The 71,229-nt window shown below is 49.1% G+C and overlaps 3 protein-coding genes across 4 annotated transcripts in view; 2 read left to right on the top strand and 1 right to left on the bottom strand.

Annotated features, from left to right (window-relative positions):
• Positions 1–18,371: 18,371 nt before the first annotated feature.
• LOC136505534 (lysine histidine transporter-like 8) lies at positions 18,372–29,821 on the bottom strand. Its single transcript, XM_066500710.1, has 5 exons — positions 29,306–29,821; positions 20,402–20,535; positions 19,419–19,846; positions 19,169–19,300; positions 18,372–19,059 (listed from the first exon to the last, which is right to left on the bottom strand). The coding sequence occupies exons 1-5, from the start codon at positions 29,653–29,655 to the stop codon at positions 18,574–18,576; spliced, it is 1,530 nt and encodes a 509-aa protein (XP_066356807.1). The 5' UTR covers positions 29,656–29,821; the 3' UTR covers positions 18,372–18,573.
• A 20,821-nt stretch (positions 29,822–50,642) lies between these two features.
• Positions 50,643–53,394, top strand: LOC136504786 (calcium-dependent protein kinase 27-like). 2 transcript variants are annotated; one of them, XM_066499788.1, is made up of 6 exons: positions 50,643–51,773; positions 51,850–52,146; positions 52,265–52,380; positions 52,481–52,648; positions 52,820–53,044; positions 53,156–53,394. In XM_066499788.1, exons 1-6 carry the CDS (start codon positions 50,861–50,863, stop codon positions 53,279–53,281), a joined length of 1,845 nt encoding a protein of 614 aa, XP_066355885.1. In that variant the 5' UTR covers positions 50,643–50,860; the 3' UTR covers positions 53,282–53,394. The 2 variants fall into 2 exon arrangements, with proteins under 2 accessions (XP_066355885.1, XP_066355886.1); XM_066499789.1 differs by lacking the exon at positions 53,156–53,394 and having other exon boundaries at positions 52,780–52,892.
• Positions 53,395–66,328: 12,934 nt separating this feature from the next.
• Positions 66,329–71,229, top strand: part of LOC136504637 (G-type lectin S-receptor-like serine/threonine-protein kinase At1g67520) — an 11,390-nt gene continuing 6,489 nt past the window's right edge. The window contains exon 1 of the mRNA XM_066499594.1: positions 66,329–66,797. Within this exon, the coding sequence (XP_066355691.1) occupies positions 66,719–66,797 (79 nt within the window). The 5' untranslated portion in view covers positions 66,329–66,718. The remainder of the gene's footprint in view (positions 66,798–71,229) is intronic.

Below are 71,229 nucleotides of genomic sequence, written 5' to 3'. Positions count from 1 at the left end.
GTAAATAGTGTCGTAGTGCTCTCGGTAAATGTCAAGTAGTTTGGGGGTGCCCGTGCATTACTGCCTTCGCGCGCGGGCCTCCCCCGTTGTGGGCCGCGCTGCACTAGCGCGCGTGGCGCGTCGTTGCGGGCCGAGCCGCGCGATCTGGGCCGAAGAGGGGAATTCGGTTTTCTTATTTTTCCAGAGAATAGAAATGCTTAATTATTTTTGTTATGAATCCCAGTTCGATAAATCGTAGTAAATTGCATGGTTGTCCAAAAATAGTGAAACCAAGTTTGTTAGGTTCGCAAAAATGCCATCTATCTGTTAGTGTAGTTAGTTCATAGTTAGCTGTTATGATGATAGGCTCATAAGAATTAAGTAGAAAGCTTAGCGTTATATCGATCAATAATTGTAGGAATTATTGTGGCAAACTGGCAATAGCTTTAGCTTTGAAAATGTTACAGTAGGTTCCCTAGGCCTTTATATACTTGCTGTAGAATTGGTAGCCATAGAACGAGTTGCTTAATAGCGTAGTTATTATCATTGCTTCATTGTATGTATCGTAAATCGGCATCAGGAGTAGGAATATCCGTAGTCGCCATAAGAATGTATGTCACATCCATACTTGTTAGTGGTGGTGGTACGTAGCTTAGCCTTAGTGGGTAGACCTCACTTAGTAGTTTAATAGATGTACTTTTAGGCTAAGAGTTGTTGTTGCCATCTTATTAAGCAATGCATCATCATTTCATGTAGATCACGAACAGGTAGACTTCGCACCCGTCAGCGAGCCGGAGTATGACGAGGTGATCGAGGAGTACGAGGAGGAGCTCTTCGCACAGGAGGGAGCCTAGGAGCCTGTTGGTACTGACCTTGCTGACCCGGCACCTGCCCAAGGCAAGCCCTAGTGCATAACCCCTATTTTTTAAATGATCACTGAATATATTTATATGATATGCATTTACGTTACATGCATTTTATGGAAACTACATGCATAAGTATATCTACCCATGAGTCCTACTAGTACAAGTCGGGTAGCTGCTGTGCTCAGGATGTCGGTAGCATGAGTAACCTGCCGTTACTCGCAAATAGGTGATTAAACTATGATATCATGATGAAATAATGGAAAGGTAAATGGTGACCGGGCAGGGATAAGGATTTGGTACTGGTGGGTGTGAGGGGTTGTGTCCTACGACCAACAGGGCATAGCCCGGTTACACTTTTTCCCTGTCTGTGTCGATTAAGGACCGGTCGTTGCATATGACTCTAGGCAAGTCATAGATTATTATCCCGAGCGCATACTTGGGTATGGGCGCAGGGAAGGCTTGCTGCTCTCTTGTCGTGGATCTAGCTCTTTCTAGACCGACTAATGGGAAGAGGAGGTGGTGGAGGTCCTTACACCACACTGAGTCCGGGGCTCAGGGGTGGGGGCTTGGAGTCCAAGTTTGGACGGGGACTTGGACACCCGGGACAGGAGAGCGGTGGGTTAGTCCTGCTTGTGCTTGGGGTACAAGCGGGGCATGTGTCTTCGGGGCACCCAGCTGGGCACATTGATTCGTGAATCGCCGGGCTATCCGGTACGGCTTGTCTGCAGTTTAGCACCGTAGTAAGAACTGGAAGTGAAAAAGGAGAAGGAACAGCATCGATTGCTCAACTCTTGCTTGAAAGTAGAACATGTGCTTATATAGATTGACTAGATGAAAACTTAATACGGCTGATGATAATAATGTATCAATAAGGACTCACTATTAGTATTGTTTTTTGCTAAAAGAGAACCAGCAACCATAAAGCCTAGCATATCCCTTGGAGTCAGGAAAGTATTCACACTAGTCGGATAAGTCTTGTGAGTACATTGTGTACTCAGGGTTTATTTACCCCTATTGCAGGTGATGCTTGAGGAGTACCTTGTGTGGAGGATCCTTCTGGTGGGCTCAGACGGAATCCTCGTTACCTTATCGCTAGATGTTATCTTTTAATATTCCGCTGTTTATCATTCCGCACTCTGTATTTGGTATTGTAATAATGTACTTTTTAAGAAACTCTAATGTATGAAATGGACTTGTGTTGTAACTCATTCTCATTATTGGATCCTTGGGAAAAATGTGGATCTTTCAGGTTCTCCCTTGGGGTGTGCCCGACGGACACCGCTCGCTGTAGTTGCTTTCGGGGTGCTTAGAGTCTGGTGAAAGACGAGCGCCTCCATAAGTACGCTATTTCGGGCGGTTCTGCCACAATTATGGACCTCCATGTGTAGTGATTGTTAAATTGTGTGCACAAATGACTGATGAAATTGACTGATACATGATTGAAAATAGAGAGTAGAAGACTTATACATGACTGATAAAATAGAGGGTACATGACTGATACATGACTCATAAAATAGTGGATACATGACTAATAAAATAGATGGTACAAGACTACATGGATATGACGGTACACTACTGATACATGTCTGGTGCTATTGCCAAAGGTGCTCGATAAGATCGTGCTGAAGTTTGGTGTGGATTTGTCTGTTTGTGATATTGTGATGAGCTTGTATGAATTCATGGAACTCCTGTGTATGATTACGAGCTTCACGTGGAGTAGGCCTCACAAGCTGGCCGACACCTTCGTAATGGTTGTCTTCGTCTTTGTCTTCACTGTGCTCGTCTTCAATGATCATGTTGTGCATGATGACACAAGCTGTCATTATTTGTCTAAGTGTTGCTTTATCCCACATACGTGAACAATAGCAAATTGAGCTTGAAGAACCCCAAAAGCTCTTTCGACATCCTTCCTGACCGCTTCTTGTGCCTTGGCAAAGTATTTCTTCTTATTCCCTTGGGGATTTGATATGGTCTTCACAAATGTCGCCCATTGGGGTAGATACCATCTACAAGGTAGTACCCCATTGTATAATTATTACCGTTAACGCTAAAATTAACTTCCGAGGCATCTCCTTCGGCTAGCTTTGCAAATAGATGGGAACGATGAAGAACGTTGATATCATTGTGTGACCCTGGTAAACCAATAAAGGCATGCCAAATCCTAAGATCATGTGATGCAACTGCTTCGAGTATTATTGTAGGCTCGTGCTCATGCCCAGTATATTGTCCGTGCCATGGGATAGGATAATTCTTCCACCTTCGATGCATACAATCCAAACTCCCAAGCATTCCTGGAAAAACCCTCCGCTGCCTGATTGCAAGCAATCTAGCGGTGTCATTCTCATTAGGGGATCTCAGATACTCCTCTCCAAACACTTCAACAATAGCTTTGACAAACCTTCTAAGGCTTTGTATGATAGTACTTTCACCAATACGAATGTATTGATCCATGAAATCAGCTGGTACTCCATAACTAATCATAAAAAGCTACAGTAATCTTTTGCAAAGATGATAACCCGAGTCGTCCAACTCTATCTCTTTTTTGCTCGAAGTAATTATCATGTTGCTCTACAGCTTGCACTATGAGAAGGTATAGCGTACGAGACATCCTAAACTTGAGGGACAAATCCAAACTAAGCAAACATGGACATAGGAATGTGGATAAAGAAGGTAGACAAAAATTTACAGGCTATTAGCAAACCTGCGCCGGAAGAAAGGTGGCCCGTAGGTTGGATTTTCGGAGAAATAGTCATTGTACAACCTCTAGTGCCCACTTTCTCTGTCCCAATGAATGTACTGACGCCTAGGTATAGAACCACCGCATCGTGGAGCATGGAGAGCTTGATATTTAGTGTGTGCATGGTGTAATGCAGTAAGGGTGTCCTCAAGATCATCATCACCATCATCAGACGAGGAAGATGAATCTAGTCGAGAGAGACGACTCATTTTAAGTGGAGAAGAAGCAACACAATGTCGGAATTGGTTTAGAAAATGTAATGGCCATACATATATATATAGATCGAAAACATATAACCGTTGGAGATAGAGCACTTGAAATATAGCCGTTGGAAGGGTGACCGTTTGATTTGTAGCCGTTGGAAGAGTGATGGTTCAAATATATAGCCATTCGAAGACTGACAAACCAAAAAATAATAGTTGCAAACTATCTAAAAATAATTTCTCCAATATTTAGCCATACAAAAATATTGTCAACAAATATCCATTCCAATAATACCAATTTGAAATAACACGGTTTAGCTATAAAATGCTGGAATTGGTAGTTAGAAGTTATGTATAAAATATAGGTGAGAGAAATATAGAGAGGCTGAAATGAGGGTTTAGTTGGAGTGTAGAGATAAATGAGGGATGAAATCTGGATGAGGGACTCTCATTTCTAGGTGTAGAGGGTCAAATTTTGATGGATTGGTTGGAGTTGCCCTTAGCCATCCAACAGCCCAGCCGTACGTGAATCTACCCCAACGAGCACGGGCCACAACATAGATCTAAAATCTATTTGCCGCCCACAAATGAGCCCATCTCATAGCTCTCGCCGGTAAGGATGAAAACGGTTGGGAACGGTCGGGAAAACCCTCTGACCATTTTCATTTTCATATTTTTATGCGGTAATGGAATCAAGAATGGGAATACTCGGTCGGGAAAACAGAAATGGGATTTTTGGGACGTTGAGAACGGTTGGATACATGGTCGGAACTGGTAAGTTAAATCAGGAACACCGTACCAATGTTACCACTTCAAATGTGTAGCTCGACACAACAAATTTGATAATTACATCATGACATCAATATAATACAAACAAGCAAACAAATATTAGATAAAAAGTTCTGGCGTTCCATTCCAGGTCCAGGCGTCCAGCCGCACATGCACAGGCAAACAAAACAAGTTCCGCTCCACTCCTTACAAATCCTGCTAAAAGTTCAAAGCTCTCAGGTGGCGTTTGGATATGGGGAAATAGAGGCTGGGAAAGGGATATGAGATCAGGGCATTGTTGTGAGGAACAAGGCAAGACTAGTTGCAAAGGGGTTCTCTCAAGTTGAAGGATTGGATTTTGGAGAGACCTTTGCACCGGTTGCAAGATTAGAAGCCATCCGTATCCTCCTTGCATATGCATCACATCATGAAATAAAACTTTATCAAATGGATGTGAAAAGTGCATTTTTAAATGGCTTTATTAATGAACTAGTCTATGTTGATCAACCTCCTGGGTTTGAAGACCCTAGATATCCTAATCATGTTTATAGGTTGTCCAAGGCTTTATATGGGCTTAAGCAAGCCCCAAGAGCTTGGTATGAGCGCCTTCGGGACTTCCTCATTGAGAAGGGCTTCACCATTGGGAAGGTCAACACCACACTATTCATCAAGAAGCTTGATGGGCATATCTTCATTTGTCAAGTGTATGTTGATGATATCATCTTTGGATCATCAAATGAAGAATCTTGCTAAGAGTTTGGTGAATTGATGTCGAAGGAGTTTGAGATGTCAATGATTGGAGAGCTTACATTCTTTCTTGGTTTTCAAGTCAAGCAAATAAAAGAAGGGATTTTCATCTCTCAAGAGAAATATACAAATGATCTTCTCAAGAGATTCAAGATGGATGAATATAAGCCAATCAAGAGACCAATGCCAACTAATGGACATCTCGACCTAGATGAGGGAGGTAACACGGTTGATCATACTCTCTACCGCTCTATGATTGGTAGCTTGTTATATTTGACCGCATCTAGGCCCGACATCATGTTTAGTGTATGTATGTGTGCTAGATTTCAAGCTAATCCTAAGGAAACTCATTTAATTGCCGTAAAAAGAATCCTTAGGTATCTTAAGCACACACCAAGCATTGGCCTTTGGTATCCCAAAGGAGCTATATTTGAGTTAGTTGGCTATTCCAATTCGGATTATGCCGGTTGCAAAGTTGATAGAAAAAGCACATCCGGAGGGTGCCATTTGCTTGGTAGATCACTTGTGTCTTGGTCCTCCAAGAAACAAAATAGTGTGGCCTTGTCCACCGCCGAAGCGGAATACATTGCCGCGGGTGCTTGTTGTGTACAAATACTTTACATGAAACAAACTTTGCTAGACTATGGTGTAGTTCTAGAAAAAGTACCTCTTTTGTGCGACAATGAAAGTGCGGTAAAACTTGCAAATAATCCGGTTCAACACTCTCGCACCAAGCACATAGATATCCATCATCATTTTCTTAGAGATCATGTTGCAAAGAATGACATTTCACTAGAAGGTGTAAGGACCGAGGATCAATTGACGGATATCTTCACTAAACCGCTAGATGAGGCAACATTTTATAGATTGCAAAATGAGCTCAATGTGCTTGATTTTAGTAACTTCACTAAAAAATAAGCTTGTGTTGTCCCTTGCATTGCATTGTAATATACAACATGTTTAATGTTTTGTAATGCATATAGGGCTTGTCTAACATGGTTAAGATAACCGCCGAAAAGCGTGTGAAGAAGCTTAACCTTGGATCAAACTTGACAATCAACTAGATTTACTTACAAGTATTGCATTGCATATGCATGAATGTTGTTTTGTCGTTTGTCTTCAAATTGCCCTCTTATTGCCTATTTTCTTAAAAAGAATTATAGCCTAAGGCAAAATATTTTTGAAAAAATGAGGGTTTGAGGGAGGTCACTCACATCAGTCCCAATTGGTGTTTATTTGGATCTTATTCAAGTTGGGACGTGATTGGGAACAGGCAGCACGAAGAGCTTTGAAGATTTGCTGGAAAAAGAGTGACCGGACGTTGCACCGGACTCTGGAGTCCAGCGTCCGGTCAGTTCACAGGAGGTGAACTCGCTGCGAAGGAGTGACCGGACTCTGCGTTTCTGCGTCCGGTCAGTTGAAGGTTCAGTGTCTGGTCGAGCAAGAAGGCATTCAAGGCAAGGTGACCAGACTCTGGCTGCGTCCGGTTGGTGTCCACCGGATGCGTCCGGTCGCTGCCACCGGAGCGTCCGGTCAATAGGAAGCGTGCGTAATCAGGACTTTCACTCTGTTTCCTTTTCCATCCCACGGGGGACCCTTTATAATCATAGCGCTGCCTCGGCCAACTCTGCATCCACGTCGTCATCACCGTGATCCAGCCCTAGCCACCGTGCCAGCCTTCCCACGCCGCCGTAGCCACAGCTTCCCACGCCTGTGCGCCGCGCGCCACCTGCTGCTCCGCGCGCCACCCGCAACACCCTGCGCCGCCATGCCCTAGGATTTGCCTCTGCTCCACAAGCCGCATTGCTCACTACCCATGCCACAAAGCTTCTAGTGTAGCTGTACGTCGCCTAACCCTAACCCTAGCCTCACAATTCAGTGGTTCCCCGCGCGTCGTTTCTCTTCTTCTCGGGTCGTCGGTTCGTCAGGTAGCAAGCCTTCGATTCAATTTTGTACCCAATTGCTTGCTCTATTAGGGTTTCACATCTCTAGATTTAGTGTTATTATTTATAAACCTGATCTATTCCATCATGCAGCGAGTCAGTGCCGTTGAGGTCTTAGTGGCAGTTGTCAGTCAACTCGGGGCCAAGCTCGCGAGTACGGATCGAGGCCAAGCCTCGGAAGTGACAGTTGACAGTTGTTTCTTGTCAGCAGCAGTTGTTCCTTTCAGATCCAACTGATGGTTCGCGTCAAGAATGTTGGAGGTGGTTCGGGTGATGAGGATCTGAGGCGTCCGCCTCGCTTGCCTGCAGATCCAAAAGGCAAGGCGACGAAGAAGACTGCAACAAAGAAGCGCAAGTACCCAGATGCAGAGACAGCTAGAGCAGCCATAGTTGCAGAGGCTGCAGAGCATGCCAAGAGAGGAGGTGCTTGCAGTGGAGTCCAGATCGCAGATCAGCTTTCACCAGAAGCGAGGGCTACACTTGAGCAGGTTTAGCGCCTTCATGGTGGTCTAGCTGGAACTCTCATGATTTGAGGCCAGCATGTTGCCATCGATGAGGATCAGCCTCAAGGGGAGTCACAGTAGTAGGCACCATCAGCAGAGCAGGCTCAGGAGGGATAGCAAGCCGAGGAGATAGAGCAGGCACCTCAGCCATAGCTTCGCCACTCTAGTCGTACCCGTGCTCCAGTCACATCAAGGGCAGATACATAGCGGAGGGGTTCTCGTCCACCGCCCAGACCATAGGGTTCGCCTCCTGTGACACACTTGGACTTGAGGGCTGCCACGGCCAAGCAGGTGCAGCAGCTCAGGTTTGTGGAGTTTGAGCAGTGGTTCCCATCGAGGAGGGATGACAGAGCATCCAAGGACTTCTACACACCACTCTAGGAGGATTTCTACAATGCATATCTTAACAGTGGAGCTGTATTTAGACCTCAGAGGGTGTGCAACATTGAGTCTATAGTTGCAGTAGCTGGAGAGCACATTCGCCCCTACCTTACATATCTGCCAGGGCTGACATACTTGATTGGATGGACAAGATTATATGTTCCATCTTAGGTCTATCAGTTCTATGCTACACTATGGATTGACCCGCAGCATAGATACATTCACTTTACATTCAGAGGCAGAGATTACAGGCTGACGAGCACTAGGGTTAGGGAGATACTCAGGCTTCAGGAGCAGCCCATCAGGTTACATGATGTTTGCTATGGACAGACAACACCTCCCAGACGCCCTCATGGTGGTATGATGCCTCCCATAGATTTGGTTCGCCACTACTTCAAGGAGCCTTTTGGTGAGGGGTCGAGCAGGACTCCCAGTGATCTCACTCCTATAGCCAGAGTGCTAGATGCCATTATGAGGAGGACCCTGATTCCAAGGATGGGGTATCATGAGGGCTTGACTCGCTTGCAGCTATGGCTTCTCAACTCCCTGATGTAGCAAACCATATTTGATATTTGGGATCTTCTTCTATCAGAGATGGAGGATACTATTGTTGAGGGGTTCAGAGGTCATTGACAGTTGCCCTATGCCCATTGGATCACATTTCTTATTTATAGGGCAGTTATAGTGAGGCCACCTGAGATGCTAGCTGAGTACAGTGGTGCTACTACAGAGTTTCCTACATATAACCTGACTCAGATGATCTGCCATAGTACACCACAGGCACCTAGTCAGCTGCGCCATCGTCCAGATGTACTAGAGATTGTAGCCTAGCAGGATGCTATTATCAGGGGTATTGTAGCTATTGAGGAGGAGGAGCTTGCTCAGCAGGAGGGGATGGTCGAGAGCGACCCCAGTGACAGCTCTAACGAGGACTACCGGGACATTCCTCAGATGCTTGCACGTCAACATGATCATGAGGCCGACAGCTCCAGTTCAGCTCCACCTGCACCGTAGACAGACCCTGCTCTCCTTGCTATACTTGAGCAGATGAGGCAGGATTAGGCACGCTAGGCTCAGGAGACCGTTGCCAGTTTTGCACAGTTTCAGACTCGGCAGGACGAGTTCCAACGCCAGCAGCAGCAGCAGGCCATGCATCAGAAGCAGCTTCTCATGCAGCAGCTTCTCATGCAGCAGCAGCTTCTCAGATTCATGCAGCATGTAGTGACAGCGATTGGGGCTCCACCGCCACAGCCTTTGCCCTAGCTTGGTCAGCCTGCCACCACTTCGATGACTCCAACATTACAGCCTAGTGGGCTTCAGAGTCAGGGACAGCCACCAGCATAGTTTGCTTCACCTACAGAGCAGGTGTCCTAGTATTTTGCTTCGCCAGTGATAGCCCTGCAGTTCACACCTCTTCAGACGGGCTTCACACCGGCTGAGACGCCCTCGCTACTAGTGCCAGAGACTACAGTGTCTAGGAGCCTTGGTGCATCCTTCAGTGAGTTGATAGGGCAGCCTACTCCTCCATACTTGCATGTCCTAGGTCCTTCTATCGTTGCACCTATTACCGGGACTACAGAGACGCTCCCTTCATCAGTGGCATCATCAGAGCCAGCTGCTTTAGTCATACCAGCATAGCCTACAGCAGCTCTAGTTCCTGATCCGACCCAAACTGCTTTAGCATCGCTTCCAGCTATAGAGGGTCAGACTACTCAGAGCTTAGGGTTAGATGATGATGGCACCCAGTTTTAGCTCGCTCCTCGTACCTCAGTGCCTGGCTCGTCTGCTGCCACCCCGCCAACTGACCCTTAGGTTTTGGTGTTTGATGCCAAAGGGGGAGAGGGTTTGAGTATGATAGTCTTAGGGGGAGCGCCTATTTAGGGGGAGCTTAGCTTACTTAGTAGCTTATTATCTAGTACATTTGGAGTTTTATGTGTGATACACTTTTATGCATTCGTCGTATGTTTACTTCTATGCATTAAACAATATCTATGTGATAGTGATATCTATGTGATCGTGATATGTGACATGTGAGCTCTCTACTTTGAATCATTTATATGTCATATCACTTGTGCTATGCTCTTTTGCTTTGCTTCCGCATTTTACTCCGATGCAAATAAGCTTTATTACTTGTACTCATGCTTATTTCATATCTTTTGAGTACATCATGTTGGCTTGGGTCATATAAGCTTGCCTAACACTTTTGTTCTTATTGCCAAAAGCTTATATGAACCAAGCATGTTAAAAAACCTCATCTCTTTCACATACTCGAGGTGGTATTGTCATCAATCACCAAAAAGGGGGAGATTGAAAGTATCTAGGCCCCTAGTTGGGTTTCGGTGATTAATGACAATATGTGATTACTGTGACTAACGTGTGTTTTGTAGAGGCAATTAAGTTAGGTCACGGTAATGGAGATCGATTGGGCTATCATGATGGTCATGCCCCTACGATGGAAATCGTTTTGGTTTTCAAAGGATGGACGACAAGGTTAAGGATGGACTAGTTCTAAGTGTTGATTGGAGTTAGAGTGACACTTAGAGCAGTTTAGGACTTTGTTTTTCCTTTGGCCACACTATTAAGGAGGGTACGGACGGGTAGCTTGACCTAGGTGAGTCTAGTGGGTTAGGTGTGGTACACACTTGCTAAAACTAGCGCTAGGTAGCTCCAAAATAGTCCTTAGATCCAATGGAGCAAACTTCATTCACATATGATCAAAAGTTGGAAGTGAATAGAGGGTCAAATACTAATCGGACGCTGGCTCCGGTGTGACCGGACATTGGCTCAGAGTCCGATCAGTTCATTTGATTAAGGTGAAGTTGTCTGGAAGTGACCGGACGTTGAGAAGTGAAGTGACCGGACACTGAGGTCCAGCGTCCGGTCGACATCAGTAAGGTTCCAGTAAGGGAAAATTGCGACCGAACGCTGGCCAGCGTCCGGTCACACTATAAACACTGGAGTTCGGGGTAAACTGACCGGCGCATCCGGTCAACATGACCGGAGCGACCGGTCACCCCGCAGAGGCACATAACGGTTCATTTTTCAGCCCATGTTATAAATACCACCTTCATTTGTGTGTGGGGGTACTTTTGCTCATTCCAACAGCTGAGAAACACGTTTGAGAGTGCCAAGAAGAGCAAGGTCCTAGTGAGGTGATTGAGATTTGAGAATCCCAAAGAGAGCCCTCATTAGTGAGATCAAGAGTAGCAAAGTGTGCATCCACCTTTCTCATTAGGCTTGTCGTGGTCAAGTGAGAGTTCGTACTTGTTACTCTTGGTGATCGCCATCACCTAGAGGGCTTGGTGGTGATTGGAGAGCTTGGTGATCATCCGGCGGAGCTTGTGGATGACCCAACTCAAGTTGTGAGTGGTTGTGGGTGATTCACCGCGACGGAGTATCGAAGAATCAACCCGTAGAGAGCACTTGATCCTTGCGTGGATCAAGGGGGAGCTACACCCTTGCGCAGGTGCTCCAACGAGGACTAGTGGGGAGTGGCGACTCTCCGATACCTCGGCAAAACATCGCCGCGTTCCTTCTCCTCTCTTTACTTTAAGCATTTACTTTGAGCAATTCATTACTTGTCATTTACATTCCTAGAATTGCCATGCTAGAGTAGGATTGGAACTTAGGGTGCTAAACTTTTGTGCATTAGATCAATAGAAACACTTTCTAGGCACAAGGGGTTAATTGGGCTAACCATAGGATTTGATTATTGCAAAGAAATTTGTAATTAGCCCAATTCACCCCCCCCCCCCTCTTGGCCATCTTGATCCTTTCAGTTGTCACTCAATTACCAAAACTACACAAGGACCTTTCAACTTGATCCACAAAAGTCCAACTATCACCAAAATCCGATTTTTCTCCTCTCAATTTCAACCAGATTTGTCTCCTTTCAATGGGGATGAAAACGGTAAGGATATTTTCTGGCCATATTCGAAACCGAATCCGTTTAGAGGGGTTGAGATCTGTCCGTATCCGAGTCCGGATATCCAACATCCGATACCGTATCCGAATACTCAAATCGCATATTTATGATGTCGATATCCAATCGTATCGTATCCGACATAGTTGACTATATCCGTATTCGAATCCGAATCCGGACAGAAATATGAAAACAAATATAATATCGGTGATATCCGTCCGTATCCGATCCGTTTTCATTCCTACCTTTCAACAAGGAAATTGGATTTTAAGCCCTTCTAATTTTTTAAACCGTTCAAGTTATCTCCATGAGTTTGAAAACAGTTTTGACTAATGGGTACTATGTCACATCCTACGTGATGCACATGAGCGAGGAAGGTAATTTAGACTATATTAATTGTATTAATAGTTTAGCAAAATTAATTAAATTTAATCAAAAAATCATATAAATAATTTTTCAAAACATAATTGAAATATTTTAAAAGCATGCAATTAAAATTTCTAAAATCCGAGCCAATCTTAGAAAGTCATAGAATTTGTTTTAGTTCAGGAAAATATAAAATTAGTGTCATATATTTTTTTTCTAAATTCATGTTGACATGGTGGAAGCCATCCTAAGGTTACCCTTGGAACATACATCCTCAAGCGCTCGATAGTATCGACACGTCCATCCGCCTTGTCTGTCAGTCTCATGTTCGTCGCTCATCAATATCATAGTAACTGCAACAATGTCTCCACAATATCCACACATACAGGGAAGGAACGCTGGCCGCTAGCACCAAGCGCATGCCCAAGGGAGAGAGGGGACCAGTGCCTAGGGTATAGGGGAGGCCAAGCATGTGTCTTCCTTACTATCCCAGAGGTCCATGAGCACTCTAATGGATCAACATCCTCTTTTGACCGACTCTTTTTATCGCAGCCATGAGAAACACATATTTCATAAAAAGAGGGAAGAGAAGTTACAAGGCCCATAAGCGAGCAGGCATGGATTGCAAGAGGCATTCCATAGAACGCTCAGAACACAAGCAACATGTATTTTGCGACATGGCATGCGCCATCTCAAACACTTAGTAGCGTTAGAAGCACTGCTAGGTGCTTGTAACTTGCCTCCAACCAAGAGGATTCTTCTATTTTTTAACGTAACGGCAGGAGCTCTGACTTTCAATTAAGATAGGAAAAAGATGTTTATATACCGAGCAAAGAGGGCACGACCCCATTAGAAAACAACTAGTAGTAAAGAATTACATATTGCCTCCCAAAGTATTACCCCCCACAAGATAAAACCCTCTTCCTTTGCTCAATATCATCTTTGACCCTTGAAGCCACTTGCATTCAAGATTTATGAAGCCTTTTAAAAATTCTCCTATTTCTCTCTTTCTATAAGTTCCATAGCATATAGATCACCATTCTGTTGAAACATCTTTTTTCTTTTTTGTTATCATGGTTGTGACCTCTTCCCACCGTGACTTTAGATGAAGTGGTTCCTGAGTGGGCTGAATCAAATGCACGTCGAAGTGCTCCCATGATAGAGTCAGGCTCCACACCGCTTTGGCGAAAGGGAAAGTAGGGATAGATGCAGGGCTGTTTCTAGTGGTCCATTCCACAAGGCGTATTGCTCTTGATGATGCCAACCTCTCTTCTGCAAGTTATCCGTCATTAGGATTTTTCCCGCACAAGAACCGAAACGAACACTTTGTGTTTGTTTTCCGCATGTGCTTTCTATATTAGGTCACTTCGGAATCCATCATAGGAGCCTTTGACCTGGATCCTATATGCTGAGCGGGTGGAGTAAGTACCATCAACCATCCATCTCCAAACAATAGAGTTGCATATGCCCGGCGGCAGCTAGATGCTTTGGATTCTAATCCAAAGGGAGACAAACTCCTTAACTTGGACGGTAGTGGTGATCCGGCCTCTTAGGGAGCGAATCTGACGGTTGTTTTAGAGTTCCTGTTAGACCGATTTGCTTTTTCTTTTAACCAGCTCGAACAAATATGGCGCTAAATGTTTAGGGGCCTCGGCCTTAAGGCAAATGTTGTGCCCGAATCGAGCCTTTGTGACGTTGCCGATTGTGACTAAGGCCACCGGCAAACGTGCGATCCCCTAGAACACTCACCGATTCTGCTCGTGCTAAACATGCCAAGTAACTTTTTTGAAAAAAGGCCAAGTAACTAGCAACACTGTAGAGTCGAACCATTTCCACACTTAGGACTGCAATCCTTCTTAGGTTGTCTCCAATAGGAGACCCATCAGGAGGCCCAAACCTAAAATGGGTCTCCAACATAATACCTATAGCCTCCAACAGAGTACCTGTTAGAATTTATATGGATAGTTCCCCTAAATATATATGAAGAAATTCTAATAAATCTCAAAGACCCAATACTTGTGTTCCCTAATGGGCTTTAATGTTTAAGCCCATGAGTAGAGGTGGGAGGTACAACATCAATTAGTACTATATTACTAGTTGATGTGGAAGTAGGGGGTTCTCATCCCTATATATATGTACCAATCCTCATGGGAAAAGACACACCAAAAACTACTATAGTTTAAAAAAATCAAAGGTAGTAAATTAGTATTTTCCTCTTCTCGCTGTTGCGCTGCCGCCGTAGTCTCTCCATCCTGGCGTCTGCGTGCATCGACATTCGGGAGAGCATGTCTCCAAAACCCTCATCCTTGTGATCCTGTATCGGGAGAGGACGAATAAGGTTTTTAGGAAGCGCTCATCGCGCGACTGCTCCCGACTTTCACGACGGGTCGTCTTCCATCCAAGTTAGGCGGCGCTACGTCCCGGCGTATTCGTCGTTAGCTGCTCCGAGCTATTCCTTCGCCACTCATCGATGACTTACTACCACCCCACCATCAGCGTCTCCCTTTGCATCATCTTCACCAGCGACACCATTTTCTTCTGCAACCAAAAGGTACACACCACGTGACCAATCTATTATTGTCGTTCGTCTACTATGTTGATCATGATGATCTTAGCTATGTTGCTAGCTATATTGCTATTAATGCTGCTGAAAGCTCTAGTTTAGTTTTGGTGAATTAATGAAACCCTAAGTGCTAACCTAGTTTATCAAGTGATCATGAGATATGTAGCACACTCCGAGTGGTGAAGCAAATAAAGATCATGACATGACGATGACAATGCTATGGTGATGATCAAGTGCTCGGACTTGAAAAGAAGGAGAAAAATAAAAGGCTCAAGACAAATGTATAAATGATAGGAGTCATTTTGTTTTGGTGATCAAGACACTTAGTGAGTGTGATCACATTTAGGATCGATAGTTATACTATTAAGAGGGGTGAAATTCGTATAAAAATGCGGTTATCAAAGTGCCACTAGATGCTCTAACTCATTGAGTGGGAGTTAGTCGAGCCGCCGGTCACAGAGTGTCCGGACGCGTCTGGTATAGTGATCGGACACGTCCGATATTAACGACGAACTCAGCGACCGGACGCGTCCAATCGCCACATCGGACGTGTTCGGTGTGAATCAGCAAAGTCATTGTTCGGTGAAGCAGTTGATCGGACGCTGGCAGCGTCCGGTCCGGAGTGACCGAACGCGTCCGGTCGACCGTGGGTGCTTACTAGACTCGACCGGACGCTGAGGCTTAGCGTCCGGTAAGTTTCTAACAGACGTGTCTGATCGGCCTCGGTTACTCTCTGGACTCGGTCGGACACTACTGCTCTACGTCCGGTCATTTCTATTTCAGCGTCCGGTATGTGTGTCCGGTCGACAGCAAGTGTGGGCAGCAACGGCTACTTTGGTTTGAATTGGACACGTGGCGGTCTGGGAGCAACCGGACGCGTCCGGTCAACCTACCGGACGCGTCCGGTATTCACGAACGGTGCGTCCGGTGCAGCGTCCGGTGCACTCGAGCAGTGCGTTCGGTCGATGCGCAATCAACCCAATAATTGAGCCAACGACTCTATTTCGTGGGGGTTTCTATTTAAGCCACATGGCCGGCTCAAGCTCACTCTCTTGGCCATTTGCATTAACATATCAACCCTGTGAGCTTAGCCAAAGCCCTCTCACTCATCTCCATCATAGATTCAACATCTTTGTGAGATTGGTAGAGAATCCAAGTGCATTGCCTGAGTGTTTGCATTTAGAGTACATCTTTGCGGGATTCGATTGTTACTCTTGGTGGTTACCGCCACCTAGACGGCTTGGAGCAGCGAGGATCGTCGAGCGGAGGTTGGTGATTGTTTCCGGCTTCGATCGTGGTGATTGTGAGGGGTTATTTATCTTTCCCCGGCGGAGAGCCAAAAGGTACTCTAGTGAATTGCTCGTGGCTAGTGTGATCCTCATCTTGTGTTAGTTATGCGGCACCATATTGAGGGTTTGACGTATGATGCTAATTAGTGCGTGAACCTCCAAGTGAGTGAATCGCCACAACGAGGACTAGCTCGCTAGCAAGCAAGTTAACTTCAGTAAAAAATTATTATGTTATCATTTGATTCCGAGGTGATTGGTCTTCATCGATATTCATTCTGGTGATTGATTGGTTCACTCCTCGACACGGCGGTATAACCATCTTGCTCACTCTCTCTATATTACCGTAAACTAGTTGTCAAGCTCTTTAGTGTAGGTAGTTGTGAGAGCTTGTTAGTTTGGTTAGTGTGCCTCTTTAATTAGTCTTTGAGAGCACACTAACTTAGTATAGTGACATAATTATTGTGTGGATAGTAACTACATAAACTAGAATTATGGTAGGTAGCTTGTATTTTTAGTAGGCTAGCGCAACACTCGTTTCGCCTCATAATTATCTAACCGGTTTGTTAAGTGTTGTTGTAGAAATTTTTAATAGGCTATTCACCCCCTCTAGCCATTGAGACCTTTCAGCTGCCTGATTTAACTAGTATGTTAGATATCTGCATACTAGTTTATGAGATTGTCATTATTTGTATTCTGTTGTTAATCTGGAAATTAATTAGAAAATTGCCTAATTATTCAACGGTACCTATACAGAAGACTCATTTTAGATGTCAAGAGAGATATAACCTAAATTTGAGTATCCTCTCTCCCGAAGACCCATTTACAGAAAGTGTTCTCTTTTAGATCTTGTTATTGGAGAAGACCAAAAATAGATATTAAACCATTTATCTATAGCATATCCTAGCGTGAAATAGGTCTCGCATTCTAGGTAGCGGTCGTTGGTGACCGTCTTAAACAGCCACAAAGCCACCAGTCTGTCCACAGCTGACGGCCCCATGAGAGCAAGACCGAGGGACCGGAGAAGCCTAGACCTAGACCACACTTCTCCGGTGAAGACGCGCCTAGTGAGCAAATGGTCTGCACTCTGCAGTTCCTCCATGCTGATCACAATTCACACAAGGCACATGAGAAATTAGCTTGCAAGCCATGTCTAATGACATCTTTCCGCTGTCCAAAGTCGACGAGTCAAAAGAAGAATTTAACTCGGGGAGTTGCAGTCCGCCATAGTTTCTTAGCCCCTTCCAGGAATGCAGTGCTGGAAAAAAAGAATTTAAGGCCTTGTTTAATTCCTCCTTTTAAAGTTTACTTTCTATCTTATCGAATATTTAGACACATACATGGAGTATTAAATATAGATTAAAAAATAACTAATTACACAGTTTGCGACTAATTTGCGAGATAAATCTTTTAAGCCTAATTAGTCAATGATTTGATAATATGGTGCTACAATGACACATGTGCTAATGACGGATTAATTAGGCTTAATAAATTCGTCTCGCGGATTACTGACGAATTCAGTAATTTGTTTTTTATTAGTATCCGAACACTCCATACGACATATCCATGTGATAACCAATGTGACACCCTAAAACTTTACGCCCTCAATTTAAACCAGGCCTAAGTGATGAGATAGAGTACTCACCATTCTAGGACCAACTCCACAAGAATCTGTGTCTTTATAAAAAAAAAAAAGAATCTGTGTGGTCAGCACAATGCCATCAACAAGCTCCCAAACCTAAAGGTATTCGCAGAAGACCTGCGTGGTCAGAGCCCTAGGACCCAATTCATAATAGGTATGATTGCCTCTTGTATCTTCTGCTTGTTCGTTTTGTACAAAAACCCCGTTCGCTGGTCTGAAACTTGGCTGAAAAACACTGTTCTGGCTGGTTTGTTGTGAGAGAAAAATACTGTTCGACTGAATGGATGAATAGTGTCGTGGGAGGGGAACCAGCCGGCTGGCTGGTTGCATCCATACCAGCGAACACCACCAAAGTGTCGAACGTGATGCTGATGAAGTCCTCAAACTACTGACGACTTTCTACGTGCAAGATACACTGAAGCAGACAACCACCACCATACAGGAATCAAGATTTTAGCAGCTGACACGAAAATATACTCTATACGCAAAGCCCCTTAGATTTCGAATTTCTCAGACATCACTTACATACATGCCATGCCTTTCTTAACAAGGCAACGTAGTAGTTATGCAGCATAACTATGCAGTAGTAATATGTAACATTCAGTTCCACAACAAATTTCTTCTAATAACTTGCAGATTGGAGCAAGCAAGCAATCAATCTATATACCTAGTTAGGCTTGAAGAACTTGAGCTTCATCCCATTGTTGACGATGCTCCAGACGCCACCCAGCGAGAACGCCAGGCTGAACGCTGTGCCGAGCAGCCCAAGGCCCCAGTTGAGGTACCAGCTGAAGCTGAACCTCTCGGGCTTCTTGACGCGGATCCACATGAAGCACGGGTAGGCGAAGGTCACGGGCAGGGTGAGTCCGCCCAGCAGCCCGGCGAGGCTGGAGAGGAACGGCAGGGCCACGCTGATGAACAGCGAGAGGAACCCGTAGAAGACCCTGAACCCTGACCGCACCCATGCCGAGCACGGGCGGTTGGTGCGGCCGGTGTAGTAGGCCTCGAAGCTGTCGAACACCGGCATGGAGTAGATCTGAAAGCTGCTGAGGCAGTTGAGCACGACGAGGAGGCACGTCGTCGCGAGGAGGCCCCGCGGGATGTCATGGCTGTGGAAGGCGTAGAGTGCCGCCAGCATCCCTCCTGGTGGCATCTGCAGGGCGTGCCAAGAGTACGAGCACAACAGTCCAGGGATCGTTAGTTACAGCACAATGAAGTCATGATTAGTCTGATGAGCTAAGCAAGCATCATGAAGTACTTGCCATGTTTCCGTAGGCCCAGTAGCCTCCAACGGCAACGGGGAAGAGGCACATTGCAATCAGGAGATACGCTACTTTGGCCCCGCGCCACATTGGCACATGTGCTGGATGTTTGAAAGTCGATGGCATCGTTGCCTGCATATTTTCAATGACAATTCACACACATGAAGACATGAAGTTACCAAATGACGTTACTGATGACAGAAAGAGAGGCTCCGAGCCAATAATTCATCAAACGATAAATTATACCGACCTGTATTTCCAGAGCAAGATTGTGCCCTCTGAAGGCAAACGCTATTATCCCAAGAGCGTTCAAGGTTGAGAATAGGGATATACCAAAAGAATTGGATGTCATTGGGTCATAAGATACTGTCGGTGGTCGCGGTTGGCTGACGGAGAGAACCCATGACATGGTACAGTACATTATCGCAGTCGCCCCACCGATGAGTGAAAGACCGGCGATTGAATTGAGATTTGGAAGTTGGGAAAGAATTACTGCCATGGATGTGAACACCAAGTACCACTCGACCGTTGTAATGGGATTCGGCGAACAGAGTGGGCCACACACTATTTGGAAGAACAGCTTCATGGTCTCCCCTCCAACAAGGATTAATGCAGTGGCGGTGCCTGCCGAGAGATAAATAGTCGGGAAAAGAGCCAGCCACATTCCCAGTTTTTCTCCTGCATGAATAATGTATATTAGTCAGTATATAATTGGTGGAAATCCTTTTCTATCCTGTGACTTGAATTATGTAGCTATCAATGAAATAGATCAACTGAGAATCTAGCCACATTGCATGTTCTCAGTTTGGTGCAACCAGAGGCAATAATTATTCCAAGTAGATAATGCAATAGTTTAACAAGAAGGATCATAGGGTTCCAGTAGTAGCAAAAGGTAACATAATTCTGCGGCACCGTAATGAATGGCATGAGAACGATATGTTATCTAACAGAAGAAGCAGCTCCAGATCATGATCCAAATGCGAAGGAAACAAAAGAGCATTCCTAGATTAGCCTGGCACTACCCCATCAGTCACGCTCCACCTCTTATTTGGAAGCAGCAAGACACTGTCAAAAGATTCTTTCCAGCCTATAGACAGAGATAATAATTGGACAGTGGCGACATACAGTGCTTACACCCATCTATATATTGCAGACATGTCAGTGACATTCATGAATCTAGGAATCAGAAGTAATTGTCATGAACTGGCAAAAATAGTTGAGAGAATGTCTCACCAAATGCAGCCTGTGCAAGCTCCACATATCTGTTGTACCTCCTGCCTGGCACAGCCTCATGAAGCTTCACTAGGATCCAGAGTGTGTACAGTTGCCAGAAATAAGCAATAGTCAATGATATTATCCCCCAGCTCCTGCAGTCCAAACAGTCATGAACAGTGATATGTCAGAAATGGTTCTAAACTTCAGCTATAATAGTTTAGGGACATTGAGGCCTTGTTTAGTTCCTCCCCAAAAGTTTACACCCTATCCTATCAAATGTTTGGACACATGCATGGAGTATTAAATATAGACTAAAAAATAACTAATTGCACAGTTTATGACTAATTTGCGAGACGAATCTTTTAAGCCTAATTAGTCCATGTCTCCATGATTTGACAATGTGGTGCTACAGTACACACATGTGCTAATGACGGATTGCTTAGGCTTAATAAATTCGTTTCGCGGTTTACTGACGTATTTTGTAATTTGTATTTTTATTAGTATCCGAATACCCTATGCAACGCCACCATGTGACACCCGATGTGACACCCTAAAACTTTATATCCTGAATTTAAACAAGCCCTGAATACTTCAGAGAAATTGGCTGAGAAGGTTGAAACCCAGTCCAACTGGACGCCACAAACAATGGTTAAAAATGAGAACAAGATTTTTTTTCTTTTTCAGTTGCGATAAAGAAAGTATAATCTTACCAATTAGATACAAGTGATAGGATTGATAGAACCTCTAGGTGCAGATCTAGCGGGTAGAACTTGACTTAGACAATACCTTGTTAAGTACCTCATCGAGAGACAGTCACGGCCATGGCGCCGCCGCCGAGGGAGCAGCGATGTGGAGGTGCGGTCCAGTGGCGGCGGCGAAGGCGATGACGCTTCCCGTTGCTCACAGCACACCCTCTCGATCGGTCTAGGGTTAGACTCAGTGGGGAACTGACGGCAGCAGTAAACCTTGTACCTTAAGCCCCGTCCCCCACCTTCCTCTTTATTGTGCTGCGCGACGGGGGCCCATCAGCCAAGAGAATGGCTGAGCGCCCCCGATCAGGGCGCGGATCAAGGGCCCAATTGACTATTGGGCCAACTGTTGGAGATCAATCTAATAATCTCCCCCTTGATATCACCTTATGACTTAAACTTAACTTACTTTATCTTTTTCCCATTCCATCGCAGATCAAGGCATAGAGTCTCATCGTCATAATCAGTTGCCATTAGATTAAACAGCTACAATGCACCTCTCTATTTTTGAAACAGATTCTTAACTAGGTCCTTAGTATCCAGAAATCATAGGCTTTTCCGTAAACCCATGTCGACTGTGTGTTCTCTAAACGCACTAGGTGGTTAGCCTTCGGTAAGCGGATCCGCAAGTACTTGTTTGGTACTTATATGCTCAATGCTTTCAAAATGATTCTGAATTTTCTTCTTTACAACATATAACTTAATGTCAATATGTTTGACAGCACACTTGACCTGATATTTTAGGAGTTAACAACTTTAAATGGTTATTGCTATTGACTACCATTATTAAATCCGGGTATATATTCCCTTAACCACTTTTGCCTGTTCCTGAGGCCCCATGACAAGCTATACTATGGTATGCATCATTGATGACGTCGCAATTGTTTTATTGGAGCTTTTCTACAATAATACTCTAACTGCGAGTGTTAACCACTACTGTGGATTTCACTACACATCTCGCCAAAACTTAACATTTGTACCCACAACTATTTGAGAGTACTTGTTCTTTCTCACTCAACATGAGGCCTATAATACTTTACAAAAATTGCAAGACATTCTTAACTCCATTCCAGTGATCTATATCTGGACTAGACTTCTGCCAAAATATCCCGGATACGTAAGCTACGTCAAGGTAAGTTCTTACTTGTATATTCATTAAGCTTCCAACAGCTGAAGCATATGGAACCATGTTCATTTGATCGATCTCTTATCGGTTCCTGAACACTGAAAGTTCCCAAATCTATTACCCTTGACTATAGGAGCAGACGTAGATTTACTCGCATGCATACTTTATTTCTTTAGAATCTTTTCTTTGCGATAGTCCTAATACCCTTTTTCATCTATCTCGGTAAATTTCAATTCCTAGAACCAATGAGGCTTCACTAAGATCATTCACATTAAAATTTGAGAACAAATACTTCTTCTTCTTCAATGACAGATTAACAATACTATTAGTGAGTAGAATGTCATCTATACACAGGATGTGGAAAAAGAATTTTCCATTCTTGAACTTCGCATAAACGCTATTGTCCTTCTAATTTTCTTTAAACCCAAACTTTCTTATCATTTCATCAACTTTAAATACTACTGTCTAGAGACTTGTTTTAACCCATAAATGGATTTCTACAGGCGACATCCCATACGTTCTTTTTCTTTCACGACAAAACCTTTGGACTGTGCCATGTAAACGTTTTCATACAAATCCTCGTTGAGGAATGTCGTCTTCACACCTATCTGATGTAACTCTAAATCGTAATGTGCCAATAACACCATTATGATTCTAAAAGAATCCTTGCATAAGACTAGAGAGAAAACTCTCATCGTAATCTATTCATTCTCTTTGCGTAAAGCCTTTTGCTACAAGTCATGCTTTATATCTTTTCATATTCCCTTTGGAGTCACATTTTGTGTTATAGACCCTTTCACAGCCTACTGTTTTGGTTCCATTAGGAATTTCTTCTAAGTCCCAAACATCGTTGGTATTCATCGAATTAATTTCAACTTTCATAGCTTCTTGCCATTCAAACGAGTAAATACTTCTCATAGCTTCTTCAAATGAGGTGGGATTACCCTCCATTTGAATTTCTTCACTAACATAGACTTTATAGTTATCAAAAAACTGGTTTACTAATTCTTTGAGACCTTCTGAGGCCTCAGCTACTAACACTTTCATGTGGGACTATTTTGCTCTTCATTGCCAAGAGACAATTGATTCTACATGCTCCTGTATTATAAGATCCTTGTTTATATTATTCATCTTCTTCGAAGAGCCAACAACAGATGTTGTATAAGTCATACAATATCAACAGGTATCGAGAAATTAGTTGTTTTGAATCACTGAAGTGGGCACGCAGTCCTGCTTCTCTTCAAAGCATAGGTCTCTACATACCGTGCTCCCCAGATCGTCCCATCTTTTATAAAGATAGTGTATTTTCTAATTTCTTATTTGGGTTCAATCTGTTAAAACCCTATATGACGCTTTAAGCACCGCTTTAATATCTTTGATGGTGACTACGCTATCTTCCTCTCGGAACTTTAAAAAATAAAGGAATTTAGCTATTTCTCTGCTTAGGGGTATCATTGTTATGATCGACGGTCATATTCATCAAAATCTTTATCTCACTTAGTTTCCTACAAAATTTGTATCTCACTCTTAATGAAGAGTACGCATTCATCATCTTTATCACTCTTAATGAAGAGTAGTTCCTTAATTGATCTTAATTCTTACTCTTAATTCATCTCACAATTCTCCCCCTCAAAATATGGCATGAACTATACTGCCATAATTTCAAAAACTATTCAGAAAACTATGAACGAGTCGATACTTATGATTTACTTCATTCACATGATTATGTCATGCAAATAAGGTTATTTCTTGATCCGTATAGGAGTACTCTTTCCTCATTCACTTCAATAACTCAACGAGGTCTTTTATTAACTGTACTTTTATAAGTCACGCTTGCATCTTTTTTTGTCTTTTGATTAGTATTGACTATGACGGTGCATTTCTATTGTGCCATGGTCAATACTAGGATAGCATAAGAGCTACCCAAACTTCTCTCGTAATACGGGATACAAAAACATGTGAATCATCACAAAACTTTTTCCGCCATGTAGGATTGACTAGCATAAGTACTATGCCAAACTTCTCCCCATGCAGGATAAATCTATATACAAACACGCATGCTTAATCCAACTTTGATCAAATTAGACAAGTGTGTTACTTATTGCAACTCTTATCATAAAACATTCACTTATACTTTATTTTTTAATTAAATCTTTCCGTTGGTTTCAATTTAATCAGAAAATTAGTAAACTAACAAAAAAACAGTCCTAAACTGTCTTGACTCAAGCCTTTTTCATTCACATACCCCAGCATTACAGCCCATTAGCATGCAGCCGAGTGATCTCGACGGTAAAAAAATAAAACATATAAGATGCTTTTGCATCAATTCTACATCACCATTGGACAGAAAATATAATTAATGCATGAAACTCATAAATTAACTTGAAAGATATATAACTACTCTTCAAAATTAAATTCTCCCATTGTTTCAAATTTAATTAGAAGATAATCAGCATTAATTGTTGCGGAAACACGATAATCAAATATATTCTATTAGTTTAGGTTAGTTCAGGGGCATTTCTGGGTCCTTATCTACTTTCTGAAAAATTGACCACGTTGGTGTAAAATTTATCAGAGATTGAAACTTGAAACTTAAACTCATTATAATATTGTTACTATCAACGTTGGTCAAAAAATAACAAAACCATAATTTAACATAAATAAATCGGACTACTCTAATTTAAATTTTCCTGTTGGTTTCAATTTAATTAGAGGATAAACATAATCATAATTTACTAAATATAACTACTTTTCAAATTAAATTCTCCCGTTGGTTCGAATTTAATTAAAAGATAATAAATATTAAACTTTGCAACGGAAACATGAAAAAACAACTTCTCTACTTTTCAGAAGCATTTCACCGTCCTCATCTACTCTCTGAACAATTTATCCCGTTGGTTCAAAATTGAATAGAGATGAAAACTAATCAAAATTTGCTTCTGAAAATAATAAACCGTTTACTGTTCATTTGGCCCGGCCTGGAAAAAAAATGGCCCGCGGCCTATCTAGCCAGAGTGCGCGCGCTCGGCCCAGCGACGCTGCCCATACTGGAAATCAGCCCTTGGCCTGCCGCGCGCTGCGCGCGTGCCCGCTTCCCCGTGCCCAAGCTGCAACTTGGGCCTGGGCCGGGAATTCTCCACCCCGCCTGGGCCAAATCTGGCCCGTGCGCATCCCAACCGTCAATCACGATCGGACGGTCATCCGTCATTCTCGCTGGGACAAAAATCGGCGCCTCGCCGCTCCTCGCCAAACCCTAACCTCATTCTGAAACTCCCGTTCCTCTCCCAGCCCCGCGGTGACTGGCTCTCTCTCTCTCCCCTTCCAAACCAAAAACATGGCGACCGGAGAAAGATGGCGGCGCCGCCACCGGTACGCGCGCTCACCGTAGGGTGAGTGCGCCGCCGTCAAGCGGTCTAGCGACGACGCCCTGAGCGCGTGTGCTGCTCGGTGGAGCGCTGGTGGTTCTTGTGATGTAGTTAACTGAGGGATGACGGCGCTGCCGCGGGGCTCCCGGTCGGCTCGCGCGCTCGCCGGAGGTCGAGCGCGCAGTCGTCGAGGGGCCCTCGGGCGGTGCCCTTGGCCCGAGCCCGAGGCGGAGGCCGCACGACGGCGAGTCCTTGCGCCCACGGCGGCTCGGGATGACTTCCCGCGTGGCGTCGAGGCAACAGCCGACGGTGGTGACTGTGCGGGCGGTTCCCAGGTAGGAAAACCCCTTCCAATACTTTCTCTTCTTCTAGGGTTAGGGTTAGACTCTACTGGTTCATCTCCTTCCGATTGATTCTGCCCCAACCTAGATCTAAACCTAACCTGACTCTGATACCGTTGATAGGATTGATAAAACCTCTAGGTAAAGATCTAGCGGGTAGAATTTGACTTAGACAATACCTTTTTAAGTACCTCATCGAGAGGCAGTCGCGGCCATGGCGCCGCCGACAGGGTAGCAGCGACGTGGAGACGCGGTCCAGTGGCGGCGGCGAAGGCGATGGCACTTCCCGTCGCTCACAACACACCCTCTCGATCGGTCTAGGGTTAGACTCGGTGGGGAACTGGCGGCAGCAGTGAACCTCGTACCTTGCGCCCCGGCCCCCACCTTTCTCTTTATAGTGCTGCGCGACGAGGGCCCATCAACCAGGAGAATGGCTGGGCGCTCCCGATCAGGGCGCAAATCAAGACCCCAACTGGCCGTTGGACCAACTGGTGGAGATCAATCTAACAACAAGTACTGCACATTTTATTTGTTCTAAGTTACACATGCTATGCTTACAACAATTCACACAAAATTCAAATCAGAGAAGGGAAAAAAGACGAAACTAAAATAGTCCATGTACATATGAGATTTATACTGTGATTTTTTATGAGAACAGTGGCTTTGATTCTTGATTGAAAATTTTCGAATCTTATCTCTGGCAAAAAAAAAGATGTATGAAGCCTCTTATTTTACCAACCTGAATTATTATACCTAAATGTAGCAAACGTTTACCGGACAACAAATTTGAAGAGTGAAGAAAAAAGTCATTAGCAAATTTGCCCCTCAAGATCTTGTATTTGCTGGCTGCCTTCCTGGAATTAACATTCTCGACCATAGGGAGTTAAGAAAACTCATCTCGGTCTTAGGCTGTGTTTAGTTCGCGAATTTTGGGAATTTGACTACTGTAGCACTTCGTTTTTATTTGGCAATTATTGTTCAATCATGGACTAATTAGGCTCAAAACGTTCGTCTCGTAATTTCCAACCAAACTGTGCAATTAGTTTTTTTCGTCTACATTTAATACTCCATGCACGTATCACAAGATTCGATGTGATGGCTGCCGTAACACTTTTTTGGAAAGTTTTTGGCAACTAAGGGCATGTACAACGGGTCTCTTGACTCCGTCCCTTCGTCACCGTTTTTACAAAAATCCCCCTGTCGAAGCCTAGAGACGGAGCCAGCGTCGTCTCGCGAGGCGACGGAGCCGGCCCGTGCTCCGATGCTGAGAAGACGACCCGAGCAGCGTTGTACCATGCCGTCTTCCCGACTCGACGGAGCGCAGATCCGGGGCGCTCGCGCGGGCTGGAGGGAGCCGTCGCGCCAAAATATCCTTCAGCGACGGTGCTCGAGATGTCCCGCGCGCGCTCGTCGCTGTTCTCCCACGCGCGTTCCTCGCTGTTCTCCCGTGCGCGCTCAATCCATCCCTCGCCCACCGAGTTATTCTCCTCCTCCTCACCTGGAGTTGTGGCAATCCATCCTAAATCCATCCGCCCCCAATCCATCCTCCATCTCCAAGCCCCAATTCCAAGACCTAGCCTCCTCCGTCCCCAATCCATCCCAAATCTCTGGGAACATGAATCACCGGGGGAGAAATCTGAGCTCAAGTTCTAGGCGAGGCACTGGTGCTCCAGCTGCCCGTGCTGCCGGATATGGTTTGGTGGCCGATGCTCCCGCGGCCCCTGTTCATGGATCCGCTTCGGCCGCCGGTACTCCCGCCGCCCTGGCTGCAGCAGCATCTCCAACACTTCCAAGTCTTCAAGCCGCCGGTTTTCCTGCGTGGTGGACAAGTTCATCTCCGGTGGCCTCCTTCAGGCATGAATCGTCTACCAGTGAAGGGTATGTTTACTTAACAGTTTAGTGTTCTAGAAATTTAACAGCAAATTTCTCCAAGTGAAGGGTCTTTCAATTTATATTTTTTTTCACTAGTATACAATAGTCCAGTTGTCTGTCAACTGATTATGAAAATAATAGTCTGAAAAAAAAACAGTCTCTGTGTGTGTCAACCTTCAGGCATGAATCATCTACTAGTTAAACTATTGACTGTATGCGTTGGCACTGGGAAAAATGTCCTTATGGATGGAAGGGTTATACCCGCGGTGATCATGGTGTGCCTACGGTCATTCTAGAGGCAGTTGCTTCGCACGATCTGATTTTGTTTAGTGTGCAAATGTTGCTAAGTCATCCTGGTAGCTCATGCTGTTCATCTTTGTTCTTCATGTTTCTGTTTGTTTGCAAAGAGTAGATTATTTTTTTGAAAGACATGTGCCAACTCATCCTTTCCCATTGCACCGAGTAATGTTTTTTTTTTTTAAATCATCTGATTACTATTTTTTTCCTTGCAGATGATGGTTTCTGGAGATTTGAGGCGACCTGATGGCTTTTGGAGTACATGTGCAACCTACCTGACATGATATGGACGTCAACTTCATGCATGAGAGATGATGGATGATACCACCTTATTATTTTACTATGCATATCATGAACTTTAGTCCTTCTCTATGAACTATATGTGCTACCTATTATCATTATCTTCGGATTGCTATTATTAATTAATATATGGTTCTGGAATTGCTATATGATAATATTTGGTTCTGGAAAGTGTATTGGACTGCAGAAATTATATTGATGGTTTTTAATTAATATAATTATTATATTGATGGTTTTTAAAAATATTGTAATCATGTTGCTCTTATTTATTCTTGATACATTTTCTATCAAATAGCCATATAATGGTATACAAAAAATTATTTATAGTTTATCCTAACTACATGCAAAGCATTAAACAGTTTAGAGACCGACCCCTGTCTGTGGGTTGTATGACCTGTCTTTATACTTGTCTGTATGATAGATTCGATGCGCTTAGAGATGAACACCTGTCTGTGGGTTGTACATGCCCTAAACAAGCACTTACTAATAGGTCCCTCTGGTTGGTATCTTGGAATGATGTGGAGTGAGAACTGGGCCATCACATCCAAATTCAGCAATCAAAATGGTTTGTGCCCAAATTGAGAGGCATTGACAGGGGCACAGGGCAGAGTCAAGACAAAGTGTGTAATAGAACTGAAAAATAAAGTTCGTAACACACCAACCAATAACATCATCGAAACCTCTCACCCGGGCACCAGACTTTTAAACCTGGATTGGCCAATCAGGCCAATGACACTCACCCTGTCACTCCTCAGAAGGAATAACCAAGGCGCCATTAACAAAAGCAGAGAAAGCATAGCAGCAGCAACAATGCTAACTTGAAATAAGCAATGGAGGCGGGGGCAGCAGGAGTGACTGCTGGGTTACCATACCATCCGAGGCCCGGGAAGGCGAGCGGGAGGAGGAGCGCCTGGAAGCCGAGGCCGGCGTTGAGGGAGTGGAAGGCGGCGTAGCGGGCGTTGCCGCCGCGGCTCTCGGTGACGGGCAGCCAGGCGTCGCGCGGGTCGAGGCGCGTGAGGTGGCCCACGTCCTCCAGGTACCCGCGCAGGCCCTCCACCACACGACGCCCGGGGGTCCCGGAGCCCTTGCTCCTCCCGCCGCCACCGCCCGCACCGGCTCCGGTCGGCGTCGCCGCGCCCTCCGGCGTCGACAGGCCGTGCGGCGTTGCCGGGATCGACACCAGCTCCAGCTCGCTCGCCGCGCCCTCCGCCGCCGTCGCCATTGCCGTCCGTCCCTGGAGTTCTTGGAGGTTCGCGAGTGAGGTTTTGGAATGGGAGCTTGAGCTGGCCGCTGGCGTGAAAAGAAAAAGGTGGCGCAGGGGAGTGTGCAGGGTGGGGGGCAGGAGGACAGTGACTTCCGTGTCGGAGAAGAGAGAGAGAGAGAGATGGGGAGGGGGAGTGAGAAGTGAAATAAATGGTGCACGGGGACTGTGAGGAGACAGCGAGTGTACGAGAGGAGACTGTAGCCGGCGCGTGCCATGTCCTGGCGTCCGGAGGGGAGGGGAGGGGAGCGGAGCGGAGCAGTCAGCAGAACAGAGCACGGCGGCGCGGCGGGCGGGACTGACCCGTCCAGTGCGGCCGCTGCGGCGACGCGCTCGGGCCTCGGCGAGCTTTGCCAACGTGGGCTCGGGGTCACAGACAGACAGGGGCAGGCAGCGGGGTTGCGTGCAGCGTGCGCGAGGCTTTGGTCGCATTTTTACCGTGAGGTCAACTCGGCAGGATTGTTCTTGCGGACAATGGTTTCCGTGCCGGAGGAGCAGCGTTCTCACTGTACGAGGCGACTGGACGCACGTTGGTTGCGGAGTGGTGTGCAAGGCAATCAGGGCCACGATGGTTGAGAATCAGTATTTAGGGCAGTCCCAATGGTGCATTGATGATGATTTCTATCCTCATTAAATGACTTGCCACGTAGGCAAAATGCTGATGTGGCAACGTAATTAATGAAGAAAGAGAGTAAAAATCATAGAAATGGTTTCTTCATGAAGAAACCAGGTCTACTCTTGACCCAATGCACTAAGAAACCATAAAATCGCCATTGGGGAGAAACCACCAGTTTCTAGGAAGCTCGTGTCGCACTCCCATTGGAGGAAAAGATAGAGTTGGGAGAGAGAAAGAGAAAATAGTTATTACTCATAGAAACCATGGATTGGAAAACAGTACTTTTTTGGTGCGGTATCCTATGTTATAGAAACTACTAGTTTCTTTCATTGGGACTGCCCTTAGGATTGTAGCATTTTCGTTTGTATTTGATAATTATTATCTAATTATGATTTAATTAGGCTCAAAAGATTCGTCTCGTAATTTACAATCAAACTGTGTAATTAGTTATTTTTTTATCTACATTTAATACTCTATGCATGTGTCTAAAGATTTGATGTGACAAAGAGAAAGCGAAAAAACTTAGAATCTAAACAAGGCCCAGGTAAGGAAGGAGGATGGGCGTGTGCTGGAGCGGTGAACGTGAATATATCCATCGCAACGAACTATTACCCTTGTTTATTTTATTTACTGGTTGTGCTAATAGCTGCTACCTCCGTCTGAGATATAACGAATCCAAACGATTTTTAGATAAAAAAATAAGGAGCGTAGCAAAATACCGCATGACCCCTCATTGATTGGGAAAGAGTGACTAATTTAAACGGAATCTTTGCATGTTATTATTTCCCGCCATAAATTTGAGAGAAAAGTTTACATGTAACTTCCTGCCATGAATTTGAGAGGAAAGTATGGTGTATATAGAAGAAAAGGGACGTTTGGTTAATATAAAGACAGAGGAGAGAGATGTCGTGAATTTGAATTCAGGTCTGTCCATATTCTAAGTTTCATATTCAACATCCGATGCCGTATCAATATCTGAATACTCAAATCGTATATTTATGATATTGATATCAAATCATATCATATTTGACATAGCTGAAACTATCCGTATTTAATTTGAATCCGAATCCGAATAGAAATATAAAAACAAATATAATATAAGTGATATATATCCGTATTCAATCCATTACATCATAAGCGAAGGCGAGTCTGTCTACTCAACAAATATGTGTTTTATGCAGTTTCAACACATGAATTTTTTTGCACCATAGAATTAAGATCCAACAGCCTCCACTTTCTTCTACCTTCAGCCTTCTTTTACCTCCAGCCTTCTTCTACCTCTAGACAATCACAAATCACAATATCACATATCCATAGATCACAAGAAATAATTTTTTTTTATGAAAGGACAAATCACATATACCTAGAGCCGGATCCGTTCCGAGTCACTGCGCGCCAGGTACACATCGGAACTGCTGCCGAGTCACTGCACTGTGCGACGCCCTGCACCGGGCCCGAGGCGCTCACCTGGTACCCGCCCAAGGCCGCAGTGGCGTGGTGTCCATGCCCTGCAGCTGCGATAGGATGGCGTGTCGAGATACTGATTGGCAAGGGAAAAAATCCATGTGTTTTTTATGTTAAAATATATATGTGTTGTATAGTATTTCTATAAAGGCCATGCGTGATTGTGTCAACGAGCGGACTGCGTAGACGAGACCTGACGTGGAGGTGGTACCGGAGTGCGTGGGCCTATTGCTTACTAGGCTGTGACGATTTGTAGTCCGCACGATGTAAATGGGGAAAAAAATTATATGCATTACCATATGCATCCAGCATCAGTGCATACATGTGTCAATCTGCTGCCACGTGGACAAAGCAACGGCATCTATTCTACGGTGTGCGCTCATCGGGTGGCAGTTGGAAGTCGTCCCTCATCCTGTGATTGGCTCGGCTCTCACGAGCTCCACTCCATGTTCTCGTCCTGTGATTGGCTCTCATGTCTGTATGCAGTATTCCTGGTTGCATACGGTATGCATACAATTTTCTTCGTGTAAATGATGTTGGCGAGTCATCGGGTTGGCCCGCGAGTCAGAATTTTTTCTATTAACGACTGTTTCTTTTTGTCTCTTCCATTAACTGAATTTTTTTTATGCACTTACACTGTCTTATAGCTATATTTACACCGACTTATTACTATATTTACAATGATTTCTTCAATGTAATTTATTAGACAGAGTGATATAATTTAGGAATAACACAAATATATGCCAAATTTTTCAAAAAAAATTACAAATTATTTCTATAGATTTCAGACGTCAGAGAAATATATGTCAAATTATTCAAAAATTCTTCATAAATTTCAAAAAAATACAAAATTCACACAAAATTGCTGCCACCGGAAGGGGCGACGCCCGCGCCGGAGACACCCACGCACACGTGTCCCTAGGCAAAAGGAAACGGAGGGAGCAGCACCTCTGCTCCACTCTTGGATAACCGCCGCGGCTCCCTCGAGAGAAGCCGTGGGGAACGGTGGAGGTGACCGTGAGTCCGAAGTTATCCGGTTGGTTCTCCATCGACGGCCGAGGGAGGGCGGGCGAGCCGGATCGGACGCCATCCGATGGCAAAAAAAAAGTTGAGAGATGTCCCTGGATCAACTGGTTGACCATTAGCATTTCTCATAATGAAGTGGTAGTTTTAGAGAAAGTGAGCTAAGACGACAATCACCCTGTTCGCTTAATCGTTCCTGTAGCTTATAAGCCGGCTGATGCAGTTTTGTTGTGAGAGAAAAACATTGTATCATACTTGATAAGCATGATTGATACGATCGAGCGAATAGAGTGAATGATTTTGAAGTAGCCTAAAGATAATTATACTACACTAGATTTCTTACAGCTAGATTACAACAACAAATGCATTGATATTGCTCCAAACTCAGGGTTTGGTGTTTTGTGTTTAGATGCCAATGACTGAAACTACCCGTAGTTTCACTGATGACCACGTCAGCAAAAAAAATCACTATAGAAACTCTCTCAATCAATGCAGGTTTCTTCGCGTAATAAAATCACAGCGGCGTGGCCACGGTGGCGTGGGCCGGCGAGGGTAGGGCTGGCGCGAGCAGACTTGGCCGTCCTAGAAATTGGTGGTTTCTTCGCAACTTTGGTTTCATTGTTTCCTCCCGCCTTGGGTAAGGGAAAACGTGGTTTCTTTGGCCCTGTTCGGCTTACCCCATATTCGGCTTGTTCGACTTTTTTTTCTCAGCCGGAACAGTGTTTTTCTCTCACAATAATTCAGCCAAAACAATGTTTTTCAGTCAGTTTCAGCCAAAATTCTGCCAGCCGAATGAGGCCAAATTGTTGGGAAACGATTTGCTCAGTTTTCTTCTCTTTCTTTATTAATTAGGCTGTCATGTCACCATTTTGTTTAGCTGAAAAGTTATTTAAGATAGAAACTGTCGGTGTTTCGTGTAAGCACCGACAAGTAAATTTATAGTAATGCACGTTAGGCTCGGATGGTGCGCTAAAGTACACAAGATTTATACTGGTTCGGGCCGAATGTCCCTACGTCCAGTTTGTTGTTGCTCGTGTTATTAGCACCGTAAACGATTCGTAGTAAGGGTACAAACGATCGAGAGAGGGACTGATCCCAAGTCTCTGATGGAAGGGTTGAAATAAGGTCAAGAGCTTGGTAGCAGATTGACTGTGTGTGTGGGTCTTGTGTTGTTTTGTCAAAAGTCCATCCTTTTGATGGAGGAAGCGCATCCCCTTTTATAGATAAAGGGGTTGGCTTTACAAGGGTGAGGTTTTAGGATGCGTACTCTACTTAGTCTTGTGGCTCACGTCTACCCGGTCTGGTTTTTCATTCTGACGAGTGCGAAGGAAGATCAGCGCCTACAATACTGTCGATGTCTCTGTAGAATGTCAGGTTGGTTACAGAATGCTGCCCTGCGCAGGGTATGGGCTGCTGTACAGTGGTTTTGACTTATGAGCCTCCCCCAGCCTTGCTCCGCACGCCTTCTGGTTCCTATGAGTCTTCGTCGGAGGGACACTGGGTCGGGGTCCGGAGTAGTGTCGTGGCCAAGGTCTTCTGACTTGGTGGACCTAAGGGGTCGGGAAGCGGGCGCCGCTCCCTTGGGTCCATAGTGTGGTGATGGAATATCCGTCGTTCATGGAGATAGTAAATCCTTTTCTGGAGTGTAGCGGTTGTCGTATATCTTCGTCGGGTTCCGTGTTCCAGAGTTGAAGGCGGCGCCTACAACTCTACAGGGCGAGGAGCATGCACCTGTAATACCTTTCGGGCTCTGCAAACACCCGGAAGGGTCTAAAGCACCTGTCCCGTCGTTCCCTGGCAGTACTTTTCTTGCCAAGGCGCAGGGTATGGTCCTTGGAGCCATGGTTGGCCCGAACGTCTTGTCTTGCCCTGTACCCATCATCATGAGGGAACAGGGAGAAGTTGTCAGGTAAGATGAAACCAGTCTTCAGATATTGAGTAGGGCGAGGCTCGTTCCTGGCCGTCGAGCGAGGCGGAGTCTATCCCTCAGCCCTCGGGCGAGACCGAGCCCGTCCCAAAAGCGTCGGGCGAGACGGAGACTAGCCCTGAGCCCTCGGGCGAGGCAGAGCTACCTCAAAGGCGTCGGGCGAGGCGGAACCAAACTCCTATCATTTGAGCAAGGGTCGCTACGGCGCCCTTATCCGTCTAGAAGTTTTTAACGTTCGGTGGTTATTGGTTCCACCTTCTAGGGTACCCCGGTATTAGGTCCCCGACAGTAGCCCCCGAGCCTCCAGGCGATTCAGATAGAACCGCCTGGAGGGTATTTTCGATTTTGTCGGAGTTATTTTGCCAGAGGGTGCGCGCGAGCGCACCCAATGGGTGTAGCCCCCCGAGCCTCCAGGTGATTCGGATAGGATCACCTGGAGAGTGTTTTCAGACCCTTCGCGGGTAAGGCTAAAGGACTTAGTTTTTCGTCAACTGGATATTTTTTGAGGGGGCCATGGTATCCCATTCGTGGGGATCTCATTCAGGGCTGACCTAGCCGGGGCTTGACCGTGGATTGAGACCTCAGTAATGCTTGCGCCCTTGATTTCGGATCGTTCGCGGACCCATCCCTAGTTGGGCCGGTCGCTGAGCATCTGGGCCCTAGGTGGGCCAAAGAGGAAAAAATCTTCGTGACCCACGTTTCCTAGATGGGTACAGAGTCCGGACTTGCCTAGGGAAGGCAAACCGTCCACCGCGATTTTTGGTGGGAGAGGATAGGGACTACGGGCGCGTGTCCCGCGCCGTGACGCGGTGGTGCGCGTGGTAGGCCCAGAGATCGAGGCGGACGGTTGCCCTTGTCGCGTCCGTCGCCCCTATAAAACCATAGGGTTCGCCCCCAAGGTTTCGTATTTCGCTCCCTTGCTATTGCGTCTTGAAACATCCACCGCCAATCGCCCCAGCCTCCTGCGCCCATGCCGCCACCGTCAGCCGGCGTGCATCCGTGTTGCAGCCACCGTCAAGCTTGCGCCTGTCCTATAGCCGCCGTCGAGCTCGCGTCCACCTTCCCCCAATTGACTTTAATGGAGTTGTGGGGTAGATCTAGCATCACCTCACGGCGTTTGGAGGGCCTCGTCCACCGTGGCCTTCTCCACCCGCTGTCCGCCGTCCAGGAATGGCTGCTACCTGGTGACGAGGGTGAGCCGGTGCCGCCCGAAGGGTATGTCGTCTCTTTCGCCATCTTCCATGAGTGGGGATTCACGGTACCCGCGCATAGATTCCTTCGGGGGCTGCTGGATTATTATGAGGTGGAGCTGCAGCATCTGACCCCCAACGGGATCTAACATATGGCGGCATTCATTGCCCTGTGCGAGGGTTTCCTGGGGATTGATCCCCACTTTGATCTGTGGCGGTATTTCTTTACCGTTAGTTTGTCGAAGAGGAAAATTGGGGGGAAAGATGCGAACACGCCGATGGGATGTGCCAGCATTCATCTGCGCCATACCCGGTCGAGGGGTTACCCATACTTCCGTCTGGCGACATCCAACAAGGGATGGCACTCGCAGTGGTTTTATGTTAGGGATGATGTGAGTGCCACCATACCAAGGTACACTGGACGCCTTATTGAAGAGGCTCCGGAGTCATGGGGCTAGGGCATCCAGCTCAAAGACAAGAAACACCTCTTCGACCTTCTCTCCGCCCTCCAAGCCCTGAAGGAACGGGGCGTAAAGGGGACAGGGATTATTGGCGCCTATCATGCGAGGAGGGTGGCGCCGCTGATGGCGCGTGTGATTCCTCTGCATCGGATGATGCCCGGGATGTCGTTTGAGGGGACGGTGCTTGTTGACGAGGCGCTCCCTTTTTCGGAAGTGGCGCAGCGCATTAAGGAGGCGATGGAGCCGACGAAGGACTCCAAAGGCAGTGTCCTCGACATTGTGTATTCGGTGCCCGGACATCCCCCAATGCGGCCGGAACCTGGGTTCTTCGAATTCGTAAGCCCTCTTCTCCCATGCTTTTTTTCTTTTTCCTGAATCTCCATTTTTTAATAGTTGCTTTTGTGACGTCGGGACCAGCCGAGGGGGCTAGTCTTCACGGATAGTCCGGTTCCGCTACCAAAGGACAAGGCTGTGGCGGCGGCGAATCACCTCACGGCTGAGCGAGACAAGAAGGCAAGGGAACAGATGAAGAAAGAGAGACGACTGAAGCAGGAAGCACTGGATCGGGGTGAGGACATGAGCAGTGATGATGACGACGATGATGACGATGACGACAAGGTAGTTGTCGGTGTGGATTGGGACGTCCTGGAGGATGAGGACATGCTGACAAGTGGCCACCCGTCCGTGCAGGGACCCTTCCCGTTCCACGCGGAGGGAAGTGAATCGGTGAGGTCGATGGGGGCCGGAGGGTCCGCCGCTTCGCACGACGTGCCGGCCGAGGATCAATGGATGGGGGAAAGCGGGCCTACCACCGCCGACCCCGAGGTGATGGTGGAGGGAAGTGGCTCTGGTGCCATGCCCCATGAGACAGTGGAGGGGAGCGGTTCTGGTGCCATGCCCCACGAGGTGTTGGAGGGGAGCGGCTTTGGCGCCGTGCCCCACAAGGTGAGGGAGATGAGCCCCCCTGCCTCAGAGCAGGGGGCAGGCTCAAAATGGTCCCGCCCAGATGAGTCGGGGCAGGGATCTCGGGGTCCATCCCCAAAACGCTCCCGCCGGCCGAGGACGTCAGCGTAAGCTGCTGATTCCTCTGTTTTTATCTTTTTCCATTTCTATTTTGACCTAATGATTATTACCTTTGTGTAGGTTCTTGCGGACGGGTCACCCCTTGGGGCTGGTGCCCAAAAAGAGCCTCGCCATATAGGCGGGACGGATGGCGCTGCCCGACGTCGCCCCTATTTCGGGCAGGAGCGGCGCCGAGGTTGGGGCCACATTGGCCGATCCGACGGCGCCTGTGGTGGCGCCCGCGCCCTCGGTGGTTGCCGAGTGGGCGGCACCTTTCGTGGTGGGCGTGGCACAGCCAGCCGAGGGTCGGGTGACGCCGACGGAGGTGGTTGCGACCATGCTGAGCCTGGCTCAGCCGGACGCCGCTACGGCGGTGCTTGAGGGCGCAGTACAGTCCGCGCCACCGAGGGCCCAGGTGGATCCACCCGTGACGCTTGAAGCGGCCCAGATGGAGGGTCCGGTCAGAGGGTCCTCGAGCATGGCGATGGTGCCGCATAGGGTCAGGAGGGAGCCGCCCCCGGCCCCTTTGTCGGGAGGAAGCCGCTCCCCCATGCGGGGGGAGCCACCGCTCCAGTGGATGGCCGCCCAGGATCCGACGTCGGCTCTTTTCTCGCTTGACGATCATGCCGAGAGCATGGAGCGGGAGGGTCTTGACATTGGAATCTCGACGATGCTGGATGCCCTGGACCAGGCCAGAGGAGCCCTGTGTGAAATCGTTGTTCCTACTACCCAGGTATTCGCTGGGTTTTCTTCTTTCTTCGAATGTTCTTGTATTTTCGTATTTCTGACACCAGTATTCTTCTTCTTTAGGTTCTTGTTGCTCGTAGTCAGAATAAATCCCGATTCCTCCGCGAGCAGAAGGCGGAGTGGGATCGCCTCTCCGAGGAGGCCCAGCTGCGAGCAGACATGGCCGCACAGCTTGCTGCCACCTAGGAGTGGGAGGCCCAGGCACATCAAGACGCGGAGGAGGCCCATGGGATGTTCGAGGATTTGTCAGCGAGGTCCAAGCTAGATGGGGAGGAGATCGCCAGGCTCCAAAAGGAGCGAGACGAGCTGCTGCAGAGGAATGCCGCGGCTAATGCGAAGGTCGGCGAAGTCCTGAAGGAGCTAGAGATGGAGCGGGACCTCCGGTGGAAGGCCGAGAGTAGGGCCACAGCCCTTCAGCAGAAGGTGGACGAGGACGTCGAGGTGGTCCGCTCTCTCCGGGCGGAGCTCGATGACGCGGTGAGCCGAAGGTTGAGCGCTGAAAACATCTCTGTCAAGCTGGAAAAGGAGCTTGCCCATGTATGAAGGACCCTTCAGACTGAGAGCGACGAGCACAATCTTCTACAAGCTATGGTCGGGGTGGTCCTTGATGCCCTGAAGGTGGTGGAGCCGGTGGAGACCAGCCCGCTCGCGGCTCGTGCCGTAGGTATCACGGCTCGGGTGGGCCAACTTGAGGAGAGTGTTTTTCACGCCGGGATCACCCAGGCCTTCACCGTCGCCCATGCTCATTACGACAAGGAAATCAACCTGAAGGTGATGAGCAAAGGTTTCCCATCCACCTACGAGGATGATGAGCTGGAAGAAATGGAGAAGATGGTTGCTCCCCTTGCGAAAAACCTAGCGGATAGTCTGAAAGAGATGGTTCTCCCTTCGCGGGAATAGTTAGTCGAATAATTTTGAGAACAACTTATATGTAATATGTGAACAAGTGTCGGTATTTTCGAGTCTGGACGTAGTTTCATGATTTTACTTCGTAATTTCGTTTTGTTTGATTTTTTGCGACCTTAACAATCTGTTCCCCCGAATCTTGCCGCTGGTCTTGATGCGAGGAGATTATTTCAAAAAAAGGAAGGGAGGTAGCCGTACCTTAACCAGCCCCCGAGTAAGGGCCGACCCCGTGCATTTGCTGGGGTCAGGGGTTACTGGAGACCGGAACGTTCAGATGAAACCCATTCCGCGGTTCTGGTGACAAGAGTTGGTATTGCAATATTCCCCGCCCTGTCTTCCAACAGAATTCCCCAAACGAGGACTCTATGGGCTCAGCAAGGTAGGGCCTTCGAACCTATGTCCCTGTATTGATCGGCTCGAGCCCCCGGGCCTTGTCAGGGTCTGATAGGGGTCAGCCGTAATTTGCGTGTTACCCCGTCCTTGATTTTCTCAATCAGAGGGGCTGAGTAAACGAGACTTGCCTCGATAGCCCGAGTATCGCGCTCAATGAGCTCGCTAACGGGTACGTTCATGTGGAATCCGGGTCCATCATTTGCTGATGGGGTCGGCAAGCCCTCTGGTGGCACTCCACAACTTCTTAACCCGCCTCCCAGCAGATGCCCGAGCCGTTCGATAGGCTCAGGCGGCCCGATGGCCTCTCTTCGATGGAGATTCTGTGGGTTTGGCTCAGGGTTAGAATCGAACAAGAAAAGGTTGAGACGTCCCTGTCCGCTTCTGAGCGGGGTCGGGCAGGGCCGCTGGGGCTTGTCTCAGTTATTTCTCCCTAGCTCTTTTGGCACGAGGCGGCCTTGAGCCCTTCGCGGGCCATGCCTTCGAACCTCGGCCTGCTGACCGCCTATATTGAATGAGGCGACGGTCGTTTTGTGATGTGACACGAAGCGTTGGGATGTAACGTTTTTGCATATGTAATGTTTGAATGCAAAATTTAATCGAAATAAAGGCGGGGTTGGTAACATTACCTTGGTGGCATAAGTGGCGGAAAATCTCCTACCAGATGGGTTTGGGCCCTAATGTTTGTGACAAGGTTGGAGTAACCAGCATAAGAATCGCTATTCTTTGTTTTCGTATCTCGGTGGCGATCCGAGTCGTTTGATTAACTTGGGTAACCTATCAGCTTCTCCTTTCGAGGAGATTCTGTAGGCGGACCCCTCCGAACCCTTCTTGGGAAGGCAGACTTCGAAACTGGAGACGCGGAGGGCGTTGATTATGATTTTTCTGGTGAACACAAACACCGTAGCCACCGAGGCGTTGGGTCTGCTAGTTCGTCCAGTTTTACTCAAAGTTTTATGCCTGTAATTCGTGCCCCTAGTTTCAAGCGTACGGAGGGGTCAGGTGAAGAGGATGTCTAGACTGGTAGACATCCTCGGCAGCCCCCGAGTGATGTTTGTGTCCCTGCCGTTTGACGGGGTCGGAAGCTCGAGAATGAATTTTAACGCGTAAAGTAAGAAGGCAGAGATGCTTATCTTTTTTTGGACGTTCGTTCGTCGTCTCTTCTGGGCCGCATGGTCGACCCAGGACATCCGTTGGGCTCCCCTTTACCAAGGTCCTGGCGTCGGATCGTTCCGTGGTCCTGCGTGGGGAGGCGAAGGGTCGTCTACCCATGTGGGCGCCTTAATTGCTGCGTCCAGAGCGGGTCAGTGGCGGGCCATACCCAGGCAGTGTCCAGTTTGACCAGGGGTGGGATGCCTCGTCGACCAGGGCGCATCCCATCAGTTCTGGCGTGTCCCCTCAGGTATCTATCAGCATTAATCTTGTATTTTAAGGAGGGGAAGAGAGAGGGGTTTTTCATCCAACCTTTCACCTTTCCTTAGCTACAGCGCCTCCTCTTTAAATAGGGAGGGGGAGGGGAGTTCTCATCCTGCCTCCCTTTCTGCCTCTGAGCCGCTATCTCTCCTTCTTCTTTCTTTCCGCCGAATGCGTCCGTGCGTTGCGGCGGTTCCTGAGTGAGGAAGAGTGATGCCATAGAGAGAAAAAACTCACAAATCCGCTCGTGAATCTAGAGCATGATGTCGAGCCAGAGGTCATCCAACATAGATGAGATGGTGCGTGCTGACCTTGCTGAGGAGTCGCTGCTGCCGAAGGAGAAGGAGCGCTGGTGGGCGCCGTACGTTGTCGACTTCGCCGTCGTTTGCTGTGTTCCTCCTTTGGCGGGAGGTGTTTCCTACCCAGAGCCATTGTCAGGGTTGTGGCTGGCGATGATGGCGTAGTCCCCGGATGCCCTGGTGAAGGCATCGCTGTCGGGGTTGGGGCTGATGATGATGGCGTAGTCCCCGGATGCCCGGTGGAGGGGCATCACAGTTGCCGGCGTGGAGCTCGACATTGCAGGTGACGGTGCCTTCGAGGACCTCACAGAGCGGCGAGACGTTGCCGATGGAGAGCGTGGCGTGGTGGCCGCAGTAGACAAACTGGCCCGTGCACATGCCCCGGGCGTTGCCGATGGAGAGCGTGGCGCGGTGGTCGTAGTAGTACTTGTAGTAAAGCTAGGCAGAGACTGTAATTGAATAATTTTGTGGGGAAGCCCCCGAGTAAACAGTACTCTAAATTTACAAGTATGTTAGTCCTTTTTATGATGAAATCACTTTTGTAAGTGGTGAATTTGTGCAAAAAATGAACAAATTTTCATCTTTTGTTACGGCAGACGGCCCTTTAGCTTCCTCTTTTGTAAAAAAGGTTTTTGTGCCCTCCGACCCTTCCCATGGTTTAAGCCGTAAGAAACTAGGAGTGCGGGTGGAATAATTCTGATCGCACTGGTGAGCAAAGAGGTCACAGCCGTTGGGGCATGGGGCTCCCGCAGTCCTACCAGTTGTACTCAGAATTTGTTCCCGAGATCTTAGTCCTTAGGACTTTTTTACAAGAAGAATCGGAAAACTTAGAGAACGTTTGCAAATATAACACAGAAAGTTTTTGCATGCGTACTACTCATCTTAGCCCCCGAGTGAGGTCTGACCCCTCGCTATTGGCAGGGGTCAGATGTCACTAAGGATCGGGGTTTTGTAATGCCAAAAACTGATAAGGAAGAGTATGCGTTTATTTAAGGGTAAAAACGACGTAGCTGCTCAATGTTCTAGGCGTTGGTGATGACCTCGCCGTTGATGGTTTTCAACCTGTAGGCGCCTGGGTGAAGTACTTCTGCGATGACATAGGGCCCCTCCTAGGATGGTGAGAGTTTGTGGCGGTCCTTGTTGCTCTGTACAAGGCAGAGGACGAGGTCCCCGACGTTGAAGGATCGACTCTGTACCCGTTGGCTGTGGTACCATCGCAACGCCTGCTGGTACTTAGCTGAACGGAGGAGGGCGATGTCGTAGGCTTCATCTAGCTGGTCCATGGCGTCTTGGTGGGATGCCTCGGCCCCCTGTTCGTCGTATGCCCTGATTCTTAGTGCTCCATAGTCAAGGTCCATTGGGAGAATGGCCTCGGAATCGTAGACCATGAAGAAGGGTGTGTAGCCAGTGGCTCGGCTAGGAGTTGTCCTCAGGCTCTAGAGTACGGCCGGAAGCTCAGCGAGCCAACGCACGCCGAACTTGTTCAACCGGTTGAAAATTCTCGGCTTAAGGCCTTGCAGGAGCATGCTGTTTGCGCGCTCGACCTGCCCATTCGTCCAGGGATGCGCGACGGCCGCCCAATCGATTCGGATGTGTTGTTCATCGCAGAATTGAATGAATTTCCTACCGGTGAACTATGTGCCATTTTCTGTGATGATGGAGTTCGGTACTCCAAAGCAATGGATGATGTCGAGGAAGAATAGCACAACTTGCTCGGATTTGATTGTGGATATTGGTCGAGCTTCAATCCATTTTGTAAACTTGTCTACGGTGACAAGCAGGTGGGTGAAGCCCCCGGGTGCCTTTTTGAGTGGCCCAACCAGGTCGAGCCCCCAGACCGCGAAGGGCCACGTGATGGGGATCATCTGGAGAGCCTGGGCCGGGAGGTGTGTTTGCCGAGCGTAGTACTGGCACCCTTCGCAGGTGCGTACAATTTGCTTGGCATCGGCTACTACGGTGGGCCAGTAGAAACCTTGTCGGAATGCATTCCCAACCAAGGTTCTTGGTGCGGCATGATGACCGCAGACTCCACCATGGATGTCGCCCAGTAGGAGTTTTCCCTATTCGCTAGGGATACAGAGTTGTAAAATCCCGATGTGACTCCGTTTGTAGAGTTTGCCCTCTACAAGAACGAAGGACTTGGCACGTCGTGTGAGCCGTCGGGCTTCTGTCTTGTCTGCTGGTAGTATGTCATGGAGGAGGTAGTCGAGGTAAAGCGTTCTCCAGTCATCGGGAGGGTCGAACTCTACTGCTAGGTCCTCTTCAAGTTCCATGACCTCGGGGTTGGGTGGAGCAGTTGGCGGATCGGCCCCTAGGGCTGGACTAGATGGGCCATCGTCGGTTCGTTCCGACCCTGCGTAGCGTACCGAGGGTTTGTGTTGATCACTAGCAAAGACGCCTGCCGGGATTGGCTCTCGGCCGGATGCTGCTTTCGCAAGCATGTCGGCTGCTTCGTTGAGGCGCCTTGGGATGTGATTGAGTTCGAGACCATCGAATTTGTCCTCTAGCCGTCGGACTTCTTGACAGTATGCCTCCATCTTGGCGTCATGGCAGCATGACTCTTTCATGACTTGGTTGACGACCAACTGAGAGTCGCCCCTGACGTCGAGGCATCGGATGCCCAGCTCGATGGCGATTCGTAGGCCATTGACGAGCGCTTCGTATTCTGCATATTGTTTGATGAGGGGAAATGGAGCCGAACCATGTACCTCATGTGGACCTCGAGGGGAGATACAAAAACTAGTCCTGCTCCGGCGCCCTTCTTCATCAGCGATCTATCGAAGTACATTGTCCAGTACTCTTGATCGACGGCTGGTGGTGGCATCTGGACCTCGGTCCACTCCTCGATGAAGTCAGCCAGTACCTGAGATTTGATCGTTGTTCGGGGGGCATAAGAAATGCCCTGATCCATCAGCTCGAGTGCCCACTTTGCGGTTCTTCCCGTAGCGTCATGGCTACGGACGACCTCGCCGAGGGGAAAAGATGTTACTACGGTCATGGGGTGTGATTCGAAGTAGTGGCGTAGCTTCCTTTTGGTGATGAGGACGGTGTAGAGGTGTTTTTGGATTTGGGTGTAGCGGGTTTTGGAGTCGGATAACACCTCGCTGATGAAATATACAGGGCGCTGCACCCTGAAGGCATGCCCCTCTTCTTCCCGCTCTACTACTAAGGCGGAGCTAACCACTTGGGTGGTGGCAGATATATATAGTAGGAGGGTTTCTCCGCTGCATGGAGGAACTAGGACCAGAGGTTTAGTTAAAAATTGCTTAACCATGTCAAGCGCCTTCTGAGCCTCGGCTGTCCACTCGAAGCGGTCAGATTTCTTCAAGAGTCGATAAAGGGGGAGTCCTCGTTCGCCGAGGCGCGAAATGAATCGGCTGAGGGCGGCCAGGCACCCTATGACCCACTGAACCCCCTTTATGCATTGGATCAGGCCCATCCTTGTGATGGCTAATATCTTCTCTGGGTTGGCTTCGATGCCACACTCAGAGACGATGAAGCCGAGCAGCATGCCCCTCGGGACCCCAAAAACGCATTTTTCGGGATTGAGTTTGATGTTGTTTGCCCGGAGTTTCGCAAAGGTTTGTTCAAGGTCGGTGACAAGGTGGTCAGCCCGCTTGGACTTGACTACGATGTCATCGACATAGGCCTCAATGGTTTGCCCGATGAGGTCTCCGAAGCAATTGAGCATACAACGCTGGTAATTCGCCCTAGCATTCTTCAGACCGAACGGCATTGAAATGTAGCAAAATGATCCGAAGGGGGTGATAAAAGATGTTGCGAGCTGGTCGGACTCTTTCATCGTGATTTGGTAGTAGCCAGAGTATGCGTCAAGGAAGCAGAGGGTTTCGCACCCTGAGGTGGAATCGACTATTTGATCTATTCGTGGTAAAGGAAACGGATCCTTCGGACACGCTTTGTTGAGGCCGGTATAATCGACACACATTCTCCATTTCCCGCTCTTCTTTCGCACAAGAACGGGATTTGCAAACCACTCTGGGTGGTATACTTCCTTAATGAATCCTACGGCCAGCAGCTTGGCTATCTCCTCGCCGATGGCCCTACGTCTCTCCTCGTCAAAGCGACGCAGATGTTGCTTTACCGGCTTAGAGCCCGGGTGAATTTTTAAGGTATGCTTGGCGACCTCCCTTGGGATGCCTGGCATATCTGAGGGTTTCCACGCAAAGATGTCTTTATTCTCGCGGAGGAAGTCGACGAGCACGCTTTCCTATTCGGAGGAGAGCGCGGTCCCGATACGGACTTTTTTGCCCTCGGAGTTGCTGGGGTCTAAGAGGACCTCCTTGGATCCTTCCATTGATTCGAACGACCCGGATGACCTCTTTGCGTCAGGTGCCCCTTCAACGACCTCCTCCCTGAGGGTGGCGAGCTCTTTGGAGGCGATGACTGTGGATGCGTGTCCGTAGCATTCGACTTCGCACTCGTAAGCGCGCTGGAAGGAGGTGCCGATGGTGATGATCCCGCGGGGGCCCGGTATCTTCAGCTTAAGGTACGTGTAATTGGGAACGGCCATGAACTTCGCGTAGCATGGTCATCCCAAGATGGCGTGGAAAGTCCCCGAGAACCCCACTATGTCGAAGGTGAGGGTTTCAGTCCGGTAATTGGACCGATCCCCAAAAGTTAAGGCAGGTCGATCTGCCCCAGTGGCAAAGCCTGCCTACCAGGCACGACGCCATGGCAAGGCGCTCGGATGGGACGGAGGTTCATTCGGTCGGCGCCTATCTCGTCGAGCGTCTTGGTGTACATGATGTTGAGGCCGCTGCCTCCGTCCATCAGTACTTTCGTGAGTCGCTTTGGACCGACGATCGGATCAATGACAAGTGGGTACCTTCCCGGGTGTGGGACGGTATCCGGATGGTCGGTCCGATCAAAGGTTATGGTGGATTCCGACCATCGGAGGAAGGCAGGTGTGACCGGTCTGGCCGTGTAGACCTCGCGGCGCGCGACCTTCTGGCGGCGCTTGGAGCCGTAGGCCGTTGATCCTCCAAAGATCATGAGGGCGCCGGTCGGCGTTGGGAAGGCGTCGTCCTTCTCCTCTGCATCATTTATGGTGGGAATAGGTTCCTTCCCCTGCTCCCCTTTGTTAAGGCCCTCGGTCAAGTATTTGCGCATGAGGCCACAATCCTTGTATAGATGCTTGGCCGAGAAGGCGTGGTTTGGGCATGGCCCCTCGAGCATCTTTTCAAAGTGGTTCAGAGTGCCCTCCGCGGGCTTCCGGCCACCTTTGCGGTCGGCCGCGGCCACGAGTGAGTTGTCGCGCCGTTGCTTCTTATTTTTCCTTTTGGCGGGACGGTTGGAGGCACCTTCGCCGGCGTCCTCGTCCCGCCTCATCTTTCCGTTGGAGCGATCAAAGACGGCTCCGACCGCCTCTTCTCTAGAGGCATGACTGGTGGCGATGTCTAGGAGTTCCTTGGTAGTCTGCGGGCCCCTACGTCCTAGCTTGTGGACTAGGGATTTGTAGGTTGTCCCGGACAGAAAAGCTCCTATCACGTCGGCATCGGCGATGTTAGGGAGCTCGTTGCACTGCCGAGAGAAGCGCCGGATGTACCCCTGAAGGGTTTCATTGGCCTTCTGGCGGTAGTTCTTGAGATCCCATGGGTTTCCAGGGTGTTTGTACGTGCCCTGGAAGTTGCCCACGAAGATCTCCATCAGATCCGCCCAACTCTGAATGGTATTGGACGGTAGGTGCTCCAGCCATGCTCGCGCCGAATCGGCCAAGAACAGCGGGAGATTGCGAATAATGAAATCGTCATCACTTGCACCACCGGCCTGACATGTAAGCCGATAGTCTTCGAGCCAAAGCCCAGGATTTGTTTCGCCAAAATATTTAGGGATGTTGGTAGGCGGTCGATACCTTAGGGGGAACACGGCATTGAGGATGTGCCGACCGAAGGCCTGAGGGCCTGGGAGGCCGGGGCTCGGGCTTCGGTCCTTGTTGCTGTCATAGCGTCCGCCACGTCGGGGATGGTAGCCACGGCGCGCTACTTCTCCATCGTCGTCGTGGGCGCGTTTTCGAGCGTCGATGATGTTGCGTACGTCGCGGCCATGGCCGAGGCATTGATGTACTGGGACGGCGAAGGGCTGCCTACCGGCTGGCGGTGTTTGGTGAACGGACGCGTCCCTGGTGGGACGCACTGAGGGCGTGCGCTGGATGGTGTCGGGTTCGCGTCGTCGAGACAACGAACTTTCCGCCTGCTGTGCCGCCGCACGCTCAAGCAACGTGTGAATCTCCCTGTGGGCCCGGCGATCCTCAGATGTCGCGGCCTTTGGGAGGCCGTGAAGCAAGGCCATCGCGGCGGTGATGTTCTGGCTTGCCCGAGCGAAGTGAGGGAGAGTCCCATCATCGGTGAGGATCCTCCGATGCACATCACGGGCCGAGGCGCGTGCGTGCCCACCGTCTCTGCGACGCTTGATCTCCTCCTCGATGTTTCGGTACTCCCGGACAAGCTGTTGTCCGGCGTCATCGATCTCCAGCTTTCATGCTCTTAGTTGCTCCATCCTTACGTGGGATGGAGCCACCGTCTCCGCCTCGATCCTGGCGTCGGGGTTGCCTGTTGGGGTTGTTTCCTCTCCGAAGACGCTTTGGACGTGCCCCTCGGGGGTTTGCGTCATGAAGCATTCCCGGGAAGGGTGATGGCTCCCCTTGCTGGATTCAGAGCCAGAGGACGAATCTGGTTCCTCTGCAAGGAGCCCGTAGAGTGTCTCCAGATCGTGTTCGATTACCCCCACGAACTCGCTATCCGTAGGAGGCTGAACCATGCGTAGTGCCAGAAGGTGGCCAGCGGTCGCCGCGGCGTTGCGGAGACCGAACGGAGACGCTATCGGGGCGCTCCGTACGGGACCTTTCGGACACAGAGTGACATTGTGCCAGGGCTCCCTTGATGACTGGGGTCCAAGGGAGTCGCCCGGCGGGCCCTCAAGCCTAAGGCGGCTGAGGTCGATGGAAGGGAGAGACTGTGTGGCCGTGTGGGTCAGCGCCAGCTCTCCTCCTAGTGTGACGATGAAATCTAGGTCGCCAAAACGCACATGTGCGCCCGGGGCCCAACTGATTGCGTGGGTGGCCATCCGAGACCTGATTTGGAACGCGCAAAGCCCCTACCTAGCGCGCCAACTATCGGTGTTTCGTGTAAGCACCGGCAAGTAAATTTATAGTAATGCGCGTTAGGCTCGGATGGTGCGCTAAAGGACACAAGATTTATACTGGTTCGGGCCGAATGTCCCTACGTCCAGTTTGTTGCTGCTCGTGTTATTAGCACCGTGAACGGTTCGTAGTAGGGGTACAAACGATCGAGAGAGGGACTGGTCCCAAGTCTCTGATGGAAGGGTTGAAAGGAGGTCAAGAGCTTGGTAGCAGATTGACTGTGTGTGTGGGTCTTGTGTTGTTTTGTCAAAAGTCCGTCCTTTTGATGGAGGAAGCGCATCTCCTTTTATAGATGAAGGGGCTGGCTTTACAAGGGTGAGGTTTTAGGATGCGTACTCTACTTAGTCTTGTGGCTCACGTCTACCCGGCCTGGTTCTTCATTCTAACGAGTGCGAAGGAAGATCAGCGCCTACAATACTGTCGATGTCTCTGTAGAATATCAGGTTGGTTACAGAATGCTGCCCTGCGCAGGGTATGAGCTGCTGTACAGTGGTTTTTACTTATGAGCCTCCCCCAGCCTTGCTCCGCACGCCTTCTGGTTCCTATGAGTCTTCGTCGGAGGGACACGGGGTCGGGGTCCGGAGTAGTGTCGTGGCCAAGGTCTTCTGACTTGGTGGACCTGAGGGGTCAGGAAGCGGGCGCCGCTCCCTTGGGTCCATAGTGTGGTGACGGAATATCCGTCGTTCATGGAGATAGTAAATCCTTTTCTGGAGTATAGCGGTTGTCGTATATCTTCGTCGGGTTCTGTGTCCCAGAGTTGAAGGCGACGCCTACAACTCTACAGGGCGAGGAGCACGCACCTGTAATACCTTTCGGGCTCTGCGGCGCCCGGAAGGGTCTAAAGTATCTGTCCTGTCGTTCCCTGGCAGTACTTTTCCTGCCAGGGCGTAGGGTATGGTCCTTAGAGCCATGGTTGGCCCAAACGTCTTGTCTTGCCCTGTACCCATCATCATGAGGGAACAGGGAGAAGTTGTCAGGTAAGATGAAACCAGTCTTCAGATATCGAGTAGGGCGAGGCTCGTTCCTGGCCGTCGGGCGAGGCGGAGTCTATCCCTCAGCCCTCGGGCGAGACCGAGCCCGTCCCAAAAGCATCGGGTGAGACGGAGACTAGCCCTGAGCCCTCGGGCGAGGCAGAGCTACCTCAAAGGCGTCGGACGAGGCGGAACCAAACTCCTGTCATTTGAGCAAGGGTCGCTACGGCGCCTTTATCCGTCCAAAAGTTTTTAACGTTCGGTGGTTATTGGTTCCACCTTCTGGGGTACCCCGGTATTAGGTCCCCAACAGAAACCATCATTAATATCTCATTGGGCATGTGCTAACTCTTATAACAATGAAAGAGAGTGAAGACTAAAAATTAGGGGAGAGCAATTTTACTATTTAATTAATGATATTATTATATAATTATAGGTATATATATGGATTAATTTACTGTAGTTCGAAGCGGTGTTCACTGTCGGAGACCTTTGCCGAGTGTCCCAGCTTTGCCGAGTGCTTTTTATCGGGTACTCGGTAAAGAGGCTATTTACCGAGTGCCAGAGAGAAAGCACTCGGCAAACAACTGGCACTCGACAAAAAGGTGGTTTGCCGAGTACCGAACACTCGACAAAGAATAACACTCGGCAAAGATCATGTTTGCCGAATGTCAAACAATAACACTCTAAGATATATATGTGATGTTGGTGATGTTTGTTATATATATCTTCTGTTTGTTTGGATGGGATGTAAAAAATAAATAAAAAAGATTATTTTCAGTCACTTTGTCGAGTGCAATGGCCATGACACTCAACAAAGTGACTACCTGAGAACTATCTGCGAATATGCTTTGCCGAGTGCAAAGACCGTTGCACTCGGCAAACATTAGAGATTTGCCGAGTGCCACGGGACAGACACTCGACAAACATTATATACTTTGCCGAGTATCTTACCGGCGGCACTCGACAAAGTGACCACCTTTGCCGAGTGTGAAGTCAACGACACTCGGCAAAGCGAGGACCTTTGCCGAGTGCTTGACCTTGGCACTCGGCAAAGCCGCCGTCACGACCACTTTTCTTTGCCGAGTGTCAGATTGGTACTCGGTAAAGTCTTTACCAAGTGTCCGATAAAGTGTACTTAATAAATAGGTCTTTACCGAGTGTAGGAGGCACTCGATAAAAAAGCTGTCTCCGGTAGTGGTTATAGCTAGACGCACAGATTCCGCGTTCCAGACTGTTTGCCTCAAATTCCTCCAAAATTAGGGGCTCTTCAGCTGCAAGCCTGCCACTGTGTTTCATCTGTGTTCTTTCTCTCCTGTGCATGCCATTTTTAGCTCCTCGTTTCGCTCCCCGACCATCTCTGATCCCTCCACCCAAACCTCGACCACCAATTTCCATCCTTCCACCTCCGATTGCCTCCCGGCGGAACGTGGTGCGTTCCGCCGTCGCCGCCGCATTGCCATGCCCCTGCAGATTAGGGAGGGGAGGAGGAGGAAACACGAGTGCAGGAGGCTGTGATCGCCGCCGCGGCCTGCCCGATGGGCAACGTCTGCGTCGGGTCCCGATTCTGCAAGAACGGCGGCTTCTTCGGCAACTTCTCCCTGTGGCCCTCCCGCTCCCGCAACTCCGGCGGCACCCCCTCCAACCCCACCACCACCTCCCGCTCCGTCCCCGTCGTCCAGGTCCAGCCCAGCGAATCCGACGCCAAGCCGCAGCCCGCGCAGACCACAGAGGCTCCGGCTCCCATTGTCATCTCCGAGCCGGCACCGCTTCCCCAGCCGCAGCCGCAGCCGACGCCAAGCGAACCCGACCCGTCACCACCGGCGCCGGCGTCGCAACAACAGCCTGCGCAACCGCCGCCGCAGCAGCAGGCGCCGCCGCGGCAGCAGTCCCGGAAGAAAGCGGCGCACATCAAGCGCATCTCCAGCGCGGGGCTGCAGGTGGAGTCGGTGCTCCGGCGCAAGACCGACAACCTCAAGGACAAGTACAGCCTGGGGCGGAAGCTCGGGCAGGGGCAGTTCGGCACCACGTACCTGTGCGTGGACAAGGCGACGGGGCTGGAGTACGCGTGCAAGTCCATCGCCAAGCGGAAGCTGGTCACCGACGAGGACGTGGAGGACGTCCGTCGCGAGATCCAGATCATGCACCACCTGGCGGGGCACCCCAACATCATCGCCATCCGCGGCGCGTTCGAGGACGCCGTCGCCGTGCACGTGGTCATGGAGCTCTGCGCGGGCGGGGAGCTGTTCGACCGCATCGTGCGGAGGGGCCACTACACGGAGCGGCAGGCCGGGGAGCTGGCCCGCGTCATCGTCGCCGTCGTGGAGTCGTGCCACTCGCTCGGGGTCATGCACCGGGACCTCAAGCCGGAGAACTTCCTCTTCGTCGGCAACGACGAGGAATCGCCGCTCAAGACCATCGACTTCGGCCTCTCCATGTTCTTCCGGCCAGGTACCGTCCGTCCGTCCACATTCGTTAGTCAAATTGCACCTTATCATTCTTATCATGGGCTCATGCATGCATGCAGGCGAGGAGTTCACGGACGTTGTCGGGAGCCCGTACTACGTGGCGCCGGAGGTGCTGAAGAAGCGCTACGGGCAGGAGGCCGACGTGTGGAGCGCCGGCGTGATCATCTACATCCTGCTCTGCGGGGTGCCGCCGTTCTGGGCGGAGACGGAGCAGGGCATCTTCGAGCAGGTGCTGCATGGCTCGCTGGACTTCGAGTCCGACCCCTGGCCGAGCGTGTCGGAGAACGCCAAGGACCTGCTTCGGAAGGTGCTCGTCAGGGACCCCAAGAAGCGCCTCACCGCGCACCAAGTCCTCTGTGAGTTGCATCGCATTCTTCTTGCAACATTGAGCAAGTGGTGATTTTCGCCGATGTGTCCGACTGTCCGCCATGGCTGAGACCCTAGACCTGGACTCAATCGTTCTTGATTTTCCAGGCCACCCGTGGCTGCAGACGATCGCCTCTGCGCCTGACAAGCCGCTGGACTCTGCGGTGCTGTCCCGGCTGAAGCAGTTCTCCGCGATGAACAAGCTGAAGAAGATGGCGCTGAGGGTGAACAAACAAGCTGCTTCTTTCCTGCTGTGATTGCGATATACATGGCCGTTTTTTCATGGAATATGAATTTGATCTTCAATCTGTTGTGTGCATACAGGTGATCGCGGAGAACCTGTCGGAGGAGGAGATCGCGGGGCTCAAGGAGATGTTCAAGATGATGGACACCGACAACAGCGGGCAGATCAATTTCGAGGAGCTCAAGGCCGGACTTCAGAGGGTCGGCGCTAACATGAAGGAGCCCGAGATATATCAGCTCATGCAGGCTGTAAGTCTTCTCTGCTTAATTTCTTCCCTTAGGCAGACATGCATGGACAAAGAAGCAGAGGAATTTTCAAGTATTTCTGCTGAAACCAAACTACATTCAGAAGAAAATGCTGATTATTTTAATTGTTCAAGAAACAATTCCTGTTCCTATGCCTTATTGGCATGCTTGCAGGCTGATATCGACAACAGTGGCACCATAGACTATGGAGAGTTCATAGCTGCAACACTGCATCTCAACAAAGTCGAAAGGGAAGACCATCTATTTGCTGCCTTCCAATACTTTGACAAAGATGGCAGTGGATACATCACAGCTGATGAGCTGCAGCAAGCGTGTGACGAGTTTGGCATAGAAGATGTCCGACTCGAAGACATGATTGGCGAAGTGGATCAAGACAATGTATGGATTCATGATTACCCGATCCTCAAATCTCCATTAAGCCCTGGTGTATGTATTCGTCAGCATAATCCTGATACACTTTTGATACACTTTTGTTTGATCCTTCTGCAGGATGGGCGCATAGATTACAATGAGTTTGTCGCAATGATGCAAAAGTCAACAACCGGATTTGGCAAGAAAGGTCATCAGTACAACCTTAGCATTGGTTTTAGGGATGCCTTGAAGGCAAATAGCTGACAATGTTGTAGTGCTGCATTGTACATTTGTGTACCCATCATACTATGTGAAATGGTGTTGTGCATACGTGTTGTAATTGTAAAGGAAACTCGGGTTCTGATTAAATCATAGGAGCTTTGTTAACTGCAATTCATGCTTTTTGTTCATAGTTTTTTTTTTTTAAAAACATACATGCAGAACTACTGGCACTTGCTTGTAATATAACATGTCAACCCTCAGTATTCTTAAACAAAACAAAAAAAAACTCAGTATTCCACTGGCCAGTGACAGGGTGTCACTTCCTATTGTCTTGCTTGGTGGAGACTTCAACCTGAACAGGGACTTCAAGGAGAAGAATACCGGTCATATAAAGCAAAGGCTTACAGATTTGTTCAACAACTTCATAGCAAAAGCACATTTGAGAGAAGAATCCAGGGGGCGGTCGGGGGTTCACAAATTGATAGATTTCGTCCCTGGGTGTAGTCTGATATAAAGGGTGCGTTGACAGTTTTAGTCCTACGGGAGTATCAATATTTTTTTTTCCAGAACACGATTTCACACGTATTACACGAGAAGAGAGAGTCAAAAGAACGGCTTACACAACGCAGCTACGGGAGAACTCATAGTGCAGGTTACAGAACCACAGAGGAAGTAGTTAGGAACCTAAAGGACAATACAACAGAAAGAAAAGCGGTAAGGCGAAGCCCTCCACCCTAAGCATAATGGACTGAACCTGCAAAGGGAAAATACATCAACGTAAGGCTACCAACGTAGGAGATAAAGCCGCGGTGGCAAAGCATTTACCAAGAAGAGACAAGACTACGGCGGCAAAGTATCCTTCCGAGCAACACGGCGGCAAAGCATCCGCCATAGACGATGCGGCAAAGTATCCGCAGGTGTGGGGGCTCAACACGCACTCAGTAGCACCTGCATGAGGGGGAGCCCGAAGCGACGTCGACGGCAAAGTATCCGCCAGAGCAGCAACGACGACAAAGCATCCGTCAAAGAAGAGCGCCAGCGACAAAGTATCTGCTGCGAAGAACTTATCGACTATGGCAACATCTAGCAGGCTGAGCAGACCATTGCGAAGAGGGTCTTGAAGCACACACATGCACAACACATGAAGGAGTAGCTCCGGCAAGAGTAGCGGGAGGCGTGCTGCAGAAGTGCTCTAGAGATGCCTTCAGGAAAAGATAATGACATCCGCGGACGCCAACATCGCTGGTAGAAGCACACGAGCAGGTCTTTCGACCCCAGCCTGTCACGAACGAACAGAGTCTTCGATGACGCCTTTAGGATGGTTGATGGCGCATGGCGCATGTTGCATCACCGCCACCAGCCCGGAGGAATTGAGCAGGGTTTTCACCCAGAGACTATCCACAGAAGTAGGACGCTCGCGACACCCACAATGGTGGCTCCGACGGGGACCAAAGCCACCGAATGAGCACCAAAAGCGCACCAGTCTCCACACCACCAAAGAAGCAGCCAGCAGCCGACCAGGCGCTGGCAACCCGGCAGCCAGATTGCTGCTGCGAACCAGCAGGGAGGGGATCAGCCAGGTCAGGCTGACACGTGCCCCCTGCAGGGCGCTGTAGCCCTAGCCCCGGCGGCCAGAGGGGTGAGGCCGGCCACACTGGCAGGCAGGAGGAGCTGAGAGTAACCGGCAACAGCTTTGCTGGCTGCTTGCCGTCCTTTCCAACCGCAGCACGGGCCTGCCCGCTGAAGTCCCCGGCGCCCGCTGAAGCCGTCGCCGCCACGAATCCGCGCAGATCTGGCATAGGGGAGCGGCCTTGTGCACCGGCTGTAGGGGATCCACCCGCCGCTGCGTGCATGGGGAAGTCGGCCATGGCCCCGGCGGCCGCTGGCTGTGAGGGAATGTTTCCATATCTGCCAAATTAACACAAGTGTCATCCTCTTGACCAACTTGCGCTAATCCCGACCGACACGGGCCCCAGGAGAGTGCCATCTGCACCCTCCTCTTTAGGATCTTTTAACAATCGAGTTACACATACAAACCCAATATAAAGCATACGGTACAGCTCACTTGTTATGCAACATAAATCTTCAACTCATAGCTAAGACATCATTGACTATTAGGGTCCGTTTGGATGTAGACATTAGATGGCTAGCATTGAATTGGGTACCAATACCAAATCAACCTAGTATTGGAAATGAGCTACAATACCAAATCAGATGTTTGGATGTAGATGAAATTGCTATTTGGAATCAGGGACATGGCAAATACCACTACTACAAAAACTTTACTGAAGGCGGGCGTTTTCGGTTTTCCGCGGCGGGCAAAGCCGTCCGCCGCAGCCTAGAGGCCACGGTAAATCGTGGCTTAACCGCGGCGGGCGGCCTTGCCCGCCGCGGTTAACCGATTTACCGCGGCGGGCGATGTAACGTGCCCGCCGCGGTAAATATACTTTTACCACGGCGGGCACGTTACACCGCCCGCCGTGGTTAATCGTTTGGAAAAAACAAAAAAAAAACCAAGGCCCACCGGTGAGCCCATTGACTGAGCCCACCGACGAGCCCAATCCCAAACCAAAACCCTAGCGTCGCCATCGTCGTCCCTGGATCCAGCTGCAGCCGCCTCTGCAGCGCCACTGCCGAAGATGAGGTCGGAAAGGAGGAGGGAGCCGAGCAGCCGCGCATCTGCGTGCGCCGCCACCACAGCTCCGACGTCGGTGCCGGCTCTAGATCTGGGAAAGGGGAGAGGGCACAGTGAGGGAGACGAAGAGAGAAGAGCGAGGGAGACGAAGAGAGACCTGTACCTGCATTGGCAGCCCCACCGTCGCGGCATTCACCGGATCCGGCCGGGATCCATCAGATCCAGCCACCCTCCTATAGGATCCGGCAGCCTTCCACCTAGAACCGCACGCCGCCGTCGTCAGGGAGGGATGGGGAGGCCGCCTCCCACCAGATCCGGCCAGGGAGGAAGAAGGGGGCCAGATCCGCACGAGGGAGAGAGAGGAGACCAGGGCGCGCCCGACTACGTAAATCGACAGGCATTAACCGTGGCGGGCAAAAAGATGCCCGCCACGGAGGCCACCTGGGCGACGTCGCGCAAATTCGATCATGTAGTAGTGTACCAGATAAATGTTTGGATGTACATATCTCATCGAATTGAATTGACTCACCTTCTTCCCCACTGACGATGTCCTCGGACACGGCCCGCTGCCCCGGAGATGCAAGACCTGGCTCGCTGGCGACAGAGAGGAAGAAGGGACTTGAGGAAGAAGGGGATCCTAGATCCCCGGCTGCAAACCGCCAGCGGTGGGGATCCAGGCACCTCAATGGTGGCCAGACTCGAGGAAGAAGTGCTTGTCCTCGACGGAGTCCCTCATATGCAACGTGGCCAGACTCGAGGAAGAACCGCTCGACCTCCTAGATCCATTGTTGAGCTTGGGAAGAAGGAGAGGATCCCACACCACACCGTACATGGGGAAGAAGGAGAGGGCAGCGAGCTTGACTAGTGGTGGAGGGGTTGGAGTGGCGAGGGCGCCCGGCGGGGGAGGGGTTGGGGTGGCGTGGGCGCCCGGCGGGGGAACGTCGGGCCAACGAGGTTGACCGACAGGGCACGAGAGGGAAGTGTCGAAGCCACGAGAGGGAAGCATCGGGGCAGCATCGAGGACTCGGGCGGGGAACCGCTCGGCCCAATTTCACCCAATACAGAGCCTTACCCCTTTGTATTGGGAGAGGTCACTCCTAGTTCTAATCCAATACCAAGACATTGGGGTTGCAATTCTAAATCTCAATGCCATGGACATCCAAACACCAGAATTTAGGAAACATGATTCCAATTCCCAATTCCAGGCTCCAATATCTACATCCAAACAGGGTATTAAAGAATTTACAATATTAACTTGATTCACTCAAATTAAACAGGATTATACCCTTTTGATTATTACCCCAACTATCTAGGTTCACACATGTCGCTTTCTATTTACATCAGAATAACGCGCAGCTCATCTTGGAGTACGCCTGTTCCAAGGTCTGCTATACTTCAATTTGATTGAGCTTTGGCTCAAATCACCTAAATTCAAACAGCTGCAAAACAACTTAACGACAGCACCATGAGTACATTGCATACTCGCAGAACTTAATTCCAACATACATTTTTGGTGGATGCAAGAGGATAATAGGCTTTGTTGTTTTGCATAAAGGCATGGCGTTTGTTAAAACAATGATATGCTCATGGTTCATGATTAAATTTATTAGCAAGTATAATTCATGACAAGTAAGTAAGTGTAACATAATTAAGTGATCAATGTAATATTTCAATTCATGCACTAGTATCGTTACCAAGACTACAATGGGTCTAGAAGTGAGAACAACCGAAATGGTTCTATCTCGAGGGACTTCAGGCCTTTAAATAAACTCTGCGGAGGTATACAACTGTACTCACACGGAAAACTGGATGAACCTCCATACCCCGGGTCCGGTGATAAGGGTTGCCACATGTTTCCCAACATTTCCCTAATCTGGCCGAGAGTGTTCACAAAAGGGTTGATAAGTTCCCGGGTAATGCTACCACCATCTACCCGGCGCCACCCTCATACCAGTTTCACGAACACACCGGTTGCAATCAGTTACTTAGCTTACCACCCCATATGTGATATGTGGTCTATATGGGTGGTTACTCGGACTCACTATCCCAATGAACGGTCCTTAATGCTCCGCGAGCTACGTCACTTGAGATCCCAACACTCACAGTGACCTTACCCCTCGCATTGGTAGAGTATAACAAGTTGATCATCAAGATTATATTTCAAGTTGGGGTTGGTCCTTAACCATATTTGGGAAAGCAGGTAAGTTGTCAACCTTACAAGTTTTAGTAATTAGTTACCCCAGTGTATTATCCTACACGCGCGAGAGTGAATTCCCTTCTCAAACTTGACTTCTAACATAACTAAGCAACTAACAGCCTGTTCGTTTGGCTGTGGCTTGTCGTAAACGATCATAAATTTCCAGTCGAAACAGTATTTTTCTCTCACACAAACTAGCCAGCGGTACTTCTTCATGAACCAGCCAACCGAACAGGCTGAAGCATTAAATGAATCCCAACCCAATTGTTGAGTAAAGGCTAGGATTACTTAAGTGATTAGTTCTAAGCTAATGAATCAATATTAGTTTGTTAATCATATTCACATGAAATGCAACTCATAATGAAACAAGTAATAAGTATCCAAAATAGGGTTTATAGTAGTGGGGTGCCTGCCTAGTCATGTCGTCCTGATGACTAAGGATGACGATGACGATTGTGGGGGATATACCCCCGGGTACCACAAGATGGTACATGGGCCGCACCATCCGAGGTGGCCCGGCCCGTAAGATCAAGGCGTGCACATCAAGATTACAAGTTGTACTAGATATTGTAATAGTACCAAATTGGATACTTTACTTGTAACCTTGTCTCTTCGGAGTATATAAGGAGAGACAAGGGTCCCCTAGAGGACAGGTTAATCGGTATACATCTCAATACAATACACCAAAGACACAGGACGTAGGGTATTACGTCGATTAGACGGCCTGAACCTGTCTAAATCGCTATCTCTGTGCCTTGTGTCACCATCTGGTTCCTGATCACACGCATCCTACCGATAATCTACCACCATGGGCACCCCTCTTGGTGGACTGCCGACCATATTTTGTCGACAGTGGCGCGCCAGGTAGGGGTCCCCTTTAGGGGTTATGCGTGCTGATCTTCCGGCGAATCAGATGGCGATTTTCTTCGTCAACATCATTCGCGGCGACTCGGCTTCCCGCGCCGAACATCCATCGTTAAACAAGATCTGCGACAACTCGGCGCCATGAGCTCCATGCATCTGGCCTTAATGCTGCTGCCGCGACAGAGCCCAACTTCTAGGGCTCAACAAATTATGCATCTTTCGATGGGACAAGATTCGGCTGCACACACGGCAGCTCATGGCAATAATCGGGGGATCTATATGCATCTTCATGCAAGTCACGGCAAGGAGGTCCACGTGCATCTTCATGCACCGGAGTACAGACATGCAAGCCAATTTTTTACATCAAGATATATAGATGCGGATCAACCACAAGCAAACAGAGGCCTTACATGCCTCGTGCTACTGTCTGGAGCGGCAAGGAAGATCCCACACTTCGCCTCACCTCTGCTGATCGTCCGTGAGCCCGGCCTTTGCACAGAACGCACGCTCTGACCATGCCCGATTGACTTCGACTACAGCAGCATGTGAGTCGTCCGATTATAACAACTCCAAGCGAGCCAAGCGAGCCACGCCGAGCCACGGAGCGAGCCGCTGAGCGAGCCACGCCGAGCTCCGACCACGTCGACCGCGACCACGTTGACCACATCCCGAGCAGCTCCGCCGAGCTCCGACCACATCGACCACCAGACCACGTCGACATGTCCCGAGCGGCTCTACCGAGCTCCGACCACGTCGACCACCAGACCACGTCGACATGTCCCAAGCGGCTCCGCCGAACTTCGACCACGTCGACCACCAGACCACGACGACCACGTTCAGAGCGGCTCCGCCGAGCTCCGACCACCAGACCACCAGACCACGTCCTGAGCGGCTCCGCCGAGCTCCGACCACCAGACCACGTCGCAAATGATGATCGCCGCGAAGAACGGCGCTACGACAACCGCGACCATCGTCGTGACGACAAGTCAGAAAGCTCGAGGACCGAACAACTTCATCGCCATCAACCAAATTTCTATCCGAAGATAAGTACACTTCTAATATTTATATTTAATATAATTTTCATTACGACGTTTCTCCACAACGTCCTTGTCATGATTATTCTTCCAATAACGTTTGTCCATGTATACCATCTTAAATATAACATACATCTATACTTAATGCAAATCCTCGACCAGTCATGTTGACGCTCGAACGCCTCCAGAGACGGCCCTGTCTCCGGCTTCTCCCTACACGTGCACGAGCGTTTGCCCTCTACGTTATGGGTGGTCGGCAGCGGCTCCTTAGCGACGCTTTGTTCTTCCTACACGTGCACAGGCTCCGCGCCCCGTGTTATGGTTAACGGGCTAGCTAGGGCTGGAGACTCAGCTACATACTAACTGGTCGGACGATTTATATTAAGTATAAACACAAACTTCATATTAACACTGATGTTTACAAAGCACCAACTGCTTTATTACATCATGCTCATTTGCAAATGACTGCTGAGCATTGTTTCTTCACCGCTGATTTTTTCTCCATAATTTATTATTTTGTACATCATGTACTACCAGTCTACATATTTATATATTACAGGAATTTCGAGCTACGCATGGGAACTTCGTCGCTCGCTCCTCGACCTGTGCTCGGGGACTGCCTCGACCACTCTTCGACCACAGCTCGGGGACTTCGTCGCTCGCTCCTCGACCTGTGCTCGAGGACTGTCTCGATCACTCTCCGACCACAGCTTGGGGACTTCGTCGCTCGCTCCTCGACCTACGCACGGGGACTGCCTCGATCACTCTTCGATCACAGCTTGGGGACTTCGTCGCTCGCTCCTCGACCTGTGCTCGGGGACTGCCGCGACCACTCTCCGACCACAGCTCGGGGACTTCGTCGCTCGCTCCTCGACCTGTGCTTGGGGACTGCCTCGATCACTCTCCGACCATAGCTCGGGGACTTCGTCGCTCGCTCCTCGACCTACGCACGAGGACTGCCTCGATCACTTTCTGACCACGGCTCGGGGACTTCGTCGCTCGCTCCTCAACCTGTGCTCGGGGACTTCCTCGATCACTCTCCGACCATAGCTCGGGGACTTCGTCGCTCGCTCCTCGACCTATGCACGGGGATTGCCTCGATCACTCTTCGATCACAGCTTGGGGACTTCATCGCTCGCTCCTTGACCTGTGCTCGGGGACTGCCGCGATCACTCTCTAACCATAGCTCGGGGATTCGTCGCTCGCTCCTCGACCTGTGCTCGGGAACTGCCTCGACCACTCTCCGACCACGGCTCGGGGACTTTGCGTCTCAACTACATGCGACCGGCAACTCGCATACAGTTGGGATATTTTTTCCCGTTTAGACCTTGCTACAAGGCTCATACCTCGCCTTCCAGCAAGCTCGGGGACTACATCGGTACGATGCACCTGCCGGTGTATCTCGTATCGCCTGTACGACGATTGGGTTCTCAACTTAACTAGAAATTCTTTTTAGATCCTGGCACCACGTGCCTACGTCACCTACTACCAGGCTCGAGGACTAAGTGGGCACACTTTACCTTACAGTGAATGTGTTTATTTTTCGACCCCTATGCCTCTGATGATCAAGGACGCTATGCTTCAAGACGCACTTACATTTCTTTTTAGAAATACAAGTGGGCACACTTCCCAGGACGGAAATCTTTTTCTTTCTTCTTAAGAGCACCATACATTCTTCGGACAACCTACTTCTCCGGCGACAATGGTGGTCGGAGATGTCAAGAACTCAAGACTCACTGTTCGGAGAAGGTTAAAATGGCGTGTTGCATCAGAATACATGGCGCTCGGAGACTAGCTGTGGGGGATATACCCCCGGGTACCACAAGATGGTACATGGGCCGCACCATCCGAGGTGGCCCGGCCTGTAAGATCAAGGCGTGCACATCAAGATTACAAGTTGTACTAGATATTGTAATTGTACCAAATTGGATACTTTACTTGTAACCTTGTCTCTTCGGAGTATATAAGGAGAGACAAGGGTCCCCTAGAGGACAGGTTAATCGGTATACATCTCAATACAATACACCAAAGACATAGGACGTAGGGTATTACGTCGATCAGACGACCCAAACCTGTCTAAATCGCTGTCTCTGTGCCTTGTGTCACCATCTGGTTCCTGATCACACGCATCCTACCGATAATCTACCACCACGGGCACCCCCCTCGGTGGACTGCCGACCATATTTCGTCGACAACAATGATGACCGATACACGTTCCTCACATCCTATACCAACCTGAAAGAGAAGATAGAAACGATTGGAGAGAATTGCCTGACCCGATGAGAAATGCGATTTAAAACTTGAGAAGAGACATCTAATGAAGCTCTACTATTGCACTAATATTTGTGATCTAAGTGTAGTTTAGTATTGTTGACCTCTTGGGTAAGGATCTAGGCTTATCAACACTCACTGTTAACTGGCGGACCCTCCGTCACTCACGGCGGACACTCCGCTGAATTAGACTTCAAGGTTATTAGGCTCAGTTTTGGCTCTGTTAGGGTTGGTTGGACTCTTTGTCATAGGTGACGGACACTCCGTGACCTGCGGGATGTTTCGAAGAATGTTCCGTTGGGTTAGGGACTTAGGTTATTCTGGTGGATAGTCCTTGACGGACACTCCGCGCCATGTGGTGGACGCTCCGATAAGAACTAGGAGCTCTCAGTTTCCCTAAAACTCTATTTGTATAAATTGGTGGACACTCCGTGAGTCGCCACGGACTCTCCGCTGGGAAACAGGTGCTCTCGGGTTCTCTAGAAACAACTTTTATAATTCGACAGATCACTGCAAAATGTAGCGGATGCTCCGTCACTTCACTGAGGGTGTTAGTGTCTCGGCCATGAAGTTTACTGAATTGGGAAAGTTTATCGGACACTCCGTCGCTTCGATGGATACTTTGTCAAATGGGCAACAGAACCTATGTTCTAAGTTTCTGGTTTGTTAAAATTCCAGCTTGGGATGGAAAATATTTTATGCATGTGCATAATACTCTTTGGGTGACTCTAGTGACACGTTAGGCTAGCGCTAGCTAGGTTTTGGGCTTTAGTTAGTAAGTGCAACTAGTGATTTGTGTTTCATCCTATTTATGAGAAATTTTAGATAAATCTTGATATTGGGCAATGAAAACTTAACTCTGAGATTTGAGAATCGTGAGGTCATCAAGATTATGAGTAGAGACTTGAGCAAATCTTGGATTCCAATCTTGAAGAGATGAATGAGCCATTCTTGATAGTTCTTGCAAAAATCCACAAAATGGCATGAGAAAGACATTAAGAGGGATCATGAGAGATTGAGCATCCATAGAACCTTGATCTTAGCTTTGTGATGAGGGAGAGATCACCACACTCTATGATCCATACATGCATGAGAGATTTGGGATTAGGGTTTGAGAGGATAAACCAAAATGATTGAGATGAGAGTTCATGAGCTAACCGTGGATATGGATTGAGATGAAGATGCCTTTGAGCTTGATGAGTTGATGATCTTGGATGCTTTGCTTCCACTTCACCTTCTACCTTCTTCTCCAATCTTCACTTCCTCTCTCTAGTTCTTCCTTTGTTCTTGCTTTCTAGAGAGATGGGGAGGATAAGAAATGAGAGAATGGATGGAGCTTGGGCTGGTTCAGCTGAGTACACTCTTCCAATTTTGTGCATATCATAGGTGGGGTCCATGGGAGAGTGGAGGATAGCTCATGCTCCACTTACTACTGATGTTTAGACAGTTTGTGGATGGTTCGGTGCTTCCGGCAGACAGTCTGGTACTTTTCCGACTTTGAGGAATGGATCCAATGATTGAGGAATTTGGTTTTGGGACCAAAGTCTATAATCCAAAAGGTGACTTCATGATTATAAAGGAATTGATGGTGTCAAATGATGTCTCTCGTAGTTCGGATTGGCCATTGTTGACTTTGGTTGACTTGGGCATTTGCTAGAAGATGAATCACGCTGTCGATTGAAATATGAGCATTCGTCTTAGTATAAAGCACCAGGGATTCCCACAGGAGCTCGAGAAGGTGTTTTTGTTGATGTCTAGTCAAGAGCTCAAATTGTAACAAACGTGGGTCATTACAAAACCTCCCCTCCTTGGAAAAAGCTTGCCCTCGAGCTTTCCCGAGAGGCTATTAGGAAATGCTTCGGAAAAGTTCAGGGTTACTTCCTATGATCATTTCTTGTATATCCAAGTTTTCGGCGACTTCTTACTCTCTAGGGTCCAAATTGGGTTACTTGGAGCTTGTCGTTCTTATTTCCATATTTCTCGTTCTCGATTCCTCTAACTTGGTATTTTTATAAGTTGGCAGGTTGAGGTAACTTATCACCAAGGATTGCCATTTACTGAAGTCAACATAACTTAGTTGAAGAGTTGGATCCAAAAGGGGTGTTCTCTGGGTTTTCACGGACGGTCCGCTGGTTATGTCAGACGGTCCGTCTATTTCTGTATTTGATGCAGTGGTATATAACCGTCGGGCCCACAAGGTGACAGACACTCTGTCGCTAAGGTGGATACTCTATCGAACCACGGGGTGCATAATCGGGGTACCCCCAAGATATGGATAGAGAGTCACCCAGGACAGCCCAACTGGCCACGGCCCTAGTCGACCACAGCCTGCCTCGACCTTTCTTCCCCTAAGCCATATGAGGCCCACCTCAACCTCTCCAGTCCCTCAACCATACACTGCACGAAACAGTCACCTCGACCACCTCTGTCCTTGACCACTCGGGAAGGACGGGAGGTGGGTGGACGCATTTAATGCACCTACCCGGATGGGATGTGCACGCGCACTCACACTCCTCCGGGTATAGGGAAGGACGACCACCCTTCAGGCCGCCAGGACCTTGGACAGAGCGTCACCTTCGGGCAGTGCCCCTCTGATAGACAAGACAACACTGGGGCTTAGCTACGTCATCATGCGTGGCTCAACACCGTCCAAATGTCGCCTAACTCGATAGAACAGGCGTACGACGTACCCACTACGGGTATGGGACTCACAACCGGGAAGCAAGTTCCCACCGAACCGACCGGATCCAATGCCCTAGACCCGACCCTAAGAGGTCGGGGCAACATGGCCACGACCAAGGGAGCAGGTAGCCTGTGATGGATAGCCACTCCTACCGTACAGCGGTACCATGACTTCTCCTCGAAGAAATGGACGCTAGGACGGAGGCCACGACATCAACAACGAGCCCACACCATACAGGGGAGTTGATGAACAACCACTATTCCCACAATGCCGTCATGGCCGACACAGTGCCTCCATGACACGCCATGCCTTTGCGTGGGGAGCAAGACCATGACGACCATACCTGGATGTGCGTACAGAAGCCAGGACAAGACAGGATGGATTGCTGACCAAGCTCACTAGCTTCTCCCTCCCTCAGGGCTCTCAACCACTCGGGTCGGAAGAACCCTCCATCTCTACATGTAACCTGGCCTCCATGGCTATATAAGGGGAGTCGGGCCTTCTCCTTAGACAATCGATTTTTCCTACCTCGAATCCCTTCTCTCCGTAGAACCCTAGCTTGCATCCCCCTGTTGTTAAGCCTTTGGCGCACTTGAACTGAGGAACACGTACACGTAGCCTCTAGCACTAGACGTAGGGCTTCGTCCCAAACCAGTATAATTCCTTGTGTCTCGAGTGCTAGCCATTGACTCCCTTGAGTAGTATGGCTGCTAAATTTACTGGTCGGTCCACAAAATACCGATAGTTGGCGCGCCTGGTAGGGGAAAGTCGTGCACTCATGTTAGTGATCAGGGATTCTAAACGTGCGAAGTTTGCCAAGTTTGATAATGGTAAACTGTGCCAAGTTTGATAATGGTAATTGTGCGAATCCCATTTGAGGGATGGTAAAAGAGTGAAGCCCACGTTTCATAGGTAGGCAAAATTGCCATTTTCTCTCTGAATCGCCTGCAACAGCAAGGGATAAATGGACAGTGTTAGCCAGGATTGAGTGGCTATCCTAGAAACAATTGATATTTTGGAGGATGAACATGTTTGTGCACCTCATGTATACATGTGTGTGAACCTGTTAATGTATGCATATGTGAACCTTTTGTATGCATTTGTGAAGCAAATGTAAGGTGTGAAAATCGTGCTATCTTATTGTTTCAACTTTTTGGTGATATTGTGATGTTGCATGTGAACCTTATGTGCCAAAATGATCGAAATTGACATCAACATATTATGTACAAAATTGTGTGTATAAATTTACATTTACACAATGAAAAAAACAGAAAAAAAACAATGCCCAAACTAGGAAGGAAGAATGAACAAGCCAAAAAAATTGAAGAGCAAAAAATGGGAAAACAGGCAGCAAAAGGAACGTTGTAGAGCAGAGAAGACTGAGAAAAAATTAAACAGGAGCAAAATAGTCATTTTACTATCTACTTAACGCCTTAAAATGAAGGATAAAACCGACGACAAAAAAAGAAGATTTTAATTTTCAATATCAAATAAGAAAGTACAGTAGCAAACATGAAATTTCTCGTCCCAAAAGGCAGCGCCCGCGATGGTATCAAAGGATTAATTTTCTCCTCCCAAAGCACGGATCTAAGGGATGGTAGAAAAAAAAAAGTAGTCAAATCCGACTCATCACTTGCCCCCCCTCCCCCTTTGTCTCGGCGATGAGGGCATGAGGCGACGGCGGCAAGGAGCAGCGCGGCCGGCCGGCGGTACGCACGCACGCACGAACTGATGATGTGCGTGTGCGTCACCGAGAAAGCTTTGTAGACAGAAGTGCTGAGGAAAGGTGGCGGTCATGGCGGGCCGATGCGACGGTGTGACCGAGGGGGTGAGACCCACCGGCGGGCAACTTCACGGCGGATCCCCTTGTCGCGGTGAGTAGAACAACCTCTTTAGGGTTTCGGGGATTTCGGCAAAAAGGCGAGGTGCCATGGCCGGGGAGGGGACCTGGAGAGCGCGGCCGCGGAGGGGGCGAGGGGCCATGGCTGGGAAGGGGCGCGGCCGCGGAGGATGGCCGGTGAGAGGCGCGGACGCTCGTGACGGGAGAGAAGAAGCCAAACAGAAGCGAACGAATGGTTGTTTTTGTGTAAGCAGTGGTAGCGGTGGCTAATTTCTCTCAGCTCCACTAAATTTGGAAATTGTGGAGCACCCCCTGAGCTGCTCCATCGATTTAAACCGCGTGATGCCGTCGGCCGTCGGCCGTCGGTGACTCGCTATGCTCTGTTGCGCCGCCTCCCTGCGCGATGGCACCCGGTCCATCCCAATTCCCAACAGCCATTGATCCATAGCTCCACGCCTCCACCACCAGTAGGCCATCGCTCCCTGTCTCTTTTCCTTCCTTGTCATGCTACATTGCTGGTCTGCTGCTTACCATCCTCGACGGCACGCCCGCCTTGCTGCGCTATCTTGTGATTCTTGTCCATGCCTGCCATTCTCCACTCATTTGTGTCAGTTTGGCCCTAGCCATGCTCCCCACCTTCGCCGCATGCCTCCAGTGCGCCTCAGATCCACGAAGAGGGGTACTGAATCGGTGACAATGGTGTCAGCGAGAAAAGCATGAAGCAAGCCTTGAGGTGAAGAGCTCCTCAGTGGTGCGAAGAGCTCAGTGAGAAGCTCCTCTGCCCACATGTCACTGGAGAAGGAGGTGAAGTCTGCTAGCGTCAGTCTATGCATTGGTCTCCTCGATCAGAACCGAGGACCGAACTGAAAAGACCGAAGACCGAACCCTCAAGAGGGCGAATCGGGCAGCACCTCCATCCGCCGCCGCCAATCCCTTCCCCAAGCCTCCACCGCCTAGCCGCCACCGGAGCTCGACGCCGGAGGCCGGCGGAGAGCAAGGACGGCGGCGGCTGGACTTTTTCTTCTCCCTCCCTCCCTCTCTCTCTTCTGGAGGAGCTCCCGTATGGGGCAGCTGCCGGCGGCCGGTTCCCAACTTCGATGCACGCAGATACGTCGCCCCCTCGACTGGATCTACGACGGGGAGGGTTGACGTTGTTCATGGTGGTGGCACCGGCGCAGGGGTGGCAGGCGGTCGGGGCTAGGCCACCTGCTGCTCGCACACCTGCAAGCTACCAGGGCGGCAACCGGCCGGGGCCAGCCATCCTGTGCCTGCACTCCTGCTGCCTGCTCGTGGCCGGCGGCAGCTAGGGGCACGAGCCCTGCGGCTTGGCACGGCAGGAGCGGCGCGCTCGGCGGAGGTGGAGGTGGCCACACGGGGTTGCTGCTCTCCGTCGAGGACTACGAGTGTGACTTCGGTGATTGGGATGATGGGCGGCAACCCACTGCGCAACGGCAGCAACGAGGCCCGTGTAGGGGGTTGGGGGCCTTGGTGAAAGCCTTGCCCTTTCGCGCCGATGACGGCGACACCTCCGGGCGCCGTTTACTTCCTTGGAAGCGTCCGTCGTTCAGCCCTCTCCCCTTGCGTGGCGCTTTCTTCCTGTGTGTAAAACCTTAACCTTCTGGTTAGGCGACGGCGGCGCTTGTGGCGTCGTTCCCCTCATTGGAGGAGGCATCACTTTTGGAAGCTCGTGCTTTGCCAGCCATGGCGGTTGCCAATAAGTTGGAGACCTAGTTAAGGATTCAAGGTCCAGTGTCCATGGCGTCGAAAGGTGGCTTGAAAGGAGTTGGCATAGCGATTGGAGAGCTTGGCATCTGCTTGGTGGAGGGCAACGGTTCTAGAGAGACCATACGCTAGTTGCGCCCACGAAGATGGTGAGGAGGCCGGCGTGGGTGGCACCCATGAAGTTGGCGAGGAGGCCGGCGTGGGAGGTGGTGGCCAGCAGATTTGCGTTGTCAAGGTGACCTGTGTGGTTTGGTTGCGGGTGGTCCCGCTCAGCGGCGTCCGTTCCGGCATAAGAAGGTTTTCTGACTGGCAGCTGGAGGACCCATGTGGCACTTCAACCTTTGATGGGGCAGTTAGGTTGCTGGAAACTACAGTGTACGCGCCTGGATCTCAGGTGGACGGGATCGGCTTGGTGAGCGCTAGAGGCAGCCAAACCACGCAGGGGGAGAGGGCTGAACGATGGACGGCTTACAGTGGACTATGACGGCTAGCCCTGCTTGGCGGTGGCTTGTCCGGTGTGGTACATCGTCTTGACTGGCGGCGCAAGCGGATCTGATTGCGGGAGGGCTATACGGCTTGTGGCGATCTACGGCGGCTTGTCCTGCTTGGTAGCAGGCTAGCTCGGTGTGGGTCATCATCAGTGACGACGGCACGAGCGGTGGCGATGGCGTTTTCGCCCTGACGTCCTTGTCGTCCGGGGTTTTAGCAGTGCGGTGTGGTGACCGGCCAGTGGTTTGGAGTTGGTGGTGTTTTTTTTTCCTGAGTTGAGCTTCGGCTTTGTGCGGTTCTTGTCGATGTCCCAAACCGACCGACTAGAGTTGTTTTTTCTTCCTTTTGTTTGAGTTTGTTTTCCGGCCTGGTTGTTGGTCGCTGTTGTATATTGTTGTGTCCACTTTGAGCTTATCTTCTTTTTAATATAATCGACAGCTCTCGTACCTCACATTTTTTTTAAAAAAGGACCAAACCCTCGGTCCACTGAATCTTCGAAGCTGATGTCGGTTCTCGATTTGCAAAGGCCAAACATTTTATAACCGAAGAGACCGAACTGAAGTGTCGGTTTTAACCAAACGCGCATCCCTAGTCCCAGTGAAGATAGGATTCCAATAGTATCAGGAATCGTAAACGAACTCGGACATGATTCATAGTGGGAGTGGGCACATGCCATATGCTCTTCTAAAAGCAACGTATGTAAAACAAATCTTCTGTACTTTATTATTATACTAGCAAATATGTCCGTGCGTTGCAACAGGAGAAAATAACTATCAAATATTCATCGACATGAATGATATATATCTATTTATAGTTTACCTTTTCTATAAAAGTTTAAAGCTATAATTTATGTTATGCGGTTATCATGACATCCATAGTATAAGCTAATGTTATCAATACAATAATATCATAATAAGTTATTATCAATTTTAAATATAATTTTGGTAGATTTATTTTATCTCATTACAATGAACATTGTGGGGATTACACTTTGCCTCCAGACCCTCGATGGAGGCCCGCGAGGGCGGAGGTCGAGGGTGTTTCACAGGAAGCGAGCAAGAAACGGGCGAAGGTATGGTGCCAGGGAGGACGCAATAAATTCAAGAGTAAATAGATATTAAGCGGAGCTCGGGCCAGGTCGCCCTCGCTGGCGTGTGGAGCCAATAGCGAGCAAAGTCAATGAGGCTTGGCGAATTTACGAAGATGCCCTGGTCCCTTACTGCTTGCGTGAAAGGTCTGGTGGTGGGAGGTTTGCGGCGTTATGTGTTTGCGAGGGCAATCTCATAGGCGAAGGAGAGGCGGGCGGTTGCCGCGAGGGCATTCCCGAACACACATAAATATTTTCATACTATTTATGCATTGATATAGTTATAAATATAGGGTGTGTTTGGTTGGGTGGCCAACCCCTAGTCTGGCTCCCTGGAGCCAATTTTGGTCTGTTTGGTTGCCTGGAAGTGGGCTGGAGCCTAGCTAGGGCTGGCCATCCGTACCCCTTTAGCCTGGCCAGGATTGAACGCCTGAATCGGTTGTTCTTCTGGAGCCTGGCCAGGCACCGGTCCCGTTCTCCTCACCTCCTGTTGCGAGTTCATCACGCTGCCCTGTTGTTCCCTTCGACCTCGGCCTCGATCTCGTCCGACCACGATGCTCTTCCTCCCCGCGGGTACTCCTCCCGTGCTCCACCCCGCCTGGTGCTCGCCATGGCGTTCGTCGTGCTCGTTGCCGTGACGGTGGCCGTGCTCGCCTCTCTTTCCTGGGCACGTCACTGCCGGAGCCTGGTGCTCGCCGCCGTGACGGAAGCCGTGCTCGACTCTCCTTCTTGGACGCGTCACCGCTGGAGCTGGAAGAACGAAGCACGGGGCTGCCGGATGGTGGTGGTTGCCGTTGCCATGGCCGCCGCCGTTCTGCAGTGCGAGCACGGCATGGGCACCTCGTTGGCCTCACAAATTCCATAATTGGAAGTGGAAATCTCTCTTTTCTTAAAATAGGATTCAGAGTTTAAAAGATCCATAATATTATATTATTATTTTTTGATATTTAGGAAAATATAAAAAAATAGAACAGAAAGGTATTCAAAAATCAAAGAAAAATCCAAACGGAAAAGTGACTCGGAAGTCAATGTTCGGACTCCAAACGTGACAAAAGAAAAGGTAAAAGAAGAAGAAACAGATAAGGGGAAATAAAGGAAACATAACATGGAAAGGAAAGGCAAAAAGTAAGATAGAAAAACGAAAACCGAACCCTGGAAAAAAAAGGAA

Source organism: Miscanthus floridulus, chromosome 14 (genome assembly GCF_019320115.1).
Source record: "Miscanthus floridulus cultivar M001 chromosome 14, ASM1932011v1, whole genome shotgun sequence".
NCBI lineage: Eukaryota > Viridiplantae > Streptophyta > Magnoliopsida > Poales > Poaceae > Miscanthus > Miscanthus floridulus.
The sequence above is the reverse complement of the archived record's forward strand: the minus strand, read 5'-3'. Positions and strand labels throughout refer to the sequence as shown.

Excerpts from the sequence above, each read along its gene's own strand:
- LOC136505534 (XM_066500710.1), bottom strand. The coding sequence starts at position 29,655 with ATGGCGACGGCGGCGGAGGGCGCGGCGAGCGAGCTGGAGCTGGTGTCG. Across the intron at positions 19,847-20,401 it reads GCTTGCACAGGCTGCATTTG|GAGAAAAACTGGGAATGTGG; the intron begins GTGAGACATTCT and ends TTATTCATGCAG. Across the intron at positions 19,301-19,418 it reads ATCTTGCTCTGGAAATACAG|GCAACGATGCCATCGACTTT; the intron begins GTCGGTATAATT and ends GAAAATATGCAG.
- LOC136504786 (XM_066499788.1), top strand. The coding sequence starts at position 50,861 with ATGGGCAACGTCTGCGTCGGGTCCCGATTCTGCAAGAACGGCGGCTTC. Across the intron at positions 51,774-51,849 it reads CTCCATGTTCTTCCGGCCAG|GCGAGGAGTTCACGGACGTT; the intron begins GTACCGTCCGTC and ends GCATGCATGCAG. Across the intron at positions 52,649-52,819 it reads TATATCAGCTCATGCAGGCT|GCTGATATCGACAACAGTGG; the intron begins GTAAGTCTTCTC and ends GCATGCTTGCAG.